This window comes from Monodon monoceros, unplaced genomic scaffold, assembly GCF_005190385.1.
Source record: "Monodon monoceros isolate NGI ecotype Baffin Bay Population unplaced genomic scaffold, NGI_Narwhal_1 Super_Scaffold_11, whole genome shotgun sequence".
Classification (NCBI taxonomy): domain Eukaryota; kingdom Metazoa; phylum Chordata; class Mammalia; order Artiodactyla; family Monodontidae; genus Monodon; species Monodon monoceros.
Window position 1 is genome coordinate 19,042,894 of NW_021703767.1, and position 72,089 is coordinate 19,114,982.

Here is a 72,089-nt window from a genome sequence, read left to right on the forward strand (position 1 = left end):
CATTTTGCCACATTTGCTTCCTTTCTCTTGCTCCCTCTCTATGCTTACTGGACTGTTTGAGAGTTACTTACAGGTGTGAAGATACTGCATCCCTAAATATTTCAACATTTTATCCTAAGAACAAAGCCTTTCTCCTATATCAATACAATAATCATATCCAAGAAATATAACATTGATACAATAATATTAATTAGCATACAGTTTATATTCAAATTTGTTTCATAATAATCTCCTTTGCACATTTTTTCTTTCTGATCCATAACCCAAGCAAGGATCATACACAGGTACTAGTCGTATGTTTCTTTAATCTCCTTTAATTTAGAGCGGGTCCCTCACCTTTTTTGGTCCATCTTTCACGAAATTGATATTTTTGAAGAGTACAGGCTGGTTGCTTTATAGAATGTATCATTTTCTGGATATATCTGATTTTTCTTCCTCATAACTCTTTAGATTCAGGGTCAACATTTACGGTAGGAATACTACATGGATTATTTGTTTATATCACAACAAGGAGGCACAAATAATGTCAAACTGTCCCATTTTGGGTGATGACAAGTTTGACCACGATGTTAAGGTGGTATCCATCAGATTTCTCCATTGAAAACTTTCCTTTATCCCTTTATGTTTTGTCAGTAATCTGTGGGGTGATATTTGTGAATATCTTGACCCTCAACAAACTTTCCCCATTGGTTTTAGTATCCACAGATGATCCCTTCCTGAATTAAACATTACACTGGTAGTTGCAGAATGGTTGACTTTTCCCCATTCTGTTATTCCTACTCTATGTGTTACCTGGCATTCTTTTGTAAAGAAAACGTCCTCTCTACTCTCTACTCCCATTTATTTTTGAGTATCACTATGGGCTCATGGATTTTTAGCATACATAACGTTATAATCCTTCATCATTATTCTTTTTGTAATTCAAACTAAATTTTCACGATGGGAGCCCCCTTTAAGCTGGATCCTGTGTCCTTTTAACATGTTTCTTCCTGTCTTTGAGTATTTTCTTGCCTTCTGGCACAATAAGATGCTCCAAGTTCACCTTCGATATTTACTGTCACAGACCTGATTCTTTTCATTTGGGAGGGAAATTGAAAGAGTGAGACTAAGATTTGGGGAGAGGGGTGATAAAGAAGGGGGCAAGATAGGAGATTTAGGGTAAGGAAATATTTTGGGGGGTTCTTGGCCAAATATCTAACTCAGGTAGGTCTCTCAAGCTCTCCCAACCTGAATTTCCTCTCCTAGAAAATGAAGATTAATAATATGCTTATTGCATGAGTAAGTTGTGAGAAAACCTGATTGATTGGCATGTTCAACACGACTGGCCATACATTCAGTATTTGTTGGACATTATCATTTCTAACACCCTTCCAGCCAAGTTAATTTCTGTGATATTTGTGACTTCCAATCACTGCTTCCTGTGCAATTCATGATTAAACTTGCTTAAATTTATGTTCTGAGGCTTTGTTTAAGTATCACTCTAAAATGTTCTGCAGGCAACTACATGAGGTTAAATGGGGATAGACTCTAAAAGGCTAGTGAAACAAAGATCACCAAGGGATCAAATTTAAGGAGGAAGCAAAAAATACACATTTTTTGCTGATACATACACATCACACATATATATTGATGTATGCATATTTCGTGTTTTGAGATAGTATCTTAATTGAGAGGTGGTCCGGATTTAAATCCAATCAATTAATTAAATCTTAAGTGAGACGCAGACTGGGTTTAAATCCAAGTTCGGACACTTACTTACATTCCTCATTTAAAAAGTGAAGATAGGGCTTCCCTGGTGGCGCAGTGGTTGAGAGTCCACCTGCCAATGCAGGGGACACGGGTTCGTGCCCCGGTCCGGGAGGATCCCACATGCCGTGGAGCGGCTGGGCCTGTGAGCCATGGCCGCTAAGTCTGTGCTCTACAACGGGAGAGGCCACAGCAGTGAGAGGCCCGCGTACCAAAAAAAAAAAAAAAAAGTGAAGATAATTATACTTTCCCTGTGCAGTTATTGCGAATGTACAATTCGGGTCAAGGTGACAGATCTAACAAGCACAGAGTCTTCTTTTTTTCTTGCAGTTTTATAAATAATGTACAACTCTGTTTAAGGTGTACAGCATAATGATTTGACATATGTATATATTGCAAAATGATTACCACAATAAGTTTAGTTAACATCCATCACCTCATAAAGTTACGAAAACAAAATACTTTTTCCTTGTGATGAGAACTTTTAGAATTTCCTCTTTTAGCAACTTTCTAATACACCATATAGCATTGTTGATTATAGTCATCATGTTGTACGTTACATCCCCAGTACTTATCTTATAACTAAGATTGTGCCTTAGGACCACGGTTCCCCAATTTCGCTGCAGGAGGTCTCACGGTGCCCATCTGTTCCTTAGCCAGTATTGCCACCTGGTGGTGATGTCTTTCAATTGCAAGTCAAGGAACAGAGTAGGGAAAGGCCTTGGGCTGAATTTGTCAATTTACACGATTTAAATAAAGCTATAGCAGTAAACAACTTTGAATAAGAGCATTTCCATACTAAACCTCTGGGATGCTTACTTCAATAGCAGCAACATCCTAGTCGGACAAAGGAATCAGACACTGCGCTGAACGCAAAGGCATTCAGTCGTTCAACAAATACATATTGAGCACCTACTGTGTGCCACGCTGCATTCTGGGTGCTTGGGATCCATCAGTGAACAAGAGACAAAAATTCCACCCTTTAACATGGGATTCTTTTAACGTGCTCTCTATATAGTATATAAATTAATCTAGATAATTTGTAAAACGCTCTGCGGATTACAAAGTTCCCTCCAACGTCAACAGGACACGTTTTGACGTGTCCATATTACTACGGCTAAATAAATGGAGAAGCCGGGCGCAGACCCACTCCAGCTACCCTAAGAACTCACCCTTGCAAAACCGACAGTTAAGCCAAGAGCTTGAAGATGCCATCGACGTGGCCGGCCGGGCTGACCACGAAAGTAAGAGTAAACAGAAGTCAGCTTTTCTCAGTTTTTCTCCCCAGAAACATACTTTGAGAGAAACAAGGGTTTGGCTCAGCAGGCGGGGAATCGAACCCGCGGAGGGCGGAGGGTGACGACGCGTGTCGGGCTCTGCGGCTCCAAAGGAGACGCTTGTCCCCCTGCAGAGCCCACCGGGTGGCCGACCGGGCGCCGTGGGGCCGAGGACCTCCGGGTCATCCCCCGCGCGCCGGGAACAAGCCGGGCTCTGGACTCCAGACCTCCAGCGACTGACTATCAGCGAGGCGCGAGCGCGCCCCCTGGTGGCGGATGCCGCCCGACAGCCCGGCCCGGAACAAAACTGTCCGACGGAACCTGGGGTGCGCGCTCGGAGTTTCCGGGGAAGAAGCCGGAGAAGGACTTGCGCGCGGAGGTTCCTAGCGCCGCGGAGGAGGCAATGGCCGTGCGAGTCTGGGGCTTGCGGCTCTGGCGGGCCGCCCCCGGCGGCGGGGCTGGCTGGAGTGAGTTTTAGCGGCCATAGGGTCAGGGAGGGAGGCTTAGAGGATGGTGTCTGCCCAGATTGGGCCCGAGGCGGGTCCTGGGGGGTCCCGCGGGGTTGGGGGCCGAGGAGGGTCTTTTGAGTCCCTGTTGTGTTGGCCGCCCCTTCCCGGCCTTGGGGTACATACCTCGGGACTCGAGAGGGACGGGGAGGGCAGGGGCGGGCCCGCGGGAGGAGCTTGGGGTGCCCCTGGGAGGGAGACCACGTCCCGGTGCAAACGTGTCCTTATTTTTCCATTGGACTCGTACATGCCTTGCCAAATCCTCTGATTTGGGGTTTGGAAAATAAGCTTAGCATTTCTCTCTCTACATATGGAGAGTTTTGGCGTGGGACCTGCAGTCTCGTGGAGCTTTCTTGTCCTCAAGACCTTTTCAAAGCGACAGTTTTGCTCACGTTTCCAATGACTGGTCTGGTTTTGACTCCACTTCCTGGTTACTTTTTGCCCCTTATTGTAAAGCCCAGATTGGAATACGACCTAGGAAACTGGTGGGAAGTGGCGATCTGATGGTGAAAGAGCAAACTTGAAGTAAAGGCGCGGATCGGGGCAGGCTGCAGTTCTTTTCCGTGGGCGTTTTAATTATTAATATTAGAAAGGGGTTTAAGTTTACTTCTGAACTCATTTTGGTGAACAGCGTTTAAAGTTCCCTTTCCTCCTATTCTTTCCTTGTTGGAGGATGGTGATACGGGAGGGGAACAGGGTGGGGCAATATATTATTTTTTTGGTCAGTATTCACATTTATTGTAACTTCTGCACAGGATTTATAGCAACATCACCTGCTTCTCAGCTGTCACCGACCGAACTGACAGAAATGCAGAATGATCTCTTTAACAAAGAGAAAACCAGGCAGCTATCATTAACTCCCCGAACTGAGAAGATTGAAGTTAAGCACGTTGGGAAATTTGACCCTGGCACTGTCTTTGTCATGAATAAAAACATTTCAACTCCTTATAGCTGTGCCATGCGTAAGTAACGAATCAGGGTACCATTTTGAAGATTTTGCATAAATCAGGAGAAGAACCGGTACAGAGGAGATAAGATGCTGTAATTGCTCCCTGAAGTTCCCGGAAGTTCTCCTTTATCTAGCATCTTACTGAGTGTTCACTGCGGGCTTAGCAGTTGAGGGCACTGTGGGTCTTGAAAGGTTGGTGCTGTAACGCATAGGTTGTCCTGGGACTTGCTGAAATCTGGCTGAGTTTAGAGGGCTGTCATTGTTTCCTGCAGGAGGCAGACCTGAAAGCATTGCTACTAGTGTGCTTGCCCCTTTTAGACACACTGTGGTGTAATGGGAGCAGTCACCATGTGAGTCCCATTAAAGGATTTTGGGGTGGAGGGACTGCCCTGGCCTCAGATGATCAGCTTTTTTTTTGGCCTTCTTTTCCTTTCCTGCTCTTTATAGCCTAACTTAAGTCTTTTATCTGCTCACCACTTGCCTCTGTGTGTTGTGTCTTTGTTTACATTTACATGTACATGTGGTAAATGTGTGAGTGCATGGGGTGAATGTGATTGGGGTAAAAATATTTGTTGTGTTCATATCTTACGGGAGAAAACAAGGCCCTGTGTGTGATTTAGTGTGGAAATGAAGGGAACAAGGCCTCTATGTTATTTTCGATCAAAATGCTTTTGTAGTAGCTTTGATAGAACTGGTAACGTTTAAATTCTGAAAGAACAAAAAGTAGATATGTACACCTACATGCTCGCTCATATATGACTGGCTGCATTGTTCAGATTTTTGGAAAACTCAGTAATGATTCCATTTAAGTAATTAACTTTAGTTAAAAGCTTAAGCTGACCTGCCGAGTGTGTACTCTCAATCTTCCTTTACTTTGGCGCTTGAATTAGTACTTATAATTGCTTACTTGTTTGGCAAGCATTTATTGAACCTCTGCCGTAGGATAGGCATTAGGAATACAGAGGAGTCTAAGACAAAGCTCAGGCCCTTAAGGAGTTTTACACACATCACATGTAGAGATGAAGCCTCTGAACCACTCTTAGCATGACCGCTGCCCTCAGACTTTGCTTGTCACTCATACTGTCAGTCATTCAGTAAATTTTATTGAGTACCTGGTAATTTCAGGCCTGATGCTAGTCTCTAGCTATACTGGTGAGTGAGCAAAAATAGGCATGATCCCCGCCTTATGGAACTTATTTAGACCTGTGGTTTGACCACTTCTGTGAATAGCTGGGTACTCAAAAAACATCTAATCAGAGTTGGAGTTGCATTCTGGAGTCATATAACAGACCAGAGCTGATTGGTTTATGTGTGAATTCATACTGATAATTATTGAATAAAAACTGGTAACTATGGTATTTAACTTGAAGAGTCCATGTTAGGGAAGTAAAGATGGTTTGGGAGCAAGACCCCAAACCCATCTAGAACAGACTTACTGGGATGTATATTTATATATTTTCCCTTCTAAGTTGTGTGTGCATATAGCCAAATATATTCAGGATGCTGCTCTCTGAATATTTAAGGGTAGCTCTTGGAAAACTACTTTATTACTTAATAATTGACAGATTAATTTCAAGTTAGACTTAGCCTTAATGATTTTTGTTTGGGTAATTTCATTAATAATTAACAATACATTGGATGTGTTGGGAATTATTTTTGTATTGGCTACAAATCTTTTTTTTCTCCCCAAAAAAGACAGCTTGCAGAATCTTGCCTTTCTGTTGTTTTATTTCTTAACGTAGCACTTAAACATGTAATTTTTCACTTGGGTTTTGTTAGAGTTAGATCTTCAATCTGTTTTAAATTCCTAGATTTAAGTGAGTGGTACTGCAGGAAGTCCATTCTGGCTCTTGTGGACGGACAGCCTTGGGACATGTATAAGCCTTTGACCAAGTCATGTGAAATTAAATTTCTTACTTTCAAAGATGATGATCCGGGAGAAGTCAATAAGGTATTTCTGCCTCTATGTTCTTTTGTACCCCTCCCCCCAATTGTTTTTCTAGTCTTTTTTTTTAATTAAAATCTGTTTCCTATGGAGTTTGAAATGTACAAATCTGGCCAAGGTCAAATGTTGTACTGTACTAGATAATCAGGGTTTTACTTGGTAGATTAGGCATGTTCATAGTTCAAAAATCCTCAGTGGCATTAATGTCTCTGTATTTTGGTTTGAGAAAACTAAATGACATTCATATCTTTGTTCAGCTTACTTTTATTAATCACCCTGTATATTGCAGTAATTTCATTCTTGTCTTTCACCATCTTTTCTGGATTATTTCAATAACTTTTTAACTCTCCCCCCCTCCTTTTTTTTTTTTTTTTTTTGCGGTATGCGGGCCTCTCACTGTTGTGGCCTCTCCCGTTGTGGAGCACAGGCTCCGGATGCGCAGGCTCAGTGGCCATGGTTCACAGGCCCAGCTGCTCCGCGGCATGTGGGATCCTCCTGGACCAGGGCACGAACCTGCGTCCCCTGCATGGGCAGGCGGACTCTCAACCACTGCGCCACCAGGGAAGCCCCCCGTCCTTTTTTAATCTGAAAGTCTTCCTTAATAGTCCTGCAAGAGTTTTATTAAATGATGTGAGTAATGATGATGTCACTTATTCCTAAAGAACTTGCCTACCTGATAACCGTTCATATAACTTTCCCAGCTCTGTGTGGACACTTCTCACTCTCACCTGCCTTTTGAGCTTCATCTTCCACGGCATCTTTCCACTTCCTCTTTGCTCCAGCCACACTGGAGGACTTGGTCACTAATGGTTTCTGTTGTGTTATCCTCCTTGCTTTTGTTGATGCTCTTTGAATATTTTCTTTCCTCCCTATTAAAATCCTGTTTACCTGTTATAGTTCAATTAAAATGCCATATGCTCTGTGGAACCTTCTCAGTTTCTTCTTGTCAGAATGAATCCCTCTTTTCTTCCGGGCCTCACAACACGTGGCTAGTGTCTCTAGATACAGTAGTTTGATTTTCCCTTGTAATACGAACTGTTGAATGTACTGGATTCTTGGCTCTGTGAAGACAGGGATCATGTCCCTTATTAGATCTTATCCTTGACTTACATACAGTAGGTATTTAATAAATATTTGTTGAAATGAAATACTTAAAGAAGGAAATGGTAGACATGATAATAGTAGTAGCTAACATTGAACATTTATTGTATATCAGGCACTGTTTTAGTGATTCACAGATATTAACTCATTTAATCCTCATTAAAAAAAAACCCATAAAAGGTGCTATTATCTCCTTTCTACAGATAAATAAACTGAGGCAAAGAGCGGTGTCATAGCCTGACCAAGGTTACCAGTTTGCTAAGTGGCTGAGCCTGGATTTGAACCTAGGCATTGACCCTGGAGTTCACCAGACATTAAAAACAGTCAAGTCAGATAGATGAAGAAGTGCATTTTGCTACTGGCCTTCAAGGCCTGGGTTTGCATTTATTTTTAATGTATTTGTGTGGTTGTGTAGAACACATTCTGGAGCAGTCTCTGCCATGTGCAACCAAATGAGCCCACTCTTGTCCTCCTCAGATACGGAGAAGAGCCTAGGAAAGCCAAGTGCCTAGTTATAGTAGTGCCAGTACAGAGCTTAAGATGGTGTAGGACTTACGTTTCTCTTTATGACTCTGGGAAGGTCATTGCATGGATACCCATATTGGGCATGTCCATGGATCAAAATGCTAGTGATATGGAAGCCCAGTTAATAGTGAGGTTGCTTTGTTATAAATATGAATAACCTAAGTGATATGTGATGTTAGGTATAGGATAGGAGTCATAAATAATTCTTTTTTAAAATTTTATTATTTTATTTTTATTTATTTATTTTTGGCTGCATTGGGTCTTTGTTGCCATGTGCGGGCTTTCTCTAGCTGCAGCAAGCGGGGGCTACTCTTTGTTGCGGTGCGTGGGCTTCTCATTGCGGTGGCTTCTCTTGTTGTGGAGCACGGGCTCTAGGCACATGGGTTTCAGTAGTTGTGGCACGTGGGCTCAGTAGTTGTGGCTCGTGGGCTCTAGAGCACAGGCTCAGTAGTTGTGGCACATGGGCTTAGTTGCTCCGTGGCATGTGGGATCTTCCTGGACCAGGGCTTGAACCCATGTCCCCTGCATTGTCAGAGGGATTCTTAACCACTGCACCACCAGGAAAGCCCATAAGTAATCCTTAAAAGTTGGCTTCCATTATAAAGCAATTATACTCCAATAAAGATGGAAAAAAACAAAAAGTTGGGTTATCCCTCCATATTTATATATGTTATAAACAGGTATATTTTAATATATTTATTTTACTTTAGCACAAGTTTGTTAACAAGTTAACTTTATCCTGGGTTAAAAATAAAATTACTACCAGTAGTAAAACTATTTATTGGTTGATAAACATTATAGTGTCTGATATCTTATACAAGCATTGCTAACCACATGAAGTTGGTGCTTCATTCTTTTGTGGGTTTTGCTTGGTGGTGGTCATGTCATGGTCTGATGGTAACCATTGCTAAATGTGGAGGATGGACAGATATTTGAGAAATGGTTCCTAAGTCAAAAGTCAACCTAAATTTTAATATTAAAGAAATGTTAGTAAATGTTGTGTTTATTATGTTTGTGTGTATTTTATTTTTCTAGGCTTATTGGCGTTCTTGTGCCATGATGATGGGCTGTGTGATAGAGAGGGCATTCAAAGATGAATATGTGGTCAGTTTGGTCAGAGCTCCAGAAGTTCCAGGTGATGTACACATATAAATAAATAAATAAACATATATATATATGTGTGTGTCTATATACATATATATATATATGTATATAGACACAGACATTTTCTGTAATCTTTGAATATTTTGGTACATATTTTTGTTGTATAGAGTTCACTTCTTATTTAGTCTAATATAAATTACCATCATACATACATTCCATTTATTATGGGTAACAAAATCCATCCTATCACTGTCATATATACCTTCTATTTATAATGGTAAAAGAATCCATTTTATTTAATTATTGGCGGTCAATTATTAACATAATAGAATTAGAGGAGAATGTTTCTTTTGAATGTGAATTTCATGTAATTATATTTTGTCAGTATTTATTTCTTAGCATTTTAAGTACTTATTTCCAAACAGAATGTGAGGAGGAGATATGAGTATAAATAGACTTCTGTAGAAAACTGTGTTTAGGTGGTACCATTTCACCAGAAATGACCCTGACACTGGAGAGGAATACCATTTTGGGGAGGTGGAAGAGTTCACATTCTTTGTAATTTTCCTAAAACTAGGATCTTGCAACAGTATGTGTAGTAGGATCACAATTGTATTTTTTTTAAAAAAGGTGGAAGTTTATATACCAAAAAATATTTGATTTGGCAATAAATGATTCTAAACAAAACAACAAAAAATGAAGAAATTTAGAAGATATTAAAAAAGAAAATAAACATTTCATGTCCATTTAGTTATTCATCTACTTATTAAATATCTTACTCTTTAGGAATTTTTATATCTAGTAACTAATATTTGAGATCTCTATGGTGGTAATATTCCTGAAGAAAATGTGAATGGTTAAAAAATACTGGTGATGTTGGGTTAACAAAAAGGTGAGTTAGTTTTATGGTGGGGGGAAAGTTGGTGTAGCTCTGACAAGCAGCTGGAATAATGGTGACAATTTTATAATTTGTAGTGTTGGGAGAGATTGTTGACCCTTCATTTTTGGTCTAAATATTCATTTGTTGCAAATTAGAACTTTCTACCCTAACAGATTTGACTTTGCTTTTTATTTTGGTTGGATTTACAGTAATCACTGGAGCCTTCTGCTATGATGTAGTTTTGGATAAGAGACTTGATGAGTGGATGCCAACAAAAGTAAGTCTAGTCTTTGGAGTATTAATTTTAGAGTCTGTGCCTTTCTTTGTTAGAACGAGTCCTGTGTTAGTATTGTTGAATGGTACTGCATGTCGAGGATATTAAAAGAATCAGTCAATCTTTATTGTTGCTTTTTAGTGTATTTAAGACAGATGTATATGATGGAGGGTATTCACAACAGCATGGTACCCAGAATAAAATATAGAAGCTTAACTATCTTGGTTGATGTGGGGGCAAGGGGCCTGGAGCATTACCTCCTTGGATCTTCAGAGCACAATCTGAAAACCACTGCCCTAAGCCATTTTAAGCCTATTGCATCCTGAGACCTTCCTATCACCAAGGGTTACATTGAGAGTGGGGGAGGGGTGAATTAAAATATCAGGCTTTGACAAAGGTAACCGAAATAGCAGCAAACTAGCCTCTTCTGGAACGGTCTGCCTTCATAAGGAGGGTGCTCCTTGTTGGTCTGGGACTGGGGTAGCAGCAGGAGCCTGGTTAACAGAGTGAATCTAGATCAGGTGCTGTGTAGGTAGAGGATGCTGATGGCTTGCAAAAGTCAAGCCTAGAGGCTTAGTTATGATTGGGGAGAACAGACAAATGCCTAATTCTTAATTAAGCAAAACTGTATGTCCTACAGATTGGAAGTCTGGAGATCAGAAGAGGGGCGGCAGTGTAGCATACCATTTTATCAATTCCACTATGTACATTTTTTTCACATTTTAATATCTCTGAAAACAAATGTGTCTTTTGTTTGTTTCTATAACTTTTTTTAATTAAACTGTTTTTAGTTGAAGAAAATTATAGATACACATGGAGTTTAAGGAATAATACATAGAGATTCCATGTTCCTTTTACTCAGTTTCCCCAATGGTATTATCTTGCAAAACCATAGTACCATATCACAACCAGGATATTGACACTGATACGGCCAGGAACATTTCTATCACTGCCAAAATTACCCACGTTTCTCTTTAGTCTCCACCCGCCCCCCCCATCCTTAAACTGTGGCAACCACTAATCTGTTCTCTATTTGTATAGTTTTGTCATTTCAAGAATGTTATGTAAATGAAATCGTTCAGTATGTAATCTTTTGGGATTGACTTTTTTCACTCAGTGTAATTCTCTGGAGCAAATGTGACTTACAGTAGATAGCATCTTATGATTATAACTGGTAATGTTTTTTCTTAGTGGTGCATCTTGGATTTAGTGAAATATTGTAGTTTCTAAAAGCAAAAATTTTGGAGTCAGCCAGCAAATGCATGGAAAGACGCTCAACATCACCAATCATTAGAGAAATGCAAATCAAAACCACAATGAGGTATCACCTCACACCAGTCAGAATGGCCACCATCAAAAAATCTACAAACAATAAATGCTGGAGAGGGTGCAGAGAAAAGGGAACCCTCCTGCACTGCTGGTGGGAATGTAAATTGATACAGCCACTATGGAGAACAGTATGGAGGTTCCTTAAAAAACTAAAAATAGAACTACCATATGACCCAGCAATCCCACTACTGGTCATATACCCTGAGAAAACCATAATTCAAAAAGAGACATGCACCACAATGTTCATTGCAGCACTATTTACAATAGCCAGGACATGGAAACAACCTAAGTGTCCATCAACAGATGAATGGATAAAGAAGATGTGGCACATATATACAATGGAATATTACTCAGCCATAAAAAGAAACAAAATTGAGTTATTTGTAGTGAGGTGGATGGACCTGGAATCTGTCATACAGAGTGAAGTAAGTCAGAAAGAGAAAAACAAATACTGTATGCTAATGCATATATATGGAATTTTAAAAAGCTGTACTGATGAACCTAGTGGCAGGGCACTAATAAAGATGCAGACGTAGAGAACTAACTTGAGGGCACGGGAGGTTGGGGGTGGGAGGGCAAGCTGGGACGAAGTGAGAGAGTGGCACTGACATATATACACTACCAAACGTAAGCTAGATAGCTAGTGGGAAGGAGCCGCATAGCACAGGGAGATCAGCTCGGTGCTTTGTGATGACCTAGAGGGGTGGGATAGGGAGGGTGGTAGGGAGGCTCAAGAGGGAGGGGATATGGGGATATATGTATATGTATAGCTGATTCACTTTGTTATACAGCAGAAACTAACACACCATTGTAAAGCATTTATACTCCAATAAAGATGTGGGGGAAAAAAAAAAGGAAATCACAAATGACACCTGAAAAAAAATTTTTGGAGTCAGGGAAGATCCAGATTTAAATGCTGGCTTTGACAGTTATTTCTTGTGTAATCCTGCCGTTACTGCTTAATATCAAGAGAGAGAGAGGAGGGAAACAGGAAGGAAAAAAGAGAGAGAAAGGGAGGGAAGAGAGATATTGGGAGAGATGGGGGGGTGAGGGGAGAGGTTGGAACAGTTTCTTCATGATCTGTGGACTTGTGGCAATATAATTTCTTTTTTTTTCAAGTCTGTCAAGATGCTTAATTCATTGGGGGAGTTAAGTAAAAACTAAGGAGATGAAAATTTAAGTCTCATTATGTATGAAACTTGCTGCCTCCTTTTCCTTTTTTTAAAGATAAAACTTTAAAAAAGAAATGTACTAGTTAATTGCAGGCACCGTGGGGTTTAGAAAGTGGGGGAAAGTTACAGTCAAGTAACAGCTATATTAAACCATGAATGTGCGTTGGTTATACAGAAAATTGTCCATTTAAGAATGGAGAAGAGTCATTTCATTCAAGAGTCTATTAGGAAGTTTATGGAAAGAATTTTATTGCAAAAATTATTTGCATAATAGTACTTGATCTTTTCTGTATTAGTTATGATTTATAGTGTGAAAACTCAACTATAGTTTTTATTAAACTCATAAACATTGTTAATGTGTATTATTAACCATTTTAATTGTGTGAAATTGACATTTTCATTAAACAGAAATTTCTAATATTGGATTTATGCTATATTTTGGACATGGCCAATGATGACATTACATTTCCTAGTGAAAGTTTCTGAATCACATAAATAATAATTTTTTCCTCATGCCTTTATTTAAAAAGCTTAGTTTTATACTCATAGTATAAACAATTTTTTGTATCTTACCATTTACTTATTAGTATTTCTACTTGTTGCACCATCATTTTAATAAACGTTTATAGGGCTATATAATTTGAATGAAATGTTTATTAAAATTTCTTTGTGGGATTATCCATAATATTTCTCATACAGGCGGCTATTTAATTTACAAGTTAATTACAAGTTTTATAGTTTGTAGAATTGGGAGAAATTGCTAATTGTACATTTTATGGTTCCAGTATTTAATTGTTGCAAATTAATGCTTTCTTTCCTAGCAAATTTGCTTTTTGTTGTAGTTGGACTTATAATATTAAGCATACAGTTTTATCTGCCTTATAGGGAAATGTTTTTAAGTAAATTGTTACAAAAGGTTAATACTTTCATTTTTAAGGAGAACCTATGTTCCTTCACAAAAGATGCTCGTACTTTAATTTATAAAGATCTTCCATTTGAAACTCTGGAAGTTGAAGCAAAAGTGGCGTTAGAAATATTTCAACACAATAAGTAAGTGTTGGCTTCCTTTTAAACAAAATTAAACCTCCCAAAGTTGTATGTAATGAAGAAAATTCAGCTCTTAATAACTTTCATATTTGATGTATTTATGTAGCACACTTTTTACTTTTTAGCTCTGGGATCTCTTTTCTGCACCAGCCTATTTGCTTTGGTTCACCTCATTATTTCACTGAGAAGAAGTGCCCCTGCCACACCTTTGATAATTTTCTTACTTTGTCTTACTTCTCTTTTTCTTTGGCTAGTCCTTTTCTTTATATCACCATAGCAATATGTTTCCCTTTTTTCCTTCCATTGTGAAGTGGTAGCCTACGTTAAGAAATTGCATTATTTTGAATTTAAACTTAAATTTATTTAAACTGTTGCATTTGGCAACCTTTCCTTCCCATCTTTCCACTCTTCAGATGAAAAGGGTAAGACAGAAAATACCAGCTGTTCGGAGGCATCTAACAGCTGAAGTAAAACGTTCACACAGATCTTAGTCTTCTGCATGGGAATTAACCATTTGATAGATTTTCTTCGCCAACATGTTAAATCCTGCCTGCCTTCTCAATTCCCTTTTTCACTCAGAAAACTTCCAATTTATCTTATACTAATTGTGAGAACATAAACTAAATTTTAATGTTAAACAAATTAAAATTAGAATTAATTAGAAAGGAATACCTGCATTGCAAAAAATCATATAGATACTGGATTCTGAAGCCAAAATGTGCACCTGCAAATTGTTAAAGGTAAATGGTTTGGAATTTCTTTAGCTATTTATAAAATGAGGCACAGATTCTCATGGGGCTAGTTTATAATATTTAGCATATTTTGGAACCAGTGTACTTAGAAAGCAGTAGGAATATACTGAACTGGAGTACAAATTATTCTTTACAACTAAATTACCATTAATTCTATAAGAAAATTCCTTAAATTATCAGAATTTATCAAGTCACCTCCCCCACCAAAATTCTAGGGCTGTGTTGTCCAATAGAAATATAATGTGAGTCATCTATATAACTAAATTTCTTAGTTAGCTATATTAAAAAAAATTCAAAATAAAGGTGAAGTTAATTTTAATAAAACAGTTTTATTTAAACAATGTATCTGAAACATTTCAACATGTGATTGATATTAAAAACTTAATATTTTATAATTCTCTTTTTCATACTAAGTCTTCAGAGTCTGGTGTGTATTTTACACTTAAGGCACATTTCAATTAGGACTAATTACATTTAAGTGCTCCACAGCTACTATATTGGGCAGCGTACTCTAAACTTTCATTTCATGTTACACTGAGATTTCCCTTTCCTCCCACTCAACTGTCAAAGTCTAGGAGAGGCTTGTAGGACTTTGGTAACTTTAGGTGAATGTGTAAAGGGAGGTGGGAGATCATTTAGGGGCAAGTTTGAGGAGACAAGAGTTTTGGAGGTTGAAGGTGGATCAGTGATGGGGCCTTTCTCCTGTAGGGGGAACTTTCAGTGGCTTTGCCTCCCAGGGGACAGGAGTTTCTCTTAGAAGTGGGTCAAGAGGAACAAACATTCAAGGGAATTGGCTCCCTCAGTAATCATCGGCGCTCTGGAAGAAGGGGTGTGGCAGTAAGCGGATGTTTTTGCACAAACTGACGCTTCCCAGCCTCGCCACACATGTGTAATGTTTGTTTAGCATTCTGGGGTAGATAGGCAAGGCTCTTATTAGTAAGTGGTAAGGTCATGATTTGAACCTGGGCTGTGCAGTTCCATCTGTACTATTCATTATACTGACAGACCCTAGTGGATTTGAGAGACATTTAGGCAGTAGAATTGATGTGACTTGGTAATGAATTGGATGGAGGGAATGTGGTGGGAGAAACAGGAATCAAGGAATCTCTGAAGTTTTTCACTTGGAGATGTGGGTAGTTGGTGGTGTCATTTACTAAATTAGGGAATTCAGGAATAAGAATAAGTTTGGTGAGAAAAGAGAGGGTAAGTTTTTGTTCAGTTTGAGAACTTGGGAGTGTGAGATGCTTGTAGACACCCTGGTGGATGTCTGGAGTGTTTTGGATATACAGTTTGGGGCTCAGAAGAGGTATGTGGATTGGAAGCAGAGGTGTAGAAGATATAAACACATAAGTAGTAATTAAAACTGTGCAAATCAAGGAGCTAGCCCAGAGAGGATGCTTAGAGTGAAAAGAATTTATGGACAGAACCCTTGAAGGGCAGGGAAAGAGAAGGGTGACCAGAGAGTTAAAATAACAAGCAGTAGGGAATGCCACAGAAGCCGGTGGAAAAGAACACTTTGAGAAGTGGAGGTGAGCAGTGGAAATAAGGACTAAAGAGTGTCCATTAGGTTGGCACCAAGGAGAACAGTTTGGTGGAGTTGTGAAGCTGTGGCCAGATTGAAGGAGGTGAGGTGTGAATGGGAAGTGAGGAAGGGGAGGTTCCAAGTGTAAACCCCTCTTGCAAAAATTACGGCTGAAGAGGAAGAGAAAGGGAAGTGGCTTTAAACACCTTTTTGTACATTTAGAATTAAAACATTTGTTTCTTTGCTGCTTTTTAGGTACAAATTAGATTTCATAGAAGAGAAGGCATCTCAGAACCCTGAGAGAATAGTTAAGCTACACAGGTAAGTAAAAATATAAAAATTGACTGCTATGCTAATTTATAGAAAGGTTTAGTTTTATTGTTACCTGACTGGTGTATGACTGGAAAAGATTTGTACCTTAATTTTTTGGTCTTATTACCTAACTTTTTACTGCTTTGTTCAATTTTTTGCTATGGTGTAATTGGAAGCTTTAAGTCATCTTCAGGAACAGTTGGGGTTTCTGTTCCTCATTTTATTGTTTGTTATTTTTATTTCTGAAAGAGTTGGAAACCATTGTAAGAAAATGTAATTTTTACAGTTAATTTTGAAATTGGGCAAAATACTCATTGTTATGAAATGAACATGATTCATATGTATATAGAAACATGAATACTGCCTAATTAGTTACTACTTATGTTACATATAAGGAAGTTATATCACAGTGTGCTTTCTGATGCTGGGATGAGAGAGGTAAGAATGCATTATGCAAAAGTGACTTCACGGCCTGTATCTGTTTTCTCAACTTCATGTTTTCTTGACTCAGATTTAAATTTTTTCCTCTAAGAAGCTGTCTTACATGCTAAATTCTAAACTCTGTTGCAGTTAGTTGTTATACGGTGATAGGATATCAGTTTTAGACATTGGATCCACTTGATAGCATGATGTGTTCAGTGATCTTAAAAATCTTTAAGGGGCTTCCTTGGTGGTGCAGTGGTTAAGAATCTGCCTGCCAATGCAGGGGACACAGGTTCCAGCCCTGGTCCGGGAAGATCCCACATGCCGTGGAGCAACTAAGCCCATGCACCACAACTACTGAGCCTGTGCTCTAGAGCCCACGAGCCACAACTACTGAAGCCCGTGCACCTAGAGCCCGTGCTCCACAACAAAAGAAGCCACCGCAGTGAGAAAACCGCTCACTGCAATGAAGAGTAGCCCTGCTCGCTGCAACTAGAGAAAGCCTGTACGCAGCAACAGAGACCCAAAGCAGCCAAATAGTTAATTAATTAAAAAATTATTTAAAAATCTTTAAAATTATATTAATGCTAAGTAAGAAAAGGATTCACTGTTTTTTTTTTGTTTTTTTTTTTTGTGGTACGTGGGCCTCTCACTGTTGTGGCCTCTCCCGTTGCGGAGCACAGGCTCCGGACATGCAGGCTCAGCGGCCATGGCTCACGGGCCCAGCCGTTCCGCGGCATGTGGGATCTTCCCGGACTGGGGCACGAACCCGTGTCCCCTGCATCGGCAGGCGGACTCTCAACCACTGCGCCACCACGGAAGCCCGGATTCATTGATTTTAATTTCTAAAATTTTAGTCTCATCACTTGAGATTCTTGTGTCAGGGGCTATTAGAGATGGAATTGATCCACATAGATTGTTCTTGATTAGGGATGTAGTGGCAAAAAGAATGAATAGATTTTTTTTAACTATTGTAAGTGATTTGATTTTGAGGTTTTATTTATTTTTTAAATCAAATCAGATTTGGTGACTTCATTGATGTGAGTGAGGGCCCTCTTATTCCAAGAACAAGTATTTGTTTCCAGTACGAAGTGTCAGCGGTTCATAATCTTCAAGCCACCCAGTCTAGTCTTGTACGAAGATTCCAGGGTCTCTCTTTACCTGTGCACTTAAGAGTAAGTAAAGCTTAAAGTTTCAGGTCATTCAGTTTGGGTGTGGGTGTGATTCTGGTCTTGATTTTATACCAATTTGAAGGACATACATTTTAATTTTCATTAAGTTGTGTAACACTAATATTTTGTCAACTTGGGTTTATGATTAAAAATAATTTTACCCAGGATGTAAACAGATAATTTACAAAAGAAGTATTAGTTGAAAAAATTAAATCAAATTGAGATAGTTTTTCTTTTTTTTATACATTTATTTATTTATTTATTCTTGGCTGCATTGGGTCTTCGTTGCTGCGCGTGGGCTTTCTCTAGTTGTGGCTAGCGGAGGCTACTCTTTGTTGTGGTGTGTGGGCTTCTCATTACGGTGGCCTCTCTTGCTGTGGAGCACGGGCTCTAGGTGCACGGACTTCAATAGTTGTGGCAGGTGGGCTCAGTCGTTGTGGCTTGTGGGCTCTAGAGCGCAGGCTCAGTAGTTGTGGCACACGGGCTTAGTTCCTTCGCGACATGTGGGACCTTCCTGGACCAGGTCTCGAACCTGTGTCCCCTGCATTGGCAGGCGGATTCTTAATGACTGCGCCACCAGGGAAGTCCGAGATAGTATTTTTAATACTTCAAATTAGTATAGAGGAGGGTGCAGTGAGGAGTAATGGAGCACATATTGATAGGACCTTCAGGGGTGCCTTTTGGCCTTAACATTTGGCACGTTCTTCTCCCTAATCTATTTTGAGGATCTATTCCATATCATTTTCCATATTACTCCTACGCCTTGCTAATGCTTCTATTTTTTAATTAAAGTTCTGATTTTGAGATAATTGTAGATTTATATGCAGTCCTAAGAAATAATACAGAGAGATCCCAAGTACCTCTACCCAGTTTTTCCAATGGTAACATCTTGCAAAACTATAGCACACTATCACAGCCAGAGTATGGACATTGATACAGTGAAGATACAGAGCAATTCCTTCACAAGGATCCCTCATGTTGGCCTTTGATAGCCACAGCCACTCACACCCATTCCCCTCTGCTCCGCCCCCACCTCCTTGCTTCTGGTAACTTCTCATTTGTTCTCCATTTCTATAATTTTGTCATTTCAGGAATGTCATATGAATGGGATCATTCACTATTGTGATCTTTTGGGATTGGGTTTTTTCACTCAGTGTAATTCTCTGGAGATTCATCTAAATTGTTGCATGTATCAATATGTCAATAGTTCGTTCCTTTTGGGCTTCCCTGGTGGCACAGTGGTTAAGAATCCGCCTGCCAGTGCAAGGGACACAGGTTCGGTCCCTGGTCTGGGAAGATCCCACATGCCGCGGAGCAACTAAGCCCATGCGCCACAACTACTGAGCCTGTGCTCTAGATCCCGCGAGCCACAACTACGGAGCCCGAGTGCCACAGCTACTGAAGCTCGTGCACCTAGAGCTTGTGCTCTGCAACAAGAGAAGCCACCCAATGAGAAGCACGCACACTGCAACGAAGAGTGGCCCCTGCTCACCACAACTAGAGAAAGCCCATGTGCAGCAACAAAGACCCAAGGCAGCCAAAAATAAAAATAAATAAATAAATAAAAACCAAAACAAAACAGAACAAAACAGAAAAAAAATTGTTTGTTCCTTTTAATTGCTGAGTGGTATTCCTTGGTGTGGATATACCACAGTTTGTTTAGCCGTTCACTTGTTAAAGGATATTTGGGTTGCTTCTGGCTACTTTGAATAAAGCTATTATGAATAAAGCTGCAGTAAACGTTGGTGTGTAGGTTTTTGTGAATAAATGTTTTCATTTCTTTGGGATAAATGCCCAGGAGTGCAATTGCTGGGTCATATGGCAGGGGCATGTTTAGTTTTTTAAGAAACTACCAAGCTAAGTTCCAGTTTCTGTTCCCACCAGCAGTGTGTAAATAATCAGTTTTTCTAATCCTTGTCAGCACTTGATATTGTCAGTAATTTTTATTTGAGCTATTCTGATGGGTTTGTAGTGGTTTCTTATTTAATTTTAATTTGCATTTCTCTACTGGCCAGTTATGTTGAACATCTTTTCATGGGCTTACTTGCCACCTGTATCTTTTTTTGATGAAATGTCTGTTTTTCTCTTTTGCCTGCATTCTAATTGGATTGTTTGCTTTTTTACTGTTGTTTTGAGAGTTTTTGTTTTTTTGTTTTTTTGATATTCTGGATACTAGTTCTTTGCTAGATATGTAGTTTGCAAATATTCTCTTTCTGTCTGTAGCTTGTACCTGTCTTTTGCAGGTAGCAGTTTTTAATTTTGATGAAGTCCGGTTATCAGTTTTTCCCTTTATGGATCATACTTTTGGTGTCAATTCTAAGAATTAAATGCCCAGCCCTAGATCCCAAAGATTCTCCCCTATTGTTTTTCCTAAAAGTTTTATATTTAAGTTTGTAGTTTATTTTGAGTTAAATTTTGTATAAGGTATGAGATTTAGGATGAGGTTCCTTGTTTTCTTTTTCCCTATACTTGTCAAATTGCTCCAGTACCATTTGTTGAAAAGGCTATCCTTCCTCTGTTGAGTTGCTTTTGTACTGTTGTTAAAAATCAGTGGTTGTATATGTGTGGGTCTATTTCTGGGTTCTCAATTGTGTTCCATTGATTTTTGTGTCTCTCTCTCTTCCAGATATCACACAATCTTGATTACTATAGCTTTAATAGGTCTTAAAATGAGGTAGAATAATTCCTCCCATGTTATTATTTGTTATAAAAATTGTTTTAGCTATTCTAGATCCATTGCCTTTCCATTTAACTTTAGGGTAATCTTTTTTCTATCAATAAATCTTGCTGGGATTTTTTTTTTTCTTTTGCCCTACCCTGGTACGTGGGGAGTTTCTTGTCTTTTGGGAAGTCTGAGGTCTTCTGCCAGCATTCAGTATGTGTTCTGTAGGAGTTGTTCCACATGTAGATGTATTTCTGATGTATTTGTGGGGAGGAAGATGATCTCCGCGTCTTACTTTTCCGCCATCTTCAATGGTTCTCCCTTGCTGGGATTTTGATAGAAATTTTATTAAACCTGTATATCAGTTTGGGGAGAATTGATGTCTTTACTGCATTGAGCCTTCCAATCTATGAACACAGTATATCTTTTCATTTATTTAAATCTTCTTTCATCCCTTTCATCAGCATTTTTTAGTTTTTACCATACGTGTCCTTTACATGTTTTTTCCACACTCCTTCCTTTCCTAGCTTTTTCCATTTCAGTAAATGATACTGTCGTCTAGCCGGCTGTTTGAGGTAATCCTTGATTCTCTGTTTCCCTCATAGCCATGCCCCATCCCATCCACCAGCAAGTCCTTTCAACTCCTAACCCTAAAACATATTCCGAATGCATCCACGGCATAGCAGCTCATCCACTACTGCTTCCCTCATCCCTGTTGCTCTTTCTCTTCACTCCCCTTCTTTGCTTTCATTCTTGCCCCCTACAGCACATTCTCTGCTGAGTAGCCAAAACGAAGCTTTTAATATACAAATCAGATCATGCAGTTCCTCTGCCCCAGACGTTCCAGTGGCTTCTCATGAACAAATGCCAACCCTTCACTCTGTCTCACAAAGCCCTACGTTGTGTGGCTCCTGCCTCTCCCTCTCTGACTGCATCTCATACCGCTTTCTCCGTTACCCGTTATATTCCACTCACACCTTAAAGTCTCCCACCCGCTGCTCATTCTGCCTGAGCCAGGTATGGTTTTCCCTTTAACATACCATGCTGCTCTTCCTCCAGAAGGTTTGCGTGTACATATTTAGTAATTTTACCTTTTATTACAGATTTTACCAGCTCATCCAGTTTGAAATAGTCCCTGACCCACCCATATCCCTCAGTATCACCTTCAACTGAGTTAGTAACATTGATGTGGTCGTTTTGCACCTTGCATTTTTCATTTATGCATTCTGATAATCCTCTGCTACATAAGATTGTTAAGAATTAAGGAAAGTGGTTCTATAACTTTACTGTTGTCTTCATTAGTTTTTACTTGTTCTTTAGGGTAATTTACTAAATCCTCTAGGTCTGCTCTTTCAGTGTGAGATGTCATAGTTTCTTTTTTTTTTTAACATCTTTATTGGAGTATAATTGCTTTACAATGTGTGTTAGTTTCTGCTGTATAACAAAGTGAATCAGCTATACATATACATGTATCCCCATATCCCCTCCCTCTTGCGTCACAGTTGGTTCTTAATGAACCTTTCCTTGTGCTTGCTTGTGATTTGAAGAATGACCACTAGCATATTGGAATTGGCTATTTAAGAAAAGAACGGGTGGAAAAGTGGGACAGATTTTTGCTTCCCATTAGAAGGAATGTGTTCTACGGTGGTAATGATTAAGAAGCACAAAGAGGAAGAATGGCATATTCAGTCCTTAAGTCTTCTTTTCTTAAATGCTAAACAATGCAGCTGTTCTGTATAGTATGTACCCTTTTTCCCTACTTGAACTCACTTTTGGAACCACTTAGCCTCATTAGTGCTGCCTAACTTTTTATGTATTTGTTTTGTTTAAAACCTATGTAAAGACTCAGCCTCTTCTATTGTAACTTTTGTGCTTTATATAACTCATAGTAAATCTTTTCTTCTCAAGGCACATTTTACGATATGGAATAAACTATTGGAAAGGTCTCGGAAAATGGTGTTTTTGACAACATGTGAGTACATTTCTATGAAGAAATTTTCCTTGAAATTAAGCAACCACTACTACCACAAGAACAAAATAATAAAGAAAAAAGAAAAGAGAAAGAAAGAAAAAAGTAATTAGTTGTCTAAATAGCTAAAGCGGTATTGTGGTTGTTGACCCTGTTAGTATTTTGGCAAGAGAAAAGTTGTTATTTGGCAATTCTTTTCATTTTTATTTGTTAGTATCATGGGAATGATATTGTAGAACTTGAAGAAAAATAAGAATATTACTGTATAGTAGTTGTAGTTCTTAATGGTTGTAATGGTGTTAATTAGGTCTTGATAATTTTTTGGTAAACTTAATGAACATTTAAAGATTTGCCAGATATGAGTTAAAGCTGCCTCGACAGTTGACATATTAAATATGCAAATGTCCTGAAGAACCAAATTTGAATACTGGTGCTACTGTCGTTTATTCTGTGTCACTAGCATCTAGATTTCACAAATAGGAATGATTATATTTCTTGACCACGATCATCCCTGTTCACTCTTTCAGAGACTAAGTGTTAACTTTTTACTTACATTATCTGATAGCTCTCCTGTGTAACCTGGCCTCATGAACCCTTCCTCATTACCCTAAGTTTCCACTCTAGTCAAGCTTACAAGTATACATCAAACTTACTTTCTTGTTTCTTTGTTTTAGTTTACCTTCTTCTGTCACTTCATTTTTTTCCAGCTTTATTGAAATACAGCTGAAATATTGAAGTATATTGAAATATTGAAGTATTGAAATACTTCAGTATTGAAGTATATTGAAATATTGAAGTATATTGAAATATTGAAGTATTGAAATACGTACATTGTGTAATTTTAAGGTATACTGTGTAATGATTTGTTATATCTATATATTGCAAAATGTTTAACACAATAAGTTAGTTAACACATCCATTATCTCAGGGAGTTAGCTTTTTTTTATGGTGAGAAGGTTTAAAATCTCCTCTCTTAGCAACTTTCAAATACGTATTGCATATTGTTAACTCAAACTTATGCTCAAGTTTGTTTCTTTATGACAGTTATGTCTAGACTCTGTTTCCCATCCTCCTCCTGTCTGTTTACATCCTACTCATTCTGCAAGACCTTGTCCAAATCTTACCTTCTCCATGTAACATTCTCAGAGTAAACTCTGAACAAATATCCATCCCTGCAATTTCTGCTTGATTGTATCCCTCCTCATATTGTTTTCTGATTATTTTTGCTAGTACATTTACATTGTGTTAACCCATTCAAGGTTTGTTGTATACTATGTGTAATGCCAGAGTTTGAACACAGCACTCGGCATATGGGGGATTACCCAATAAATTTGTATTGATTATTTTGCATGATGATGTGTAAACTTAGTCTTTATCAATGACTTTACAGATAGAATTCACTATTTAGGCACTTAGCTATAATGTTTTTGTGTAAAGGTGATGTAAATTTTCTTTTTCTCATGAGAAGAAAGTGTTTTTGAATAGGGAGAGTAACTTTGTCTCTTTGGTTGGTCACAATGTCCATTTTAGATTAAGAAACTAGAGAAAAAAATGAGTCTATAAGAAATGTAGAAAAATAGTAGAGACAGTAACCTAGAGTAGTATCTAGTAGAAATCAGTGAGTAGCTGTTTTTGCAACATTTATTTTGGTTCAGTTTCCTTCTTCCACTGTTTGTTTGCTCGTCTAAAGGGAGTAGGTTAAACATATGGTTCATTGATTTAACTACACAGACTTATTGAATGTTTGTTATGTGCCAGCAACAGTGGGTACAGTAATGAACACAATCTTCTTGCTGTCCTCAAGGAAGTTACTTGAACAGGATAACTAGACTTAGAAGCAGACAATTCAGGTGTACATGTGGGGCTCTGGCATAAAGAAGAGAAGGACCGAAACCAAGCTGGGAGGGGTTGGTTAAGGAAGCTTCCCAGGAATTGGTGTTTCTTAAGCTGGTTTTAATGGATGAATAAAAGTGGGCCAGGCAGATAATTTGCTCGGGGATGGGTTTATCTCAGAGGAAGCTACTCGCCTAAAGAGGCGTGGAGGAATGGAGTGCGTGGTGAATGTAAGATGAATATGGATGTACAGTCACATGTAGGGTGGGTGATGAGTCCAGATTAGTTTGTTGGAAATAGAATATGAGGGGCTTGTCTTCCATGATGTGGAATTTGCATTCCCCTCCTGAAGGTGATTGGAGGTAACTGGAGAATTTGAATAAGGAAGTGACAGGTAACTGGAGAATTTGAATAAGGAAGTGACCTATTGGTAAACTATTCCTGTGTAAAAGCTCATTCTGAGGGCAGCATGGAAGATAACTGTGACTTAAGCCATAGTAGATGATGAGATCCTGAAGTTCCGGCAGGGCAGTGAAAATGGCTGTGAGAGTTACTTAGGTGGAATTAATAGGACTGTTGATTCAATATGCAGGTAAGAGAACTGTGGATTCTCTCATGCCAGGCTTGGGCACCTGGGTAGAGCCCTTCACTGAAATAGATAATGCAGGAAGTAGGGCAGGTTTTGGGGGTGATGAGGGATACAGTTTAGCTCTGTTTGTTTGCTATGTCTGAGTGACATATAATAGAAATATTACCATACAGATATCTATTTCTACTAAACCTGTTTTATACTATATTCAAAGTAGAATTATTGGTTTTTTCAACAAAACAGATTGATTTAAAATACCTTGTTGCAGCATTGCTGATATTTTTCTTAAACTAATGATTTCATTTTATAGATGAAAAATAAAATGACCATCTTGAGAAGCCTAGATATATGCCTCAGGTTGTATTTTTAATGGAATTGTTGTACTTGGTAATTTATATTGGGAACTTGGTCTTGTAAGTTTTCTTCTCTTTCTACTTAACTTTCTATAATAATTACTATTGAAGGAGAAAGACAAAGACAGGGTCATTATAAGAGGAAAGGCTGTGCAGTGATTTTAAATGGTGGGTGCAGGGTAAAACTAAAAGTGTTTATTAGAAAAGTAAAGCTATTTATGTTTTTACAGGTACCTGAAGATCAAACTCAGCCTACAGAGGAAAGTGCATCTGCCTAGTAACTTCCTCAAATTTAGATATGTATAGTAAATTAAAATAAAAGTTTTCTATGTAATGTTTGTGTGTGCTTTTTGTCTTTTTCTCCCTAAGATGTATACTGATGTTTACTTTTTCCTTTTTCTAAAGGATAACACAATAAAAATTTTACACAGAAACAACCCTGTCTCCTCCTCTCCCCGAATGTAACACTTGGGCACGTTTTCTCCTTTCAGTCCTTTTTTGTACACGTATAAACATATATGCACAAATACAAATGCCATCTTTTACAAACATAAATAGGACCATCCTAGTTTCCATTTTTCACTGTTGTAAACAGTGATGCAGTAAACATCATTGTGGCAAGTGGCAAGTGTTTGTGGATGGATTAACTGACTATTTACTGAGTAACTGAGTATTTCCTATACTGGCCACCGTGCTGAGCTTTTCACATGGAGTCTCTTATTTAATCCTCACGAAAACCTGTTGAGAAGGTGTTTCCATTTTGTAAATGAGGAAACTGGGGATCATAGAACTGGCAAGTAGCAAAGCTGGAATTTGGACCCAGGTGCTTTCACTGACGTGCTCTTATGTACCACTCTCTTGTTCATGTTTAACAGTTATAGTATGTATTTGTGAATCTTTCTGAACATACTAATAGAGTTATAGTCATTGATTTGTTCATTCATCTGTTTCCTAGTCTCTGAATGATCTCGTTCCTCTAGAGTTGGATTTTTTGCTTATCTCAATCTTTCATGTTTTGGGCTTTTTTTTTTTTTCAAATCTAGCAATTGTCGGTTGTTAGTTTTAGTTGATAATGCGGCTGTAGGGAGGTTGAGTGGTAGCTCTGTGGTATGGGCGAGGTTTGGCTTCTCAAGATAAGTAGGTGAAGCTGGCTGTTATGATGGGGATTTTCTAACGCTAGAATGAAGAGATTGTCAGTCTTGGTGACTGGTTTCTATAATGACTATTCTCGTTCTCCCCAGACTGTTCTTTTATTTTATGAGATCCCTCCAGTATCTTACCTGTGGGCAAATATCTGGATTCAGGCCCTCCTGTATTTGGAGGTAGGGGGTATGGGGTAGAGATCAACTGGTTTGTATATAGACCTTTAGTTGATCCCATTCTCTTTAGCCCCTATTCTGTCTTCCACCATCTTTGAGCTTCTCCAGGCCAACTGGGCAGGTTGGCTCTCTTCTGCTGGACTCCCGCATGTATTCTAGGCGGTGACATCCTCTACTGTTGCATTGGTCACTCCACTGTCCATCTTTTAGCAACTGGGCGAAATTTCTTGTCTGCTGCTGTTTTCCTCTTCCATTCCCTTTGTTGTCTGTGGATTTATACTTTGAATTTCTTTTTCTTTTAAAAAATTGTGAAATATTTTGAGCTTACAAAAAATAATTTAACAAACCCTTATTTGGATGGACATTTTTCATGCTTTTTGGGCACCTAGCTCTGCTTGAACATCCACTGTTTGATGACTTCCCCCTTTATGTATCTTACCAAGTGGAGAGTGAAACTTAATTTCCAAACCTTCCTTGCAGTCAGGGCCCAGACAGGCATCCTAGGCTCACTAGTTAGACACACCTGTGTGAAATTTGAAAGTGATGCTGTGAAGACCATGGCACGTGGGATCCAGTTTGTTGAGGGGAACAGTGACATGTGGCTTTTAAGGCAGCAGCGGCGGAGGGTCCCGTGTCGTGGTACAAGGTGTGGGGCTGTGCTCAGTGGTTTTCTCCCTGCAGCTGCTCTGTGCTGTAATGGCATTTCTTTGAGTCCTGTAACCTGATCTCTGAGCCTTGTGAGCCATTTGTTTTTTGCTTAAACTAGTAGAGCAGATCTTGTTTGCAACCAAGAATGTTGACATATAGCCACTAACCAAATTAACCACTGTTAACCTTTTTCCTTCTGTTTTTAAATAAAGAAAAAGCTGCCTATCCATTGAAAGTTTTCCTCATGTCATTTCCAAGAAGAACTACTGTCCTTTTTTTGTGCATATCCTTACCATTCATGATTTGCAATGCATATTCTCTGTATTTTATACTAAACATAATTGGTTTCATGATATGCATATCCTTTTGAAATTTGCTTCCATTGCTCAGTATTGTGTGTTCACATTTAATATGTTGATACATGTAGAGCTAGTACATGTGCTGAGCTGGTTAATACCTGTAGGAGTATATAGTATTCCATTTGTATGATTAATCCCACAATTAGTTCATTCTCTTATTGACCATTGAGGATGGTCTTGACTTTTTAGTATCATAAACAGCACTGCAGAAAATACTCTTGTTTATGTTTCTTTGTGTACGCATTTGACAGTATCTCTAGGGTACATACCTAGAAGTAGAACATGCATCTTCAACTCTACTAAATATTGTTAGTCAGTCACCACAATAGTTGTACCAGTTTACTCCCTATTAGCAGTCTGATTGTTCCTGTTTCCCTACTCCCTCACAAATACTTGTCATTGTCAGACATTCAAATATTTGGTCGGTTGGATATGCATGATCCTATCTAATTAAATTAATTTGTTTAATACTGAGCATATAGTGACAATGAGCATTTCTCCCCTTGTTTAGTATCCAATAAGATTTCCTCTTCTGTGAGTTACCAGTTTAAGGCTTTGCCCCATTTATTTATTTTTTTATTGGATCTTTGGTCCTTTTATTTTTTTATTATTTCTTTTAATAAAATTTATTTATTTATTTATTTATTGGCTGCGTTGGGTCTTCGCTGCTGGGCGCGGGCTTTCTCTAGTTGCAGCGAGCGGGGGCTACTCTTTGTGGCGGTGCGCGGGCTTCTCATTGCTGTGGCTTCTCTTTGTTGAGGGTCACAGGCTCTAGGCAAGCAAGCTGCAGTAGTTGTGGGACGTGGGCTCAGTAGTTGTGGCTCGTGGGCTCTAGAGTGCAGGGTCAGTAGTTGTGGCGCACGGGCTTAGTTGCTGTGCGACATGTGGGATCTTCCCCGGCCAGGGCTCGAACCCATGTCCCCTGCACTGGCAGGCAGATTCTTAACGACTGCACCACCAGGGAAGTCCCCTCTTTGTTCCTTTTAATACGAGTGCTTTATATGTTCAGAAAAACCTTTGTCACTGCAAATATCTTTAGCCTGGCTTACCTTTTAACTTTGTTGATGCTGTCTCTGTGTGGTCAGAATTGCTCATCTTTTTCTTTATGATTTATATGTGTTTAGGAAATCTTAAAAAGCCTTCACTAACTTGAAGTTATAAGGTATTCTTTTGTATTTTTTAACATTTTAAAGTCTTTTCATATTGTGTCCTTTATTTGACATTTAATTTTGCATATAGAGTGAGGGAAGAGATCTAATTTTGAATCCTCTCCACCCCCACATGGATAGTCAGTTATTCTGTACCATTTATTTTCTTCCTACTCTTAGAGGTTATATCACACATGTATCAGATTCCTTTAAATGCCTGGGTGCATCTTGCTTGTCCATTCGTCTATCCCTGCACCACTGTCACACAGTTTTAATTATTACAGCTTTATAACACATTTTAATTTATGGTATGGTGGGTTGTTATTTTTTATTTCAAAATTGTGATGGTTGTTGGATCAGCGTGTCAACTTCTGAGTGCTAGTCTTGAAAATCTGTTTTTCTGATACGAATACTTCTTTTTTTGTTTGAATTTTATTTTATTTTTTTATATAGAAGGTTCTTATTAGTTATCCATTTTATACATATTAGTGTATACATGTCAATCCCAATCTCCCAGTTCATCACACCACCACCGCCACCCGCCACTTTCCCCCGTTGGTGTCCATACGTTTGTTCTCTACATCTGTGTCTGTATTTCTGCCCTGCAAACAGGTTCATCTGTACCATTTTTCTAGGTTCCACATATATGCGTTAATATATGATATTTGTTTTTCTCTTTCTGACTTACTTCACTCTGTATGACAGTCTCTAGAGCCATCCACGTCTCTACAAATGACCCAATTTTGTTCCTTTTTATGGCTGAGCAATATTCCATTGTCTGTATATACCACATTTTCTTTATCCATTCATATGTCGATGGACATTTAGGTTGCTTCCATGACCTGGCTATTGTAAATAGTGCTGCAATGAACATTGGGGTGCATTTGTATTTTTGAATTATGGTTTTCTCTGGGTATATGCCCAGGAGTGGGATTGCTGGGTCATATGGTAGCTCTATTTATAGTGTTTTAAGGAACCTCCGTACTGTTCTCCACAGTGGCTGTATCAATTTACATTCCCACCAACAGTGCAAGAGGGTTCCCTTTTCTCCACACCCTCTCCAGCATTTGTTGTTCGTAGATTTTCTGAGGATGCCCATTCTAACTGTAGTTTTGACTTGCATTTCTCTAATAATTAGTGATGTTGAGCAGCTTTTCATGTGCTTCTTGGCCATCTGTATGTCTTCTTTGGAGAAATATCTATTTAGGTCTTCTGCCCATTTTTGGATTGGGTTGTTTGTTTTTTTGATATTGAGCTGCATGAACTGTTTATATATTTTGAAGATTAATCTTTTGTCCATTGATTCGTTTGCAAATATTTTCTCCCATTCTGAGGGTTTTCTTTTCGTCTTGTTTGTAGTTTCCTTTGCTTTGCAGAAGCTTTTAAGTTTCATTAGGTCCCATTCGTTTATTTTTGTTTTTATTTCCATTACTCTAGGAGGTGGATCAAAAAAGATCTTGCTGTGATTTTTGTCAAAGAGGGTACTTCCTATGTTTTCCTCTAAGAGATTTATAGTGTCTGTTCTTACATTTAGGTCTCTAATCCATTTTGAGTTTATTTTTGTGTATGGTGTTAGTGAGTGTTCTAAATTCATTCTTTTAGATGTTGCTGTCCAGTTTTCCCAGCACCACTTACTGAAGAGACTTTTCTCCATTGTATATCCTTGCCTCCTTTGCATTAGATTAGTTGACCATAGGTCAGTGGGTTTATCTCTGGGCTTTCTATCCTGTTCCATTGATCTATATCTCTGTTTTTATGCCAATACCATTTTGTCTTGATTACTGTAGCTTTGTAGTATGGTCTAAAGTCAGGGAGCCTGATTCCTCCAGCTCCCTTTTTTCCCCTCAAGACTGCTTTGGCTTTGCGGGGTCTTTTGTGTCTCTGTACAAATTTTAAGATTCTTTGTTCTAGTTCTGTAAAAAATGCCACTGATAATTTGATAGGGATTGCATTCAATCTCTAGATTGCTTTGGGTAGTATAGTTATTTTCACAATGTTGATTCTTCCAATTCAAGAACATGGTATATCTCTCCATCTGTTTGTATCATCTTTAATTTCTTTCATCAGTGTCTTATTGTTTTCTGCATACAGGTCTTTTGTCTCCTTAGATAGGTTTATTCCTAGGTATTTTATTCTTTTTGTTGTGATGGTAAATGGGAGTGTTTTCTTAATTTCTCCTTCAGATTTTTCATCATTAGTGTATAGGAATGCAAGAGATTTCTGTGCATTAATTTTGTATCCTGCAACTTTACCAAATTCATTGATTAGCTCTAGTAATTTTCTGGTGACATCTTTAGGATGCTCTATGTATAGTATCATGTCATCTGCAAACAGTGACAGTTTTACTTCTTCTTTTCCAATTTGTATTCCTTTTATTTCTTTTTCTGCTCAGATTGCTGTGGCTAGGACTTCCAAAACTGTGTTGAATAATAGTGGTGAGAGTGGACATCCTTGTCTTGTTCCTGATCTTAGAGGAAATGGTTTCAGTTTTTCACCATTGAGAATGATGTTTGCTGTGGGTTTGTCATATATGGCCTTTATTATGTTGAGGTAGTTTCCCTCTATGCCCACCTTCTGGAGAATTTTTATCATAAATGGGTGTTGAATTTTGTCAAAAGCTTTTTCTGCATCTATTGAGATGATCATATGGTTTTTATTCTTCAGTTTGTTAATATGGTGTATCACATTTATTTATATGTGTATATTGAAGAATTCTTGCATCCCTGGGATAAATCCCACTTGATCATGGTGTATGATCCTTTTAATGTGTTGTTGGATTCTGTTTGCTAGTATTTTGTTGAGGATTTTTGCATCTATAGTCATCAGTGATATTGGTCTATTATTTTCTTTTTTTGTGTATCTTTGTCTGGTTTTGGTATCAGGGTGACAGTGGCCTCATAGAATGAGTTTGGGAATGTTCCTTCCTCTGCAGTGTTTTGGAAGAGTTTGAGAAGGATGGGTGTTAGCTCTTCTCTAAATATTTGATAGAATTCACCTGTGAAGCCATCTGGGCATGGACTTTTGTTTGTTGGAAGATTTTTAACCACAGTTTCAATTTCATTACTTGTGATTGGTCTGTTCATATTTTCTATTTCTTCCTGGTTCAGTCTTGGAAGGTTATACCTTTCTAAGAATTTGTCCGTTTCATCCAGGTTGTCCATTTTATTGGCATAGAGTTGCTTGTAGTAGTCTCTTAGGATGCTTTGTATTTTTGCGGTGTCTGTTGTAACTTCTCCTTTTTCATTTCTAATTTTATTTATTTGAGTCCTCTCCCTGTTTTTCTTGATGGGTCTGGCTAATGGTTTATTAATTTTGTTTATCTTCTCAAAGAACCAGCTTTTAGTTTTATTGATCTTTGCTATTGTTTTCTTTGTTTCTATTTCATTTATTTCTGCTCTGATCTTTATGATTTCTTTCCTTCTACTAACTTTTGGTTTTGTTTGTTCTTCTTTCTCTAGTTCCTTTAGGTGTAAGGTTAGATTGTTTATTTGATATTTTTCTTGTTTCTTGAGGTAGGCTTGTATTGCTATAAACTTCTCTCTTAGAACTGCTTTTGCTGCATCCCATAGGTTTTGGATCGTCGTGTTTTCATTGTCATTTGTCTCTAGGTATTTTTTAATTTCCTCTTTGATTTCTTCAGTGATCTCTTGGTTATTTAGTAACATATTGTTTAGCCTTCATGTGTTTGTGTTTTTTACGTTTTTTTCCCTGTAATTGATTCCTAATCTCATAGCATTGTGGTCAGAAAAGATGCTTGATATGATTTCAGTTTTCTTAAATTTACTGAGGCTTGATTTGTGACCCAAGATGTTATCTATCCTGGCGAATGTTCTGTGCGCACTTGAGAAGAAAGTGTAATCTGGTTTTGGATGGAATGTTCTATAAATATCAATTAACTGTATCTGGTCTATTGCGTCATTTAAAGCTTGTGTTTCCTTATTAATTTTATGTCTGGATGATCTGTCTATTGGTGTAAGTGAGGTGTTAAAGTCCCCCACTATGATTGTGTTACTGTCGATTTCCTCTTTTATAGCTGTTAGCAGTTGCCTTATGTGTTGAGGTGCTCCTATGTTGGGTGCATATATATTCATAATTGCTATATCTTGTTTGTGGTTGATCCCTTGATTATTATGTAGTGTCCTTCCTTGTCTCTTGTAACATTCTTTATTTTAAAGTCTATTTTATTGGATATGAATATTGCTACTCCAGCTTTCTTTTGACTTCTATTTGCATGGAATATGTTTTTCCATCCCCTCACTTTCAGTCGTAGGTGTCCCTAGGTCTGAAGTGGGTCTCTTGTAGACAGCATTTATATGGGTCTTGCTTTTGTATCCATTCAGCGCGCCTGTGTCTTTTGGTTGGAGCCTTTAATCCATTCACATTTAAGGTAATTATCGATATGTATGTTCCTATGAACACTTTCTTAATTGTTTTGGGTTTGTTTTTGTAGGTCCTTTTCTTCTCTTGTGTTTCCCACTTAGAGAAGTTCCTTTAGCATTTGTTGTAGAGCTGGTTTGGTGGAGCTGAATTCTCTTAGCTTTTGCTTGTCTGTAAAGCTTTTGATTTCTCCATCAAATCTGAATGAGATCCTTGCCGGGTAGAGTAATCTTGGTTGTAGGTTCTTCCCTTTCATCACTTTAAATATGTCATGCTACTCCCTTCTGCCTTGTAGAGTTTCTGCTGAGAAATCAGCTCTTAACTTTATGGGAGTTCCCTTGTATGTTATTTGTCATTTTTCCCTTGCTGCTTTCAATAATTTTTCTTTGTTTTTAATTTTTGCCAATTTGATTACTATGTGTCTCAGCATGTTTCTCCTTGGGTTTATCCTGTATGGGACTCTCTGCGCTTCCTGGACTTGGGTGGCTATTTTCTTTCCCATGTTAGGGAAGTTTTCGACTATAATCTCTTCAAATATTTTCTCGGGTCCTTTCTCTCTTCTCCTTCTGGGACCCCTATAATGCGAATATTGTTACGTCTAATGTTGTCCCTGTGGTCTCTTAGGCTGTCCTCATTTCTTTTCATTCTTTTTTCTTTATTCTGTTCCACAACAGTGAATTCTACCATTCTGTCTTCCGGGTCACTTATCTGTTCTGCTGCCTCAGTTATTCTGCTATTCATTCCTTCTAGTGTAGTTTTCATATCAGTTATTGTATTGTTCATCTCTGTTTGTTTGTTCTTTAATTCTTGTAGGTCTTTTTTAAACATTTCTTGCATCTTCTCGATCTTTGCCTCCATTTTTTTTCTAAGGTCCTGGGTCATCTTCACTATCATTATTCTGAATTCTTTTTCTGGAAGGTTGCCTGTCTCTACTTCGTTTTGGTTGTTTTTCTGGGGTTTTATCTTGTTCCTTCATCTAGTACATAGCCCTCTGCCTTTTCATCTTGTCTATCTTTCTGTGAGTGTGGTTTTTGTTCCACAGGCTGCAGGATTGTAGTTCTTCTTGCTTCTGCTGTCTGCCCTCTGGTCGATACCGATACTTCTACATGAGATTTCTTTAGGTTATTTGTAAATATTTTTCCATTCCTTTTAACTTTTCATATCATTATATTTTAGGTTTTCTCTTTAAAAAAAGCACATAGGAATCTTTTTTTGTTTGTTTGTTTTATCTGCCTTAAATCTATTCTCCTACAATGATTGTGGATTTGACAATTTATATTTGCTTATTTTATTTTGACACTATTTTGTTAGCATTATGTATTCTGGTTTGGAATTTTTATAACTTGCTGGCAAATTGTTTCTTTTTTATCAGTAAATAAGGATCCTCTGTATCCCTAATAATGCTTTTCCCCCTTAATCTGGTTTCTTCAATCTATTTTTTCTTTAATCTGGTTCTATTTTTACATTCGATTTTTGTTAGTGTTTATATGGTATACATTTTTCTTTCCCTTTTCAACTTTTTAAATGTTGTTAATGTTTTAAGTCTTTCTTTTATAAACAGCATAAAACTGTTATTTCCTTTTCAAATCCAGTTTTGGAATTACTGTCTTTTAAGAAATAGGTTTTCATTTATATACCCCTTCCTGTGATTACCATTTCTTTGCATTCTTTTCTCTCCTTTCTTGCCATATACTGGATTGATCCAATTTTCCTAATTTTCTTTTTTCCTTTCTGTTTTAGAAGTTACATAGATTGTTTCTCTTCTTTCAGTATATAGTATTCTGTTTGTACTGAATATTGTATTTGTGTTAAATAAAGGTGTACCATTATTTAGTTAGAACCCTGTTGATGGTTGATTTAAAATTTTTGCTATTAAAATAATGCTTCATTTGGTAACCTTGAACATATGATGCTCCACGTGTGCTAGTAGTTCTATAATATAAATTCTTGTAGGTGATCCTATAAGTCAAAGAGTATGTGTATTTTCAGTTTTGACAAATATAGATAACATCCTTTTGAAGATAAATTTATTCAATTAGATTTCATACATGGTTAAATATATTGAAAGAAAGGGAAAATATTTATAGTTTTGGGGGTGGCTACTACTGCAGTGTTATTTCTAAGGGATCGCAAAGTTGCATGTTATTATACCAAGCCTGCCTGGAGAGAGAGAAAGGACAAATTTTCATATATATTTTTTTAATGATGGAATTTGTTAAAATGAATATGGAGACTGCCTTCTTGAGCTGCAGAATTTAGGAAAAGCCAAATTGATGTTTGAGCTGTCTGTAATGAGTCCATACAAGTCAACCTGAAAAACAGTCCCTCAGGTCTGGACATACACATATGCCAGGTACAGATAGTCTCCTGCATCAGAACAAGCTGTATTTCCAAAGTCAGTGGAGACTTGGATACGTTTTCCCATTCCACTTAAGCAGCTGTGAGCAAGGCCCTGAGCTGAGTGGAATACAGAGAAGTTTAAAATGATATTTCTTCCCTACAGGGCTCATGATCTAGAAGAGAGGGCAATATGTACGCAAATAATGGACGCGGGGCACAGTGCGAAGCACTTTTATGAGATACAAAATGTACTTTGGGATAACAGAGGAGAAGAATCGCTTTTGGGTGCAACCCTTTTTAGCGTTCTTTTCCTATGTGCTCAGCATGGGCAAAGGGGTCAGAAATTGCTGAGCTGTCAGCATTTGGGAAAGGGTAGGATTTTCCTAAGTGGAGACTGGGTATAAAGGTGGGTGAGGCCTTGACAGCCCAGGGGTGAGAGGGTGAGATAGGATGGCAGCGACATTTCATGCTTGTTTCTTTAGTCAATCCATTCTTTTGTCAGGAACTGCACCGAATTCCTTCTACTTGACCCTCCCTAACTACTGCTCTAAGTAGCAGCTGATCTGTTAGGCCTAAATAGTACGAGGTCATTGGTTGGTTATAGCTGGTTTCAGTGGGCAACTTTCAAGTCAGGTGGATTTTATTGAGATGGTTAGGATGTTTTTGGCAGGGAAGGATAATGGGACCTGAAATTTATTGCTGCTTATCCCCCAAAGAGATCAATGATAAGGGCATCTCATCACTCAGCCCACATTGCAGAACCTGTCATTACACAGAGTGAATGGTGTGTAAACAGACATTACACCTGTATGTTGCAGGATTTCTGCTGAGCATCATTCCTAGCTGCCACACCAACAGCAGCACTGGGTATAAACTACTGTTTCTCAGAGTCAGTTTATGAACCACTTGCATCTGGATTGCCTGGTTAGCTTGGTAAAAAGGTAGTTCCCTCAGCTTCATTACAGAATAAGAACCTTGGTGGGGGTGGGAGCCTGGGAACCTGCACCTTAACAAGTTTCCAAGGTGAGAGTAACTGCCCTAGCTCTTCAGTTATATGTAGAACTTTCCAGTCATTTGTTTGCTATAATGAATCTTTACCCAACTCTTTGAGCCTATCAGTATAAAGTGAAATATTTATTGTATTTAAACTTATTTCTGTTTTTACAGTTGGACTTGGAATGATAGTGGTGTGATTAAGTCAGTAATCATTGAGTGGGATACAGAAATGCAAGATGGTGGATGGGCCCTCATGGGTACCACTTCCTCTAGGGCAATTATTCACACACCAAAACAAATTAGTATACAGTGTGTTAAGTGCTAGTGATCTGGGAAACCCCTGAGCTTTGCAAAAGAAGGGTGGAAGAGTGATCCAAGATAGAGAAGACATCTTTGTGATGATAGTTGAGAAATCCACCTAAAAAAAATCATTACTTAAGTGGTGAGGAATATGTATGTTAGCCAGCTGAAGACTAATACTGGAACACTTAGATTAGTTAAAATACAATAGTAATAACAACAACAGCAACAGCAAACCTTTTATGTGTATATTATTTCTTTATACTCATTGCATATAAGAGAATTTGAAATATAAAGTGGAAAGCTTATGTGCGAGTTTCATCAGTTGGTTTCACTGTTTTCTGGTCATTATAAGTGGAGAACCACATAATGGGTCAGCTTTTTTGAGTGCTGCCCATTTATGGGCTCTATTTTCTTCAAGCTTTTTTCCTCTTCAGGTTTCCCCACCTTCTTTGAACAAAGCCTTGCTCATCTCTATTTTTGGGGAAATTCTAATACTCCATGTTTTCTATACATTCTTTAATCCCCTGACTTCACTTTTTTTCTTCTTATTCCTCTATTTCTTTTCTCTTTATTTTATTTTTTAAAAAATATTTATTTATTTGGCTGCGCCGGGTCTTAGTTGCGGCATGTGGGATCTTCATTGCTGTGTGTGGAATCCTCATTGCAGCACGTGAGATCTTTTTTCACTTGCAGCATGCGGGCTCTTAGTTGCAGCATGGGGGTTCTTTGTTGTGGCATGCGGGATCTAGTTCCCTGACTAGGAATCGAACCCGGGGCCCCTGTATTGGGACTGTGGAGTCTTAACCACTGGACCACTAGGGAAGTTCCTTCCCTTTATTTTTAAGCTACCGGGTCTATCTGGCTGCTGACAGTGGATAGGAAAGGACTGGTCTCTAATTTAGCAAGTTTCTGGGGAAGTGGGTCAGATCCTAGAAAACCATCTTGACATTCTTCAATTTTTTTTTTTTTTAAGAAATCAGGTCCTGCATAATGTAGTGTTTCATTCAATTCAGTTTTTCTGTGTACAAAATTGGGTTCCTTTTCCCTACACCATCTACCACAGAGCTGACTTCGTCTTCAGCCATCCTTAGTTGTCACTTCAAAACACACACACACACACACACACACACACACTCACTCACTCACACACACACACCCTTTCTTGTCACTTACCCCTTCCTTCAACCCAAACACACACCCAGTCTTACTCATGCTCCAAGAATTTTTGAAATGACTGAATATATTGGTCAGAAGGACTCCATCTAAGACCATGAGATCAGGAACTAGAAGCCTGAGAGGATGGGGCCAAGAGAAAACCCAGTGGCCCTTGCAGTATCTAGGTTCTCTTGATTGTCATCAGAGGCTTACGGTTAGACTGAAGTTACTGGGGAGACCTGCTATGGTAGATCACTTGATTTAAAGGCTGAAATTTACAAGTTTTAAAGCTAGTGTTTAATTAACACAACGCATAGTGGACATGGTCCTCTTTACAAACACTTTCATTTAAGCCTGTCATCCTTATGAAATATATTCATCATTTTACTGTTGAGGAGACTGAGGCGTACAGAGATTAAGTAACTCCCTTTAGTTTCACATAGGGTAGTTTAGTGCTCTTCAAAGGAAGCATTTCACAGTGCAGTTTTTCTTAATCTGCCTTCTTGTTGGTCGTAGCTTTTCATTATCACAGCAGGAAGGTAATATGAGCTTAGTGTATTCCAGGCCTAACACTATGGGACTTGGTGGCTGTAGGTTGCAAGCAGGGTTTGAAGAATTGGGACTCAAAACAAGGACTCCTCTTGTAGACAAACAGCGCAGATGAGATGCACAGTGCGAAGAAATACCCTTCAGCGTGACATACCTACATGGGGGCTCCATGGAGCCAAATGTTCACTCCAGGTTGAGGAGAAATTTATCTTGGTAACACTTAACTTGCACAGAAGTGGGGGATAGGCCAAGGGGATGCCCTCAGATGAGAATACTGTGTCCTAGGAGTCAGGAATGTTCCCCTTAGTATTCACATAATTTTTTCCCTTTTTTTTGTGTGTGTGTAAATAACTTCTGAAATTACAGTTTGTACTTTGCAAAAGAAAAAAGGCCATAACAAAAAAAATTATTTTAAATCAACTAAAGACTCAAGAGATTTATTTGGTTACAGTGCATAACCCCTTTGACAAAATGTTAAGAAGAGTTGCTAATACAAATACACATTAAATATGCTAACAATTACAATTAGCTACATATTTGTAAGTGATAGAGTTCTATAATTATGGAGAAAGGTTGCATAGAAATCCAAACCTGAAAAATTCTGTAAACCAAATCATTAGCTTTTCTCTAACAAAGTAGGGGGAGTAGTTCTTGGATTAATTTTACTATAACATTAATGTAGCACTTTATATTTTACAAACTAGTTCTCTATCTCATGAAAGACTCACACCAATATCATAAAGTATTAGCCCAATTCTGTGGAAGGAGAAACAGGCTGAGAGGAAAAGTGGATTCTCTGACCTCACGGTGTTATGTGGCTAGATTTGGGACTTAATTTCAAATATTAAACTTTTGATTAAATCTTTGTATCTTGTAGGGAAAAGACAGGGGTTAGCTCTCAGATGTCAATTATCATACTAATTTGTAAAAATATAAAAGACAAATTGTTGATAATTGTCATAGCCTTTCAATTCCCCCTTAAGATTCAAATAAAAGTATCCATCTTACACTAAAGTTGTCTAAATAGAATTATAACATGGGGGAAAATACCAATTTCTAAATCTTTTTATACATGTTTCTGGACAATCCATGATGTAACTGGTGGATAGTGGTAGCCCTTTTAATTTTCAACTACAAGGATATTCTAGAAGCTTGTTTCAGAATGTGTTTAGTCCATATTTTTTCCGGTTGAATTATTGAAAGTGTTTATGAACAGTTACAAGAGACAAACCATAACTTCGAATTAAAAATGACACGAATATATTTTCCATTAAAGATAAAAGCAAGGATGTGGGCTTGAGGATTAAAGTAAAAATGTTAGCATTCAGGATACAGCTGATAAATCTTTCAAATGACCTTACTCTTAACACTTAATTTAAGGTGGAACATCACAGTGACTATATTATGATTAACAAAAAATAATAAAGCCTGAAGTCTGAGTTTATCCAACGGGGTGACTCACGCTTCTTTGTCATCCTCCCACGTCGGCCGTTTGTCCCATGTGAATGCTAGTAACAGGCACCATACCCTGCTAATGCTAACATGTAGGAGTCAGTCAGAGGTAAAAACCCCTATCACGATTAGCATTAACAGCATACAGCCTCCAGCAAGCCTCCAGCCCTCAGAGGATGAGGCATAAAGAATTTAAACCACAGATTTCCCCTTCCTGGTCTGTGCCACCTGCAAGAGAGACAGAAATTGTTGTGTACACACATGCAGTTATAAAGTTGGAGTCACAGACTATAAATCTGAAAGCAAAGACAGTCTCTTTTTTCTTTAAGGGAGAGAGTTCATTAAATCCTAGTTAGTCATTTGTTCAGGGTAGAGAAATTGGCAATTAAAGGATGATATTTTTACCTTTAAGTGTATTGGAAGACTATTTTAAAATTTATGTTTTCAATTCTAATATAGTTCTGAATTATTTACACATACGGATCATCTTTAAAACAAAAATGAAACCATTCTTCAAAGTCCCCAAATGCTAAAATGCAAAGGCGAGACCTTGCATTCTGACATAGTACTATATTTTCTGATTTATATCTCACCTGAAAAGTAGGTAATTGAGGTAAAAGGCCAAAATAGTAAAAATGGTACTTAATGATTTATGAAGATTAAAACAGAATTAACTTATTTTACAGAGGAGTTTGGGCTAGATTTTCATTCTGTAATAAATAGTTGTGGTTTTACCTTTATTTATTTTTTTTCGGGAGATCTGATACAGGCAGTGGAGGTCTTGCCTACAAATGAATCCATCATAAAATGGCCCCATCTTCTATTTAGAGATTCCTTAGGGGGAAGCACTACCCAGTGGCTTTGGTTTTGATCTGCGTAAAGGAAGTATGACTTACAGAGTGCTGTGTTTCAAACTACTTGCCTTCGGCAGAGTGGATTGAAAAAAGAAAAAGATGAATTTGCTACTTCCTGTTAGAGTCCGATTTTACTCTCTCAGATAAAGTGACATTTCTCCCACAAGCTTCTGGTTTCGGTGTTACTATAGCAGAACCTAGAAGTTAGAGTATCATTCAAGTATGTGGTTGCCTTTAGCACAAGAGGGGAATCACCTTCTCTTTTATTTAATCATGAAGCCAGCTCGATGTGAAATTGTGATTAAGTTCAAAAGAAGTGTATAAAGTTAAAAATTCCCCAGTGAATATATTTTGACAGGGCAGAATATCGTGGTTTGGAAATTTCCAGACCAAGGAAATTTGTCATTCTTACTGATAGTACTTTTTTTCTTTAACTTTGCTGTTTTCTGAGATGAATTAGTTTAATGATGAAGAGCTTTGAATTAAATAATGGATTCTAGTTTACTTATACAGATTTTCAGTCAATAAAGCTTATAAAAATATGGACTTCTTTTCCCCTTTCACAGAACCTTGGACTCAGTAAATGCTCAATAAATGTATATTAATATCCTAATGTTAGTTCCTCCAGCCAATATCATTCAACCTTCTTTTAAAGAGCTGTGTCTAGTTCGTATTTAAGGTGAATTGCTTGCGTACTGTTCTTCCCATAAATTTTACTCCTGTTCTTTAAAGGTGACATCTGAGCACAGGTATTAAAAAAATGCATTTAGTATAATAATCAGATTTTTTTCTCTCTCATCTTTTTTCACAATTGACCGATTAGAGTGCTCAGAAAAGTGACAATGGTTTTCACAATACTATATTAAAAATTCTACAGCTTTTATTTTTTTATTGGTTCAAACACTAAAGGTATGCTGAAATAAAAGCACCACACAGGTCACCTTTTGTTCACAGTGCTCAGACAGAAACTGTGGTACTGTGTTATCTAGACAGAACCCTCAGACATGATGAATTCCTAAAACTGCACAGAATGAGCAGTTTGTCTAAATGTACTACACGATCTTAAATCTCATTTAAAACATAATGAGAGATGAAAAGCATTAATCCCAATAAACAGAATAAAGGAGAAATTATCCCAGAATAGTATTTTTAAAAGTATAGTCAGTAGACTTTTAGATATTAGAACGACCAGAAAGTCATTCAGCCAGCAGTGAAGCTGTGCTCACCTTCACTGTTTTTGCCTGGGTTTGCAAGGAGGACCCAAGTTAACCAAAACCAGAATTGCTCTGTGTGTCTGAGTGGAAATTAGTGACCACAGACGACAAAGGCTAGTCTATTAGTCAAGGCATTGGGCACAGGATGATGTCATGAGGTAATAAGAAAAGAAGTGACTTATTCTGGAATCAGTACAGCCACCCAGCTGGTAGGGTGGCAGAAGAATTGTATATAATTATAGGCCCAGCAATCAACAGCTACAGCTGCTAACCATTTGATAAGACTGTAGCAAACATAATGTGTAATGTATAGCAATACAGAGAAATTCATGTGGATTATACAATATAAATTAGAGTGAGGGTCTTGACTAGGGCAGTTCTAAAGACATACTTTAAACCCTGTGACCCACACTACTTTTAGGCCCACAGCATGAAATGTCCATTGTGAATATAAACTTGACTATAGCATAATTCTTTTCAGTAGCTGAAGATAGGTTCCAAGTTCAATGTAGTACTTGACAGAATTTATTACTCAGTAATTGAGTGTCAGAACCATTCCTTCTTGTCTTCAATAAAAATCTACCAAAATGAAGCTCTAGATATACTAGATGAATAACAACAATAGATATCTTTCATTATATGGCAGATCGATTCTCCCTCTGGTAGTTAGCACTAAACTGAAGGCAGCACTCTGGGGAAAATTTCCTTAAATTATGCTTTTCTGAAGGATGATTTTGGTAAGGGGGGGCATATTATTGCAATATATCCTTTTCTTCTTACCTTACTGATTTGCCAGGAAAGACGTCAGTAGCTGTACATTCAGAGTAGAATATGTCTTAAGTTTGTCACTAAGGATCTCTTCATATATGAATCATAAGTTAGATCCTTCCACAATTTTATATACCTATGTATTTTCTTATTTTGCTGCATATTCTCAGCACCAACCACTTCATATTTGCATACCAAAAGAACTGCATTCCAGGAGCTATTGTTATTATACATCCTAGCTGGCTCAAAGATCCATGCTCTTTTCTCCATATTCACTGCCCCTGCCTTCTTATCCTGACTTAGCCTTTGACTTCAGATTACTCCACTGTTAGCAGGGCATACATGTGACTTGTCTTCCCTCTCCAGCCCATCTCCCATCACACCCACCACCCAGGCCTTCTGCACCAAGTCATTCCAGTGCCTGATCTCTCAGGACTCTTACTTTCACCTTTGCATATGGTGTCTCTGCTGCCTGGGGTGCCTCTCTCTCCTTTTTCCCCTAGCCAATAACCTCTCATTCTGGAAAACATCACCTTCTCGGAGAAGGTCTTCTGATCTCTCAAAACAAGAAAAGAACACTTCTTCAGTGCTCCGATAATACTCTGCACCTCTGTCATAGAATATATTACACCATGATTAAATTCCCTGTTTATCAGTCTCTCTTACTACACTGAGACAATCTAATGTCTTATTCATTTTCTTATTCCTATGTTTAACAGAGGTCCTGGAATATAGTAGGCACTCAGTAGTGCTTGTTGAATGAATGAATGAATACCAAGCATTTTCAGTATCTTCTTTCATGGGTCCTGCATAACTCTTGTCACTCAGTTTGAAAGATTACCCCTTTCCTATTATAGAAAGCCTCAAGAATTTTAGTGTAATATCCTCTTCTAATAAACCCAAACACACACACACACACACACACACAAAGCAGAAATCTAAATTGTTGATGTAACAGATACAAAGAGTCTATCAATATAACAAATGTTATAGAGACACAGATATAAAGAAATAGATATAGATGGAAATAGATATGGATTCACAAGATATTTCGCTTCACAAGGCTTTTATAATAGGTAATTAACATGAATTTGTAATACATAATATTTTTCCCCTTGGTAAGAAAATTTAGAATACTGTAACCTTTTTCAGAAATATCTCTTTTTTGATGGGAATTATGAATGTGGACATGTTTACAACTCTTATTAGTGTTTGAGTGTGCATATTACTTTCCGATAAACTCAAGAAAAAGGAAACAAATTCAAAGGACTTTAGATGCATAAAAAATTAAAAATAATTGAACAAAAACAGAAAAAAAAAGAACTGCATGCTATGAAATTTTCTTTAAAAAGAAAAGAGTTACAATGATTGACTCTTATAACCAAGCCATCATGAGACAGCCCTGACTTTACTCACCATGAAAGGTATAAATACTTGGAAACTATTAATTTATTGCTACAAAATGAATATACACTTATTTCTACTGAAAGGCATGATCCTATATTGATGTAGCCTTACAAATCCTAGCTCCAAAGCCATTTTAATAGGTGAAAAGTAATGTAATCATGCTTTTGAAAATTAAAATGATTAAGTTTAGATAACTTCCTTTAAATATTTCCCCATTTTTATTTAATTTTTTTATGTACCAGTAAAAAACATAATCATTAAAATGGAATTCAATGTTGATTCCTATTGGGATCCGCTCACTGAAAGCGACTAGCATATAATTGCATAAGAAAGCAGCATCTGGCTTTCCCACCAGAACTTACTCTAATTCCCTATGTTCTGAAGTTGCTGTTTTGATTTAGGTCATAAAACTAAGCAGTGAAGATTAACGAAGGTATGTAAAAATCAAGATCCTGAGAAAGTTTGTACTTGTCGTTGTTCATCTTTGGAAGAACAATTTCTTGGTGAACTTCTGACTAGGGTGCTTGCGCACATGATGCCCCAAGGACCTGCCCCTCTAACAATTCTACATAGTAGTGCTTCCCTTCGCTTCTACTTAGTCTGAATTTCTTACAATTAGAACCATCTCCTTTGGGTGGGAGAACCACGGTGGCCGGTAATGTTTCAGGTAAAATGTCCTTGAAAGGCAAATCAGTTATTTGGAGAAGGAGGAGAAGGGTGGGGTTGAAGTCCCTCCATGGACACCTCAACTTAGACTTGTTTGTTAGGTTACTTAGCTAGTCATCTCTGAAAGCAGAGATCAAGGACTGAGGAGGGAGGACCAAGGTGGGTAAGTTTTAATGGGGATAAAGAGTGATTTGGAGGAAAGATGAGGATATACCCTCAAATCATCCGAGAGTTCATTCTTTTCATGTCCAGACTACAAGAGCCACAAATTAAGTATTTAAAACAGTCTCACCTGAGTTTTAGTTCAGTCCTCTGTGTTTCAACGTCTACGTGTTATAAAACCACATATAAATTGTTCAATTTCTCAATAATTCTTCATAAAGACCTTCAGTATTCAGTGACAAAAAGAAATATTTAAGTGACTGGTTTTCTAAAGTGTGTTTAGTCTTTTTAATTATCGTTTTCTGTAGAATATGATTATTCTGTGTTACATCTCAGTAACTCATTTTAGAGTTAAGTCAACTTCTGTGCTGTCAGGAAATGCGGCAAAGAGTATTATGTTCCTCTTGTATTCACATGAATTCCATCATTAAAGAGGGATTGATGGTGTGACCTGCTACTGATTGAGATGGTGGGGATACCTGTATATGTGTAGCTGATTCACTTCACTGTACAGGAGAAACTAACACACAATTGTAAAGCAATTATACTCCAATAAAAAAAAAAAGCACAAAAATGCATCTTCTAAGAGTAAAATGGATTGTTCTGTAGAAATAACCCATATCCTGACCTCCTGATAAATGATAAAATTACTTTTCATATCATTAACTTTACATTTAAGGAAAATTCCCTGTATAAGCCATTGCTGGGAAAAATATTATAAACTCACTATGTCATGATACTTTCTTTCATTTGCTTCCATAAAATATCTAACATCCCTTTTCTTAATAGTTCTAATTAAGAATTCTTTAATGAAAATACCTACTTATTCTAAATTAAGAGCTCCTTACTGGAAAGACTTGTTTGCACATGAAACAGCTTTAATAGAACATACCTTTCTGTATTTTGAAATTCAGAAAATGAGTTTTTAAAGATATATGCCAATAATGATTTTAAAACATAAAACTAAGTACTTCATACTTTTGAACTGTCTCAGAAGAAAGCCAGTGTGGATACACAGGATCACCATGGAAACATTATACAGAGTGACCATTTGATTGTGAATACGCAAATGAGAAAGAATATTGGCCTTAGAGGATTATTCTGCTTTTCCCAATTTTAAAACCAGGAAGTTTTTTAGTGAAACTCCCTTGGAACTTATTTACAAGCTAAGTAGCCTTCCCAATAGTTCTATTATGGACAGAGATTAATACCTTCACTTTTCAGATAAGGATGTGGAAAAAAACAGGTTAGAAATATTTTCCCCCAGAGTCATTCTATGGAGTGAGAAGTAGGTTGAGAGCCAGCCTGAGTCCAGCCTGACTCCTGGACCAGTGTATCACAGAGGGGACTTCCTCCATGCCCCGACCTCACCCTGGCACAGCTTCAGGCCCAAAACTTTGGGAAAATGTTATCAAACAATCATGGATAAATACAAGGGTCGGGAAGGAGAGAGCTCAGGGTAGATGCATTCTATTGCTTTAAATCATAGCCGTTCATTCTTCTTTCATATTTACACAAAAGGTTTTCCACGTGCGTAACAACTTAAACTTTAAAGTATCATATTCCAGAAGATAATTTTAATCATAATTTTCTTTTTCATTTATAATTTATTTTCAATGTCTTTTCTCTCCCCTTCCCCTCACCTCCCCTGCCTCAGGAAAAAGGAAGGGTGATGGCAGGTATCAACTCTGGGTGTTTGCCATCTTTCAAGGGTCACCTCTTCTAGGCCTCCTCTGTGCATTTGAGTTTACAGTGCCTATTCTCAACAGTGAATTTCAATAAAACGCCTCCTTTGGAACTTACTATGTGTAACCTGTTTGTTAGTTATATGTACACGGTCTCCTATGTCTGGCATTATAGGAAAAATCAGCTTTTCTACAAGACACAGTTCATAAATTTCTATTTCTACACACCATCATGGAAAGGAAAATTTTGTATACTGAGAACTATGTTAGACAAACTGAGCAAGTTCTGGGAACAGTTTAGTTTTGCCCGTTTAAAAATTAATTTTCTTAAGATGCCTCATGTATAGGATACCCTGAGTTACAAGGCAAACACCATACCATTTACTTCTTCCACCCCCATAGCACTTTAGTCAGGGCCGTGACACCCCAGGTGAGGGTTACGTCTGCTACTCCACACGAAGTCATCTCTAGACATAATCTCATACATACTCTTAGGCACTAGATATTCCTACTCCAAATTTCTCCTCAAAGATAGCCTTGTCCGCCTTGCCTTCTTTCTCTTTCTCCAGCAGAGAGCAAACTCCGGGAGGCTGGGTTCTCTTTGTCTTCTGATGTGACCCTCCCTCCTGCTGTCTCCCCCAACGTGGTTGGTCCTCTCTCCATGCTCAGTTGGAGCACTCATCACCCAGCACTGTGACTATGTCGTTCACTAGTGCTGAGGTGTGCTTGAGGGCAGGGACTCGGTCTTACCTCAGTCCTTGATACATAGCTCACGCACAGTAAATGCTTTGAATAAGTGCTTGAGATCCTCCAAAGGCATTTGTGTCTGCACAACTGGCTTGGATCTGACATGGGAGTGTTTCAGTAAGATTTAACTAATATGCAGATTCTTGGAGAGTTAGGGTAGTAGAAGCTTATAAATGTGGAAGCAGATCAGTGAGGTTTGTTGGTATTCCAGATGAGTAATGGACCATTTACATTCAGAAGAGTCTAGGCTTTGATCTCAGTCTACAAAGTATAATCATTATAGCATAAAGCTGGAGAATTCTGCCAGATATAATTATCTGAAGTTGTGGATAAAAACTAGGTTCCATTCATGTTTTTTTTTTTTTTTGGAACCACAGTTGGATGCCATAAACATGTGTTTTCATTGTGTGGGAGCATGTTCTCATTCTTAGGAGACAACATGCCAAAGCATTTAGAGGTGAGATGCCAGGTCTGCATATAGATACAGTCATAGAGAGAGAGGTGGATAGGGACAAAGAGAAATAAAGCAAATGTGGCAGATGTTATGAACCTAAGTGAAAGGTCCAGGGTGTTATTGTTCTGTTGTTTTCAACCTGCCTGGGTTCCATCCCTGATGCCAGCAATGTTACTAGCTGTGTGGTACTTGGTAATTTAATTGACCTCTTTAAGTTTTAGCTGTTTCTCTAAAAATAGAGATAATGATAGAACCTACTGAAAAGGTCGTTGTGAAGATGAAGTGACACAGTGAACGTAAAGCATTTGTCAGGTGCTAGGCTCATAATCACAGTGGGTGTGAGCCACAGTGCTAATGGCATCAGTCATGAATACTTGCCGAGTACCCATAAGTCTCTGTACATCTATTACATTGTTTTAAAAGTACAAGTCTCTGTACATCTATTGTTGTTTTAAAAGTACAAGTCAAGATACATTTACTACTGTATAACTGAATCATTATATAAATTAGAGGTTACTGAAAAACCTGTAGAAGCCAAATAATCCTTTTGTATCCTAATCTCTAAGTCATAGGTAACTGCTAAAAGGTACAGCAAGATGTTTCCTTGGAAATGATTTTCTAAAATGTTTCATTAGTTTTTCTTTGGGATCAGGAGAGAAATGCATTCTGAAACTGTTAGAAGCTCTTTAAAACAAACAACTTTTTACTTTGTCAAGAACTTTTAGAGACCACTTTGTACATATATACTTTCTTAGGCTGTTTTTGTATCTCATTTTCCAAATTGGTTTCCTGAAATATAAAAGATCATAAGTGTATTCATAATAATAGCAAACACTCACACAGGGCACCCTCTGGACCGGGCAGCAGTTTGACTGCTCGATGTATGCTAACCGGCTTATTCTTCTTAACAACCTTCAGAATGAGTATTATCACCTGCCCATTTGCACCTGGGGGCATGGAGGCACAGACAGGTGAAGTAACTTGCCCAAGGTTAAACTGCTGGGATACCAACGAGGGCAGTCTGGCACCAGCGTCCATGCTCTGAACCACAATGCTGGCCTGACCATGGCTGAGCCACATAAAAGAGCATAGCATTTTGTTAAGACAGCCAAGAATCTCTACTGCGTATAGAACATTCTCATTTATGGAGTCATGACACAAACGTTATTATCTGTCATTGTCCTTATCCAAACATCAGCTTCACAATTTCATGAAATCAGCTGTTTGATAGCCTTCAGTAATCTTTCCTTCTGCCAGTGACTTAACCCCATGTACCCACGCATGGTTCCTGTTTTTCAGAATTAGCACAGATGTATTCACAGTCTATTGTAGTACCATGCCCCCTGACTGATGTTAAGCCCCATTTTCTGGCTAGTGTGTCATCTTGCGTAAGGGTGGGAGTTGTGCCTTTTGGTTCAAAGTGTTTTTCCACATTGCTGTGAGTCTTGGAGTTGTGACAGGGTGTGGAACTGTTCAGACACGTGGCATATTTATTTAAGGATAGATGTGCTTTGGGGGTGGTCTTGCTTGAGGCCCCGGGTATTGTAAGCCAAAGACAAGATTGATGGACAGAGCTTAAGTATTTCGTGGCAGATGAAAATTATACAGCAGTGATCAAATTAAAAATGCTGCATTTACTTAAGAGTCTGAGATAAAGATGTATTCAAAAGGTGGGATAAAGAGCAGCTTTTAAAATTTTAAATTTTAATATTTTTCCTTGAGAAAAATAAGTTTCACAATATTCTTATTCTAGCCAATTTCAGCCAACATGTGACAGTTTTGAAGCAGTAAGATCAGTGAAAGACAAACATATATTCTCTAGTCAATTATACTGGTACTTACGCTCTCTTTGGACATAGAGGATATGAATTCACTGAGCCCAGCTGTGTCTTAGGAGCTATAGGAAAATGAAGTGGTAGTCACGCTGGAATCATAGAAGTTCATCAGTTTAAGAGACTTCGGAAATGACTTTAATCCCAGCCACCCATTTTAGAGATAAGAAGAATGAGGCACAGGCATTTGCTCAGAGCTTGGGACTTAGAAACCTGCCATGATTCCCAGGCTGGTGCTCTTTCCATAATACCAGGCTTCGGAGGCCTAACACCAAAACAACGAAGGTATAAAAATCGATGGCTTCAGCTGAGCAATACCCAATGACCTCACAAAACCGTAGAGACGCCAGCTTGTCAAAGACAGGGGTGCTCAATCCAGGGGCAAGGTAGAGTCTACCCACCAGTCTCTACCACTCAAGGTATTTAGTCCTACTAGGTTTAGAATAGAGATTATGAAATTCCACCCCCAGGAGGATCATGGCTGAGATTCAAGGAAGCCTAGAGCATCCTGACACTGAATGCAAAATTGGGTGTGAGCATGCACATTAAAAAAGAAAAAAATCTGGGAAAAGCATACATAACCTCCATTAGATTTGAGATAGGAAAAAAACAGTTAAGAACTATTACTTTGATATGAAAAACCTCCTTTCAGTTGAGCGGTAGCTCTTAGTCATGACATAAAACAGCTGATGAAGAAAACCTTTCAAAAGTTAAAACTTAGGGCTGTTTTTGGGTGGCGTTTTTGATTCACAGAAGACCGATTTGACGACAGAAGCAGAAAGATGAAGGTTATTAATTTTCCATGTTTGCGATTGGAAAGTACAGAATGACAAAATCCACAGCACATTCTAACTAGTTATGTTACTGCAATTGAATTGCATGCACAGCAATGGCATTCAGGGATTTTGTTTGTTTGTTTTGTTAAGACCGAGAAGTTACACTTTTTTTTTTTTTTTTTTGCGGTACGCGGGCCTCTCACTGTTGCGGCCTCTCCCGTTGCAGAGCGCAGGCTCCGGACGCGCAGGCTCAGCGGCCATGGCACACGGGCCTAGCCGCTCTGCGGCATGTGGGATCTTCCCGGACCGGGGCACAAACCCGTGTCCCCTGCATCGGCAGGCGGACCCTCAACCACTGCGCCACCAGGGAAGCCCAAGAAGTTACACTTTTTACACATGATTAGTTAGGTAAAAACAAGACTAGAAGTTTGTGCCAATGCCACTGACCTGCCTTGAAAGAGCGCAGGTTTCAGCCCGCGCTCAGGTTTCTCTTTGTTAATATACGTGGTTCAGAAGCTTGGTCCGGTGGCCAGGGACAGCTGACCCACTGCATGAGGAAACTCGGTTATTACCAGCCATTACCCACTAGTCCGTGCAGCAGAAGTAATTACTCAGTGTGCTTTGGCCCCCTGAAAGAAATCAGGGGGGCAGCAAGTACAATGGACATGAGCTTAAATGGAGTCAAAAGGCTCCTGGGCTGCACAGCCCCACGCCCGGCACATCCCACATCCCACATCCGTCCCTAGAAGCAGGCTTTATACTAAGGACCTAGTGACCTTACCAGAGAAAACATAAATTCTCCAAGCCACAAGTCCTCATGGGCAAAATGGGATAACACCACCTACCCTGCTAATTTTCTATTATGATGACTCTATCAAACTAGACAATAGGCAGGAAATTGCCTTGGCAACTTTATAGCTTATATTACTGTTCACATGGATAGACAATTCAATACTTTATACATAACCATTTTTAAAAGCTCAGTCCCATGATTATTCAAAGTTCAGCTGCCCTACAGTCATTTAGAGTATACATTATGTTAAAGCCATACATCAGAGGCACTACTTCTTCAGAGAGATGAATGGAGAGAAAGAGTAACTCCGGCTTTATGTAATCTTCTACGTAAGGTCACATGAAAAGAATATCTCCACTTGACCTCCACTATTTGACATAGAATATAGACTAAATTATGAGCATTATTAGATACCTTTGGCCTCTTCAAATCACATGGTGTCTTGGATCTGCTGTGTGACATTGGAAAAGTAACTTCACCTCCCGCGTCCTCAGTCTTCTCATTTTAAAGGATTGGATTCTGGCTTATATGTTTGTCAGCTGTCAACTTCAGTAATTCCAGGTTAAATTTTATTCATAATCATCCCAATATGCCTGCTTTAGATGACAGAAAACTCAAAGAACTGGTCCACCCTTGGGACGTGGAGGACAGACACATACGGGGGGTTTTGTGGGAATAAAGAGAGCTAACCAACGTGCTCTGCCAAAGTGCACCCTGGCACGATGGGAGCAAGTAAAAACAGAAGCTCACAGAACGTCTGCTCAGTCCCCACGTCGATTAAATAAAGACCTAGATATCTAAGACGTTAGGATTCTAACTTTATAAAATGAAGGTATATTATTTGTTATTTTTCAAAAGAAAATAGAAAAGGCTCCTGTCCTGAAGGCAGTCCCTTTTGATCCTATCCACCCTGCCCCTCAAGTCTGTTCTGCACACTTGTCTGGCCGCTCCATTAACTAAGCTCGTCCAGGGCCACGTCCCTGGTACCCCTCCTACCAACCAAGGGAAATCTGGGGAGAAGCCGAGGGCCGGGTCTTGAGCACTCCTCCTTCCTCTTCCCTCTTCCTCCCCAGAAATCCATCCCGAGCCACCTGATGGCCCGGGCGAGGTCCCCCGGACGGCGCCCCTCGGACGGACGCTCGCGGGCTCGGGCGGGGCGCTAGGTGGTGGCCACGTGCGCGCCGCCCCCGCCCCCGGCGCCCGGCAGCGGGGGACCCGGGAGCCGCCGCCGCCGCCCGCCGAGTCCCGGCGCGGAGAAGAGTGCAAAGTCGGCGTACCTTCCTTCCTTCCCCGCGTCGCGTGATCGCCGCTGGGCTCGGCTCCGCTCGCGTCCCGAGGCTGGAGGCGGCCCGACGGGACCTCGGGGCTGCGACCCGACTCGGCCGCGCACAGGAAGCCCGCGCCTGCGAACGTGCGACCCTTTTATAACCCACTTGTGACTCATAACCGACCAGGCGCCTTTTCTGTAAACCCCCGCCTCGCACCCCCCCGCCCCTTCTGCCTGTTCTTGGAACCTACAGCTTGAAAAACTTTTTTCTTTTTAAAGGAAAAGTCGAAAAAGCCCAGCGCGGGATTGGTGTTTTCCCCTTTCCCTTTCTCGTGGGTCATTGTGTGTGTGTGTGTGTGTGTGTGTGTGTGTGTGTGTGTGTTTGCTCTCGACACACGTCGTGTACTTTCCGGCCCCCGCGCTGCGAGGCTCGGACTCCAACCTTTGTTCTTAATGAAAAGGAAACGCATTCAAATGAGCGTTCAGTCGGCGGGCAGAGGGGAAGTTGCTAACTGGGTGACAGGGGTGTCTTTACACTATCTTTGCAGATGAGAAAGAAGAGGGAGCAAGTGGGAGACCTTTTTCTTCCCCAACGGAATCAGCTGGAGGCAAGCGGGTCCCAACAGAGGAAGACACGGTCAAGGGACCCCTCCACGTGACCCCCTCCCCTCGGTACCCTTCAGGAGTCAGCGTGTGGTTTGGGATGTACACCTGGGGTCTGAGTGCATTCGTGCCTTGCCTGTTACCCACATTTATACTTGAGGGTGGTAGGATATAGGGCCCCGACCTTCTTTAATTTTGGCCTCACCAATATTTTTTCGCCCACACCTCCTCCAACCCCCCATTCCCACTCTAAGGTTATATTCCTGGAGCACAAAGGACTTGAGTTTTAATTTTGGTTTCATTGTCTCTCTCTTCACTTTCTCTCATCCTGTCAAGAGCTGGGGGGCATTTTCCTGGAGCAGGTCCTTTGACACATTGGATGGAAATGAATAAAATCAGTCTAAAACATGACACGTGCATACCACAAGCCTAGTTGAGTAACTCATTTTTGAGCCTCAGTTCAATAAACTTGTAGACCGTAAGAAGGAAGAAGAAAGAAATTTGAGGGGGAGGGAGGAGGGGAAAGTCAGGAATAGACTTGGCCCCATAGCCACGAGACTCATACCTTTTTGTGGCTAAGACAGGGCCAGGGCTGGATTCCAGCACAAGTCTCCTATAGTGGGATCTCCATCCCAAGGTGGGGCAGGAGACATTTTAGAATAGTTTGTATTAAGCTGATATCAGAAAATTAGTTTCTAGAATGCCTGATGGCATGGAAGCTAGAAATGATGTAGTCAATTTACAGATGGCCCAGGTTGGTTAAGGAAGCTGGAGACATTTTAAAACCCTCTGTTCTTAATGCTTACATTTTCCCTATTCCTTGTAATTCGAAAAAGAATGATTATAATAACAAATAACATTTATAAAGCATTTACTATGTGCCAGGCCCTGTTCTAAAACTCCTTACATGTATTCATTCTTTTGGTCTTCAGTGTGATCCTAAGAGGGAGGGACACAAGGGCACAGAGAGATTAAGCCCTTTGCCTTAGGTCATAGTAAGAAGTCAAAAAGAGATTCAAACCCAGCTCTGCCTCAGGTGTATGTCTCCACAGTCCTGTCTCCCTGCCAGGTCCATGTTGGTCCAGGAGCTGGAGAAGAGTGGTAAAGTGTGTGGTGGGGAAAGGAATCATGATCCCCACCAGGGTGGGCCATACCTCTGCTGCTTGTAGACTCCTGCAAAGCCTGTCCAAATTCCCTTTTCTCATATTAGATCCTAGTTTGGGATACACAGTAATGGTAGATAGGTAAATTTTTTTTTTTTTAATTTTAATTTTAATTATTTATTTATTTTTGGCTGCGTTGGGTCTTTGTTGCTGTGCGCGGGCTTTCTCTAGTTGCGGAGAGCGGGGGGCTGCTCTTCGTTGCGGTGCATGAGCTTCTCATTGTGGTGGCTTCTCCTGTTGCAGAGCACGGGCTCTAGGCGCACGGGCTTCAGTAGTTGCAATACCCGGGCTCGATAGTTGAGGCTTGTGGGCTCTAGAGTGCAGGCTCAGTAGTTGCGGCTCATGGGCTTAATTGCTCCATGGCACGTGGGATCTTCCTGGACCAGGGCTCGAACCCCCGTTGCCTGCATTGGCAGGCGGATTCTTAACCACTGCGCAACCAGGGTAGTCTGATAAATCTTTTTTTGAAATTGAACTGACTGACATTTTACACTAGTTCTAGCTGTGGGACCTGGGGATTAACCTCTCTGTGCTTCAGTTTCCTCATCTGTAAAATGAAGATAATAATGTCTTCCATTAGGGATCGCTATGGAGTGAATTGTTTCCCTCAAATTGTTTCCCCCAAATTCGTGTGTTGAAGCCCTAAGCCCTAATGTGACTCTATTAAGAAATAGCGCCTGTGAGGAGGTGATAAAGGTTAAATGAGGTCATCAGAGTGGGAACCTAATCTGTTAGGGCTGGTGCGTTTATGAGAAGAGGAAGAGATCCCAGAGCTCTCTTTCTCCACACTCACGCAAAGAAAAATTCAGCCAGGAGGAGTCCTCACCGGAAACTGAATCCTGCTTGACCTTGATCTTGGACTTTCCAAGCCTCCAGATCTGAGAAAATATATGTCTGTTGTTTAAGCCACCTGTCTATGGTATTTTGTTATGGCAGCCTTAGCAGATCAAGACAGGGATACAATGATTAAATCAGATGATGTATACACAGTGCCTGTTTCAAATGAGAGCTTGAGAAAGTAGGAGCCACTTGCTGGCACAAGTGTTGTTTCATGGATGTTGTTATGGGTTGAATTGCATCTCCCCTGAATTTATACATTGAAGTCCTAACCCCAGTACCTTAGAATGTGACCTTATTTGGAAATAGGGTCATTGCAGATGTAATTACTTAAGATGAAGTCTTAAGGTGGGCTCCTATTCCAATAGGACTGGTGTCCTTAAAAAAAATTATCATGTGTAGAGAAAAAGATACACATAAAGGGAAGATGATATAAAGTGACACAGAGAGAAGATGACCATCTACACACCAAGGGCAGAGGACTAGACCAGATCCTTCCCTCACAACCGTCAGAAGGAACCAACCCTGCCAATACCTTCATTTTGGACTTCCAGCCTCCATAACGGTGTAAGACAATAAAGTTCTGTTGTTGAGGACACCTAGTTTGTGTTACTTTGTTACAGTACCTCTAGCAAACTAATCCATATGTGTGTCCAGGGCTGATCTGGCTGGCATCCTTGTCCTCCTCATGACTCATGTCCACCAGAGGCTGAGCAGACCAGTGACCTCCCAGATCACAGGGGTACTTGTTGATATTACTTATTATAGATAATGATGAATTGATTGTGGCAACTGACACAACTATATACCAATGAAGAAGTCTTGGTAAACACACCATAAGTTCATGAAATTCTGCAGAAACCACAACAATCACAGGGAATGATTAGGAACCAACCTACAACCTCTCTCCTTAAAAATTAATCATGGAAAAATTTAAAAATAATTCCAGGAAGCTTAGTATTAAACTCATCTTGAAGCTCAGCCTTTTGGAAGAATATAAGAAAGAGACATTTGTCAGAGTGGATCATAGTTTTTAGATGGTGGGTGAAGAAATAGACTGACATTTCAGGCTTGGCCAGCTTATGTAATGTGGCACAGGGTTTCAGTTGAATAATAAAATGGAGATAATTCACTACTCCATGAACTCGTGGATGCTTTCCGTTCCTGGGGATGTAACGGGTTGAATTGGCATCCTGTAGACCCCATCATTGGTACAACCATAATTAATGCCCAAGGCTAAAAATTTGCCTGCATAAGATGTCCAGACTTAATGAATGGTGTTTGTTTTTCATACATAGAGCATAAGAAGTTGGGTTTTCTTCCTATCATAATTTAACTTTTATTCCTTTCACTGTTATAACGTCTTGGAAGTAAATCTGAAGTCTATGTTTTCCTACCGGCATTTCCTCTGTAAATGGGTTTCTGATTTAGAGTGTTACATGATACTCTTCAATGCTGGGATGCCTGTCTTCCCCTTCAGAGGATAAAGGCGTGTCCCCCTCTCCTTTTTAAACCTCTTTCCATTAAAGAGATGAAGTTTACAAATTACAATTAACCTTTCAACTTTGTCTTTCCCTTTCGCCCCTTCCAAAAGCACAGTGGAATGAAGTCAGACATCTAAATAAGAGAGTAGTGTTTGTTGCACTGAGTTACAGGCTCTGATTAGTTATGCCCTAATTGTCAATCATTTGTACGCACCAATTACCTCGTGAGAATCCTTTTGTCTATATATATGCTGCCTGCCTTCTGTAGATAACTTATTTTATAACCTTAATGTTTAAACTTTATGGTAATGAAGACTTTTTGCTCTTAGACCATTTCTCCTTTTTTATGTTTTGGGAAGCCAGGTTGTCACAGTGTGTTGGAAAATTTCAGGTAATAAAGGAAGAGTTAGAGTCTTGGGATTGAACAGAGATCCTAAAAATATTTTGGTTTATGAACAACATTGGCAGGGAACCATCCTGCTTCCCCATCTACCATCATCACATATAGAGAAAACTCCTCCAGCCACCCCCCCATGGCACTCCCTTCACTCAGTATCTGACCCCAGCCGAGCTCTTATCTCTACTGGCCTGGCCCAGCGTTCTTAGCTTCAGTTGGTGAATTGATGAGTCACTCGCAGTAAATCACTCTCCACTGACTTTTTTTTTTTTTTTTTTTTCTTCTTCTCTGAAATGACCAGAGAGACTTCTCTGAGCACCAGCGCTATCCGTTCCTGTGTTCTGTTTCTGCCTGAAGACCAGTGTGAACAAACCAGGCCCTGGAACCATTCTGCAAACTCAGTGGTACTTTGATGTGTTAACTTAGTTGGCTTGGGCTGACATAAAAATTAATGTAGATTGGGGGGCCCAAAAAGCAGACATCGATTTCTCACAGTTCTGGAGGTTGGGAAGTACAAGATCAAGGTGCCAGCCAATTTGGTTCCTGGTGAGGGCTCTCTCTCTTCCTGGTTTCCAGATAGCTAACTTCTTGCCATGGCCTCCCATGGGCTTTCCTCAGAGCATGCACATAGAGAGGGGTGTCTTTCTGTTTTATAAGACCACTAGTCCTGTTGAATTAGGACTTCACCCTTATGACCTTGTTTAACCTTAATTACCTCCTAAAAGCTCCATCTCCAAGTACAATTACATTGGGGGCTAGGGATTCAACATATGAGTTGACATATGTTGAATGCACTCATTGACTATCATAATGGTGTTTGGTTTTCTCTCTGTATTCTTTTATATAAATAAAATAATCTCAGTTTTCTCTTTTCAGAGATTTATTTTTAAATTATTTAAATATTCCCAGTGGCTCTTTTGTACCCTCTTCTGCATCTCCAGGCCTGTTTTTATTTTTATTTTTTTTTTGTTTTTTTGCGGTACACGGACCTCTCACTGTTGTGGCCTCTCCTGTTGCAGAGCACAGGCTCCGGACGCGCAGGCCCAGCGGCCATGGCTCATGGGCCCAGCCGCTCTGCGGCATGTGGGATCCTCCCGGACTGGGGCACGAACCCGTGTCCCCTGCATCGGCAGGCGGAGTCTCAACTACTGCGCCACCAGGGAGCCCAGTCTATTTCTGTTTTGTAAATAAGTTCATTTGTATCATTTTTTAGATTCCACATATAAGTGATATCATATGATATTTGTATTACTCTGTCTGACTTACTTCACTTAGTATGATAATCTCTAGGTCCATCCATGTTGCTACAAATGGCATTATTTAATTCTTTTTTATGGCTGAGTAGTATTTTATATATATATATATATATATATATATATATATATATATATATATATACATATAACATCTTCTTTATCCATTCATCTGTCAATGGACATTTAGGTTTCTTCCAAGTCTTGGCTATTGTAAATAGTGCTGCTGTGAACATTGGGGCACGTGTATCTTTTCAAATTAAACTTTTCTTCAGATATATGTCCAGGAGTGGGATTGCTGGATCATATGGTAACTCTAAGTTTAGTTTTTTTCTTTTTTTTTTGCGGTACGCGGGCCTCTCACTGTTGTGGCCTCTCCCGCTGTGGAACACAGACTCCGGACGTGCAGGCTCAGTGGCCATGGCTCACGGGCCCAGCCGCTCTGCGGCATGTGGGATCTTCCCGGACCAGGGCATGAACCTGTGTCCCCTGAATCGGCAGGCAAACTCTCAACCACTGTGCCACCAGGGAAGCCCTAATTTTAGTTTTTTAAAGAACCTCCATACTGCTCTCCATAGTGGCTGTACCAGTTTACATTCCCACCAGCAGTGTAGGAGGGCTCCCTTTTCTCCACACCCGCTCCAGCATTTATTATTTGTAGCCTTTTTGATGATGGCCATTCTGACTGGTGTGAGGTGATACCTCATTGTAGTTTTGATTTGCATTTCTCTAATAATTAGCGATGTTGAGCATCATTTCATGTGCCTGTGGGCCCTCTGTATGTCTTCTTTGGAGAAATGTCTATTTAGTTCTTCTGCCCATTTTTTGATTGGGTTGTTTGTTTTTTTGTTATTGAGTTATATGAGCTGTTTGCATATTTTGGAAATTATGCCTTTGTTGGTCACATTGTTTGCAAGCATTTTCTCCCAGTCCATAGGTTGTCTTTTTGTTTTGTTTATGGTTTCCTTTGCTGTGCAAAAGCTCATAAGTTTGATTAGGTCCCATTTGTTTATTTTTACTTTTATTTCTATTGCCTTGGGAGACTGACTTAAGAAAACACTGCTATGATTTATGCCAGAGAATGTTTTGCCTATGTTCTCTTTAGGAGTTTTATGGTGTTATGTCTTATATTTAAGTCTTTAAGCCATTTTGAGTTTATTTTTGTGTATGGTGTGAGGGAGTGTTTTAACTTTATTAATTTACATGTGGCTGTCCAACTTTCCCAACACCACTTGCTGAAGAGACTGACGGTCTTAAATCTTAAAGTTCTTTATTCTATTCTTATTGTTCCTCTAACCATTAAATGATCACTTTTGCATTTACATGCTGTCTTTACCACTATACTTGGAAATCATATTCACAAATTATACTGAGAAATGATGTAAAATAATTCAAGAAGTTCTACCTCCATTGGGTCGATTTGTAGAAAACAGAAGATTCCCACCTCATATGGAGAAAAAGTGTGTATAGATTAGTTTATTAATAACTTTGGCTTCCTTGGAGTAATAAATTGTGTGCAAACACTAATATAATCTTTTAGGGCATTAGATATGCTGGAATCATGAATCTACTGGGCAAGTGTCCAAGGATGTACAAGAGAATCCAGGACAAGTTGTGTATTTTTTTTTTTTTCTTTAAAGGCTTTACTTTTTAAAGAATAGTTTCAGAGACACAGCAAAATTGAGAAGGTACAGAGATTTCACATATACTCCCTGCCCTCACACATGCAGAGACTGCCCCATTATTAACATTACCACCAGATTGGTATGTTTGTTAAAACCAATGAACCTGCATTGACACATCACAGTCACCCCGAATCTATAGTTTATCTTAGAGTTCACTCTTGATGTTGTACATTTTATGGGTTTGAACAAAACTATAAAGACATATATCTGCCATTATGGTATCATTCAGAGTTTTTCATTGCCCTAAAAATACTGTATTCTGCCTACTCATTCCTGCCTCATACTCCAACCCCTGGCAACCACTGACCTTTTTACTGTCCCCATAGTTTTGGAGTTCCCAGAATGTCATATAGTAAATAGCCTTTAAGATTGGCTATTTTCACTTAGTAAAATGCATTTAGGATGCCTCCATGTCTTTTCATGGCTCGATAGCTCACTTAAGTGCTGATAATATCCCATTGTTTGGATGTACTACAGTTTATTCATTCACCTACTGAAGGACATCTTGGTTGCTTCCAAGTTTTGGCAATTATGAATAAAGCTGCTGTACACATCTGTGTGCAGGTTTTTGTGTGGCCATAAATCTTCAGTTTTAGGGCCATTTTAGGAATTTAGGTAATTAGGTTTTAGATATTTAGGTAAATACCAAGATGCATGATTGGGTTGCATGCTGGGTTGTATGGCAAAATTATGTTTAGTTTTGTAAGAAACTGCCAAACTGTCTTCCAAAGTGGCTGTGTCATTTTGCATTCTTTCCAGCAATGAATGAGAATTCCTGTTGCTCCACATCCTCTCCAGCGTTTGCTGTCAATGTCCTGGATTTTGGACATTTTAATGTGTGTAGTGGTATCTAGCTGTTTTAGTTTGCATTTTCCTGATGACGTATGAGGTAGAGCATCTTTTGATATGCTTACTTTCCATCTGTATATCTTCTTTGGTGAGGTATCTGTTAAGGTGTTTGACCCATTTTTTAATCAGGTTGTTTATTTTCTTATTGTTGAGTTTTAGTAGTTGTTTGTATACTTTGGATAACAGTATTCACAGAGAAGTTTTTAATTTTAAAAAAGTTTAGCTTATCAATTATTTCATTCATGTATCATGTAGCCTTCAGGGTTATACCTAAAAAGTCATCAACACACCCAAGATCTTCTTGGTCTTCTATGTTTTCTTCTAGGAGTTTTAGAGTTTTGCATTTTACATTTAGGTCTCTGATCCATTTTGAATTAATTTTTGTTCATGCTGCATATTCTTAAATTAAAAAAAATATGTTATGCAACAGGCAAACTTAGCTCTAGAAATAGCTGCCGGTGTAACTAGTTATGAGACTTCTAGGGATTTAAGAAGCCTGGTTCGAAGGCTTCTGGTATGAAGGTATGAAGATAGTAAGATCATTTGGCAAAATAGTAAGATCATTTTTGTCTCATCCCAGTGAGAGAAACTACAAGTGCCCTGTTCTTGCTGTAGCTGACCACCCATTCAGTTTTACTGTCCCTGTCTCTCTGGGTTGTGTGAATATGGGTTCTGGATAGTATAGGTTTTCTGTCATTGTTCTTTTCTCTTCTCATTACTGCATTACTATCTTCTGTAACAAAGTGTTTGCTTTAATTCGCTAGAGTGTTAAGTACTTTTATTTGCTCTTATCAAAATTATCTGATGGGGAAGGCTCCAAGCATTTTGATTGACCACGATTTAATGCTTTAAGCACTAGGCTGTATTCAATTTCCATGGAGCAAATAATTTAATAGCACCAAAGCTGCTGGGTTGGTGTTCATTGGGGAAAATTCATGAGTACATTGGCAGCAGCAGATGTGAAGGTTCCTTGTTACCATTCACATTCTAAGGTGGGTCACAGCAACCTGATAGGAAAAGACTTAGATTTTGGGAGAGTGATAATTGACTCCTGGGCTGTGTGGCTTTAAGCATCATGATTAGGGAGGCACTTGCCTTTCTCCTGAGGTGATCAGGGGCCAGGGTCCAAGCCTTCTGGTTGTAGCTGTATGATATAACAAGTTAGTGACAGAATTCACCATATTAGCATTCGTAGTTGGGGAAACATAAACCTCTTTCCTGGCATGTCCTGGGTGAGGTGTTTAGGAAGCAGAATAATGGTCTTCTCAAAGATGTCCTCGTCCTAATCCCTGGATCCTGTGAATATGTTATGTTACATGGAAAGTGAGAATTAAGGTTTTAGTTAGAATTACATTTGCCCATCAGCTGACCTTAAAATTAGATTATACTAAATTCTTCAGGTGGACCCAATTTGATCACAAGGGTCATTTAAATGTAACAGAGGGAAGCAAAAAAGTTGGCGTCAGAGTATAACTTGATGTGAGAAAGACTGGCCCAGACATCACTGGCTTTGAATATGGAAGAAGGCCATGAGTCAAGGAATGTGGGCAGCTTCTAGAAGCTGGAACAGGCAAGAAAACAGATTCTCCCCTAGAGCCTTCTAAAGGAACAGAGCTCTGCTGATCCATTTTACAATTCTGCTTTTCAGAACTGTAGAATAATAAATCTATGTTGTTTTAAAGTATTAAGTTTGTGGAGGTTTGTTACAGCAGCATAGGAAACTAATACAGAGGGAGTTGCTAGGTCTAAACATCATGCTTGGCCAGGACTGATTGCCTTGGGTGGCTGGGTTGTAGCCAGTTGTCACATAGCTTCACAGAGGCCAGCTCCTTCTCCTTGCAGGTGACCATTCTTGGACAAGTTAACCCTTATCATTAACTACTACCTCTCACTAATATTTTAAATTCATATTTAAAACTACATGGCATTACTTTACTTTGATGTCACACCTGTATCTCTTCTGTCCCATGCCAGGTATCTTTACATTACTACTTGTTTACTTTATCCTACTACACACACACCAGAGTGTATAACACCAACACTGTTGCTGGTAATATTACTACTGAAAACAGCTTAATACTTTATAATTTTTTTTTCACTTCTCTTTGTCCTCAGAGGATAGCCCACAGGGGATGTATAGTGCAAATACTTCGTTTTAAAGTCACTTGAAGTAATTTCTCCCTGTTGGCTAATAACGTGATTCACAATTAAGTTCACTTCTTTAATTTACTTTCAATTTTTAGGTATTGCTTTTTTATTTTGAGTTATTTTTGTTTTATGTATTTTCATAAGTCATTTGCATGGTTTCAAACTCAAATTTAGAAAACAAGTATATTTAGAGAAGTTTATCTTTTCTCCCTGTCTTCTCTCTGTTTCTTCTTTTACTTTCCTTAAAATATATTTTTATAATTTATCCTTCAATTTTTGAACATATATCTTCCTTTCTTACATAAATGTCAGTGTGCTGTCTACACTTTTCTTTATCTTGTGTTTCTTGATTTGCAATACATTTTGGATATCACACCATAGCAGAAGATAGAGTTAGTCCTTATTCCTTATTTTAGATGCATAATTGTCTTATACAGTTTGGGCTGCTATAACAAATATCATAGACTAGATCAACAGAAATTTATTTCTTACTGTTCTGTAGGATGGAAGTCCAAGATCAAGATGCTAGCAGATCTGGGGTGTAATAAGACTCTTCTTCCAGGTTTGTAGATATTGCCTTCTCGTGTCCTCACGTGATGGAGAGAGGAAGCAAACTGTCTCCTGATTCTTCTTATAAAGGCACTAATCTCATGAGGAGGGTTCTATTCTCATGACCTAATTACCTCCTAAAGGCCCCATCTCCAAACACCATCGCACTGGGGATGAAGGTTTCAACATATGAACTTTAAGGGAACACTAGCATACAGTCTATAGCAATAGTCCTCCATTGCAGTCCCCATATTGATGGACATTTTCAATTTTTTGCAATTATAAATAGTGCTATAATGAATACTCTTGTGTTATGCCTTTTGGTATTTTTACCAATTTTATTAGTCAGGGTTCCACCAGAGAAACAGAACTAGTAGGATATTTATTGCAAGGAATTGGCTTGAGTGATTGTTGAGACTGACTAGGTCAGTTGAAATTGGCAGGACAGGGTGTCGGGAAGGCTAGAAATCTTGCTCGTAAGGTGAAGTTCTAGTTCACAGGTGGGAATTTCTTCTTCCTCAGGGAAACTTCTGCTCTTAAAACTTTCAAACTGAAAGAATCAGGCCCATTCAAACTACTTAGTATAATCTTTCTTACTTAAAGTAAACTGATTATGGCCATCAATCACATCTACAAAATACCTTCACAGCAACACTTAGATTAGTGTTTGAATGAATAACTGAGGACTATAATCTAGCCAAGCTGACACATAAAAACTGATAGTCACACCAATGTGTCTTTTGCATAGATTGCTAGATGTGGAATTGCTGGGTCAAAGAATAAATGCATATATAATTTTTCTAGAGGTTGCCAAATTCCCTTTCAGAGGGATTGTTTTGTATTCTAACTACTAACGTATGAGAATACCTGTTTCCCCATAGCCCCATAGGATTTTTCTCAATTGCATAGGTAAGAAATGTTACCTCACTGTAGACTTATTTTTCATATCCATTATTGTGGTAAACTGAGCTTTGTGGTACATTGGATTACTGTTCTTAATCCATTACTACTTCCTTCTGGCATATAACCATACAGTACACTGGAGTGGGTGTGGTATATTTTCATGCCTGCTATAGACTGAATGCTTTTGCCCCCTAAAATTCATATGTAAAAGTTATAATTCCCAGTGTGATAATACTTGGAGGTGGAGCTTTTGGGAGGTAATTAAGACATGAGGGTGGAGCCCTCATGAATGGGAATAGTGCTGTGATAAAAAGAGACACATGAGAGATGATCTCTCCACCATGTGAGGATACAGCAAGAAGGCAGTCATCTACAAACTGGAAGAGAATCTGACCATGCTTGCACCTTGATCTTGCCTCCAAAACTGTGAGAAATATATGTTGTTTAAGCTACCCAATCTATGGTACTCTGTTATAGCCTGAACTGGTTAAGACATTGCCCCATTGTCTACCTTTGGACAATAGAATGTTAGTGGATGGATGCTTGTAAAGGCATTAAGTGTGCCTGCATAATTCTGCTTGGCCTCTTGTATGCCTGTGATCTATCATGAGAAGAGAATGCAATGAGCAGTCTCTGGTCCAAGATGAAGATGAAGATACATGGAATAGAACTGAATATAGCATTTAGCCTGGAGCCTTGGGGCTTAGAGCTTGAACCCCAGAATCTGGAACTCAACATAGTCCAGCAGATATGTAGCCAACTTGCAGACCTACAAGTGAGAAGCATGTGCTTTAAAAGTTCTATTCTGTATTTGTTTCTATATTCTTTAAGAAATTTAATGTTTGTTCATTCAGTTTTTTGATTTAACAAATATCTACAGAGTACCTATATATACCAGGCAATTTTCCTGGTGCTGAGAATGCAGTGGCAAATAAAGCTCTCATGGAGCTTAATTCTAGTGATGTTTTCCTTCATTAGACTTGCTTGGAGTTTGTGTATTTCACTGCTCTTTTCCAAAGAACCAGTTCCTATATTTATTTTCCAAGATTAATTTTCTCTTCCATATTTCATTACTTTCTTCTTTTAACTGTATGCTTTTCTTCCTTCTATTTTATTTTGGTTTATTTTATTGTTATTTATTTATTGTTTTTTATTTATTGGTTATTGTTCTTTTTCTAATTCCTTAAGACCTTTCTCCCTCCCTCCCTCCCTCCCTTCCTTCCTTCCTTCCTTCCTTCCTTTTCTTTCTCTCTTCCTTTCTTTCTCTCTCTCTTTATTTCTTTCTTATAAATAATTGTAAAGCTAAAAATACTTCTTTGCATACCACTTTGGCACAATTTCATTAGTTTTTATATGTGTTGTCCTAATTTTATTAATTTCTAATTAGTCCGTAATCAGAGTTTACATTTCTTAGTATTCAAGCACTTTTCATAAGACTCAAACATTACTAAGTGGCTAGATTTTTGGTTTGATTTGTTTTATAAACAGTCTGTTCTTGTGTTTTTAGGTGGTATTTTTTCTCAAATCTCTTTGAGGGAAGGCAAATCCATTTATGAAACTGTGAAGAGGTTGGGCACTGGAAATCATCCAAAGTCAGATAACAAATTGAGAAGAATTTATTCTTGAAAAAATGCTAGAACTTCAGGTAAGGACAGTAGAGTGTGGCCTTTTGACTGGGACTGTATTCATCCTTCCTGCACTTGCCCCACCCAAACTTGGCTGGCAAGAATGATAGTTTTATCAGCATGGGGATGATCTTGAAACAAACAGCTTTGCTGCAAGGGAAGTGAACTAAATTTGGGTGGGGGGTGAAAATACTTGGCTTTGTTGTTTAAAAGGGGTGGACATGGTTGGGAATAAATGGGGAATAGCTATAGCTTTGCAAACCTGACTTTGTGGTTCTGGTTGGGGTGAATGGTAGACTAGCCAGAAATTTAATGGGGAGACCCTGGAAATGAGTTATCCATAGAAAGCCTGATATAAACTCTCTATACATTCTTGGCTGACTATAAAACTGTACGTGCATGGGGGAGACCTGAGAGAGCCTGGTAAAAAGTGAAAGTCAAGGAAAACTTGAGAACTGGTTGTAACTTTGCATTTTGCAAGCAACACAAAAATCAATTGACAGAGGTGGAAGTCCTATGGGAATGAGGAAATTGAGCTCAACTTCTGCCCACATCATTGGTTTACCAATAAGCTATGTGTATAAAAGGGAGACCTTTAGATAAATAGTCTAAAAAAGTAATTAAAAAACTGAGAATAGACATCAGTGATTCCACAGCTTAAGTCCAGATAAATTACTAAAAAAAGTTAAAAAACTCCACAACCCTAAGAAAAATAAAACAGAATCAAGGATTCCTACAATATTTATCTAAAAATGTTCATTTAAAAAAAACAAAATTTACTTGATATGCAAGAAACAGGAAAATATAACCCATACTCAGTTAAAAAAAAAAAAAGTAAAAAATAAAGAAGCCCACAGAAACTGCTCAGAGTGAGCCCAAGTTTGGGGTTATAGACAAAAACTTCAAGGCAGCTATTATAAATATTTTCAAAGAATTAAAGGAAATTATGTTCAAATAATGAAAGGAAAATGTGATGATGATGACTTAATACACAGAAAATATAGATAGAGAACTATAAAGTATAAAAAAACCCAAAATGTAAATTCTAGAGTTGAAAAATACAATTACTGAAATAAAAATTTTTATCAGACAGGCTTAACAGCAGATTTGAAATGGCAGAGGAAAAAAATAAGAGACTTGAAGGAAGAAAAAGATCAATAGAAATAATTCAATCTGAAAAATGAAAAGAAGAAAATTGAAGAAAAAGGAAACCTTAGGACAACATAAAGTGTACAGCATACATGTAATGGGAGTTCCAGAAAGAGAGGAGAGAGAAAAGAATAGAAAAAAAAATTTGAAGAACTAAGGGCCAAAAACTTCCTTAATTTTTTATTGAAGTATAGTTGACTTACAATATTATAATAGTTTCAGGTGTACAACATAGTAATTCAATATTTTTATAGATTACACTCCATACAAAGTTATTATAAACTAATGACTAAGTTCCCTCTGCTGTACAATTACATCCTTGTAACTTATTTATTTTATACCTAGTAGTTTGTACCTCTTAATCCCCTTCACCTGTTTTGCCCGCCCCCACCCCACTCCTCTCTGGTAACCCCTAAGTTGTTCTCTGTATCTGTGAGTCTATTTCTGTTTTGTTATATTTGTTCATTTGTTTTATTTTTTAGATTCCATATGTAAGTGAAACATACAGTGTTTGTCTTTCTCTGAGTTATTTCACTAAATGTAATACCCTCCAGCTCCATCCATGTTGTTGCAAATGGCAAAATTTCATTCTCTCTCATGGCTGAGTAATATTCTGTTGTATATATATGGCACATTTTCTTTATCCATTCATCTTTTGGAAGCAAACTATATTGCTTCCATATCTTGGCTATTGTAAATAATACTGCTATGAACATTGGGGTGTGTATATCTTTCAGATTAGTGTTTTAGTTTTCTTTGGATAAATACCCAGGAGTAGAGTTGCTGGATTGTATAGTAGTTATATTTATAATTTTTTTGAGGAAACTCCATACTGTTTCCACAGTGGCTATACCAATTTACATTCCCACCAACAGTGCGTGAGAATTCCTTTTAATCCACATCTTTGCCAACACTTGTTATTTCTTGTCTTTTTGATGACATCCATTCTAACAGGTGTGAGGTGATATCTCATTGTGGTTTTGATTTGCATTTCCCTGATGATTAGTGATGTTGAACATCTTTTCATGTGTCTGTTAGCCATTTGTATGTCTTCTTTGGAAATATGTCTATTCAAGTCCTCTGCGCATTTTTAAATCAGATTGTTTGTTTTTTTGATATTGAGTTTATGAGCTTTTTATATATTTTGGATATCAACCTCTTATCAGACATATCATTTGCAAATATCTTTTCCCATTCAGTAGATTGCCCTTTCATTTCGTTGATGGTTTCCTTCGCTGTGAAAAAGCTTTTAACTTTAATTAGGTCCCATTTGTTTATTTTTGCTTTTGTTTTCCTTGCCTGAGACATATCCAAAAAAGCATTGCTAAGACCAATGTCAAAGAGCATACTGCCTATGTTTTCTTCTAGGAGTTTTATGGTTTCAGGTTTTACATTTAAGTCTTGAATTCATTTTGAGTTTATTTTTGAGAAAATGTTCTAGTTTCATTTTTTTACATGTAGCTGTCCAGTTTTCCTAACACCACTTATTGAAGGGGCTGTCTTTTTCCCATTGTATATCTTGCCTCCTTTTTCATAGATTAGTTGACCATATGTGTATGGGTTTATTTCTGTGCTTTCTATTCTGTTCCATTGATCTATGTGGTTGTTTTTGTGCCAGTATCATACTTTAAAAAAAATAAATTTATATATTTATTTTTGGCTGAGTTGGGTCTTTGTTGCTGGGCGTGGGCTTTCTCTAGTTGCAGCGAGTGGGGGCTACTCTTCGTTGTGGTGCACGGGCTTCTCATTTCAGTGGCTTCTCTTGTTGCAGAGCCTGGGGTCTAGGCATGTGGGCTTCAGTAGTTGTGGCTTATGGGCTCTAGAGCGCAGGCTCAGTAGCTGTGGTGCACAGGCTTAGTTGCTCCATGGCATGTGGGATCTTCCCGGACCAGGGCTCGAGCCCATGTCCCCTGCATTGGCAGGCAGATTCTTAACCTCTCTGCCACCAGTGAATCCCCCTACTGTTTTAAGTACTGTAACTTTGTAGTATAGTCTAAAGTCAGGGAGTATGATTCTTCCAGCTCTATTCTTCTTTCTCAAGATTGTTTTGGTTATTGAGGATCTTTTGTGTTTCCATACAAATTTTAGAATTATTTATTCTAGTTCTGTGAAAAATGCCATGGGTATTTTGATAGTGATTGCATTGAATCTGCATATTGCTTTGGGTAGTATAGAATTTTTAACAATATTAATTCTTCCAATCCATGAACACAGGATATATTTCCATTTATTTGTATTGCATTTAATTTCCTTCATTAATGTTTTATAGTTTTCAGAGTACAGATCTTTCACTTTCTCAGTTAAATTTATGCCTAGGTATTTTATTCTTTTTGATTTGATTGTAAATGGGATTGTTTTCTTGATTTATCTTTCTGATATTTCATTATTAGTGTATAGAATTGCAACAGATTTCTGTATATTAATCTTGTATCCTGCAGCTTTATTGAATTTATTTATTGGATCTAATACTTTTTTGGTGGAGTCTTTATTATATATAAAGTATCATATCATCTGCAAGTTGTGACAGCTTTACTTCTTCCCTTCAAATTTGGATGTCTTTTATCCCTTTTTATTGTCTGATTTCTGTGGTTAGCACTTGCAATACTATATTTAAAAAGTGGTGAGAGAAGGTATCCTTGTCTTGTTCCTGATCTCAGAGGAAATGCTTTCAGCTTTTCACCATTTAGTATGAAGTTAGCAGTGGGTTTGTCATAAATGGCCTTTATTACATTGAGGTATGTTCCCTCTATAGCAACTTTATTGTTAGTTTCTATCATGTATATATGTTGAATTTTGTCAAATGCTTTTTCTGCATCTATTGAGATGATCATGTGATTTTTTCCTTTGTTTTGTTAATGTAGTGTATCACATTGATTATTTTCCAGATATTGGCCCATCTTGGCATAGATCTGAAAGTTGTGTTTCTATTTTCATTTGTCTCAAGGTATTTTTTGATTTCCTTTTTCATTTCTTCATTGACCTATTGGTTTTTTAGTAGCATGCTTTTTTTTTTTTTTTCTTTTTTAGTCTCCATGTGTTTGTGTTTTTTCTAGCTTTCTTCCTGAAGTTGATTTCTAATTTCATGTTGTGGTTGGAAAAACTGCTTGATATGATTTCAGTCTTCTTAAATTTATTGAGACTTGTTATGTGGCCTAGCATGTTATCTACTCTGAAAAAAGTTTCATGTACTTGAAAAGAATGTGTATTCTACTGCTTTTGGTTGGAATGTTCTATAGAGATCAAGTTCATCTGGTCTAATGTGTCATCTAAGGCCACTGTTTCCATATTGATTTTCTCTCTGGATGGTTGGCCCATTGATGTAAATGGGGTATTAAAATCCCCTACTATTATTGTGTTACTTTCAATTTCTCCCTTTATGTCTGTTATTACTTGCTTTATATATTTAGGTGCTCCTATATTAGGTACATATATGTTTATGAATGTTATATTCTCTTCTTCAATTGACCCTTTTATCATTAGTGCTCTTTTTTGTCTTTTGTTGTAGACTTTGTCTTAATGTCTATTTTGTTTGATATGAGTGTTGCTACCCCAGCTTTCTTTTCATTTCCATTTGCACCACATATCTTTTTCCATCCCTTTGCTTTCAGTCTGTATGTGTCTTAAGTTCTGAAGTCTTAAGATAGCATATAGATGGGTATTGTTTTTTATCCATTCAGCCACCCTATGTCTTTGGTTGGAGCATTTAGTCTATTTACATTTAAAGTGATTATTGATAGGTATGAACTTATTGCCATTTTGTTAATTGTTTTTGGATTGTTTTTATAGTTCTCTGTTTTTTTCTTTTAGTTTCTTCTCTTGTGGTTTGATGACTTTCTTTAGTGTTATGTTGGGTTCCTTTCTCTCTGTTTTTTTTTTTTTGAATCGGTTTTAGGTTTTTGATTTGTGGTTACCATGAGGTTCATATATATTGACCTATATTTACAGCTACTTGTTTTTAAAAAAATCCCAAATTTGATGAAAAACATTTACCTACACATCTGAGAATCTCAATGAATCTAGTATAAACATAAAGAGAATCACATTTAGACATATCATAGCGCAACTACTGAAAGTCAAAAATAAAGAGAAATCTTGAAAGCCACAAGAAAAAAACAACTCACCACACAGAGAGCATTAACAATACAGAAATAAACAGCTGACTTCTCATCAGAAACAAGGGAGATCCAAAGACAGTGATATGCCATAATCAAAGTTCTGGGGAAAAACAAACCTGCCAATAGCCAACAAAATTATTCTTCAAAAATTATAAGATAAAATGAAGACATTCCTAGATCTACAAAAACTGAGAGAATTCATTGCTAGCAGTCTTTCCCTTTAAGGAATACTAAAAAAAAGTCCAGCAGAAAGGAAGGAAATGACAGAAGATGTTAACTCAGATCCACAGGAAAGATGCAGACCACAGGAAATGTTAAATATGTAGGTATGTGTAACAGTCTGCATATGTATTTTTCCATCTTTTCTTTTATATTTCCTTAAAAATGTAAGAATGTTTAAATCAATAATGAAATAATTATAACACCATATTTTTGAGTATATACTATATATATGAAAATATATGCATTAAAATATATATTTGACAATAAATAGTATATTTGATAATAACAGTACAGAAGGAGATAATGAAGCAATATGGAGCAAATTTGCTTTATTTATCCCAGGGACAATTGCAGCAGCACACTGGTGTGAGAGTAGGAGTGGTGAATCTACTCT

The 72,089-nt window shown here is 38.4% G+C and overlaps 1 protein-coding gene across 2 annotated transcripts; it reads left to right on the top strand.

Annotated features, from left to right (window-relative positions):
- The first annotated feature begins 3,341 nt into the window (after window positions 1-3,341).
- On the top strand, window positions 3,342-25,744 carry MRPL39 (mitochondrial ribosomal protein L39). 2 transcript variants are annotated; one of them, XM_029215083.1, is made up of 10 exons: window positions 3,342-3,490; window positions 4,285-4,491; window positions 6,290-6,429; window positions 9,085-9,184; window positions 10,243-10,310; window positions 13,746-13,858; window positions 16,385-16,450; window positions 17,886-18,039; window positions 22,607-22,670; window positions 25,673-25,744. In XM_029215083.1, exons 1-10 carry the CDS (start codon window positions 3,427-3,429, stop codon window positions 25,678-25,680), a joined length of 984 nt encoding a protein of 327 aa, XP_029070916.1. In that variant the 5' UTR covers window positions 3,342-3,426; the 3' UTR covers window positions 25,681-25,744. The 2 variants fall into 2 exon arrangements, with proteins under 2 accessions (XP_029070916.1, XP_029070915.1); XM_029215082.1 differs by lacking the exon at window positions 25,673-25,744 and having other exon boundaries at window positions 22,607-23,308.
- Window positions 25,745-72,089: the final 46,345 nt, after the last annotated feature.

What these genes read in the sequence shown, in the direction of transcription:
- MRPL39 (XM_029215082.1), top strand. Translation starts at nt 3,427, where the DNA reads ATGGCCGTGCGAGTCTGGGGCTTGCGGCTCTGGCGGGCCGCCCCCGGC. An exon ending in CGGCGGCGGGGCTGGCTGGA is followed by an intron (nt 3,491 to 4,284) that starts GTGAGTTTTAGC and finishes ACTTCTGCACAG; the next exon opens with GATTTATAGCAACATCACCT. An exon ending in ATCCGGGAGAAGTCAATAAG is followed by an intron (nt 6,430 to 9,084) that starts GTATTTCTGCCT and finishes TTATTTTTCTAG; the next exon opens with GCTTATTGGCGTTCTTGTGC.